Raw genomic sequence first — 52,619 nt, 5'->3', positions numbered from 1 at the left:
CCAATTTGGAATGCCCAATTCCCACTACTTAGTAAGTCCTCGTGGTGGTGCGGTTACTCACCTCAATCCAGGTGGCAGAGGACAAGTCTCAGTTAAATTGCGGAGACTCACAGCATGTGGAGGACCATGCTACTCTCCACGGTCCACGCACAACTTACCACGCGCCCCATTGAGAGCGAGAACCACTAATTGCGACCACGAGGAGGTTACAACATGTGACTCTACCCTCCCTAGCAACCGGGCCAATTTGGTTGCTTAGGAGACCTGGCTGGAGTCACTCAGCACACCCTGGATTCAAACTCACGACTCCAGGGGTGATAGTCAGTGTCAATACTCGCTGAGCTACACAGGCCCCTTTTATTATTATTATTATTATTATTATTATTATTAAAACTAACAGATTTGGACCTTTTTCTTTTTTTTTAAATGTAGGTCACATCAAAACTGATGTAGAGACTTTTTACTAGGCCTTCATCATTTATTTCTGATACTTCAAATGCCTTTTATGTATAGACATTAATTGTTTTAGCCTTGTCCTAGACCCAGACTTAAACTTATTAATCTATGAAAATGCATTTTAAAATACAAATTATTACATGTTTAAAATGATATCATCTAAACATAGAGTGAAATAAACAAACCATTTCAACAGTTATTATGTGAAAATAAAAAATTAATACTGTCCCATAGTTTTAGCATCATTTCCACCACACCATACCATTTTGCACTTGATAAAGTTATTTGAAGTTAGTGTGCTATTATAGGGTAAGTGAAGAGCATTCTTGAGCTGAAATATGAGACAAATGATGTTTGAAGAACATGAAGAAAATTCAATGTAAATATCACATGTGAGCAGAATATTTTTATTGGGCATTATTTCCAATCAAGCTGTAATTTTGCCAAATTATGCAAAAGTGTGAAAATATAATTTTAGTGTGTGTATTTAGGATACATATAGTGTTATCTATAAAATCAGTCTTAGCAAGACAAATGAGTCTGCCATTTTATTTTAAAAAAAAAAACATTAACAGTATAATTTCCATCACCATCATTTCCACCACGGAAGTAAACCCAAGACAGAATTCAAGATGTGGTGGAAATGTCGTCAAATAAACTAGTGAGAGTTGAAGAAACATCCATATATATTTACCCTTGTGGCTGAAATTTTGACAAGTACCAGGATACAGAATACTGTATATCACAAAAGGCACAGAGGGCGTAACACTTTATTTATATGACCAGTGTTCAGATAATCATTGCAAACTATGCTGAATAAACCTAAAAGAAAATACAGAGCCCCTTAGATGTACTTCTTTGATCACATGTTCATGTTCTACACATATATTTTCTACATTCTTCTTGTTAGGTAGACTTTAGCTGAAGTGGTACTTCTACAATGATGTTGGGATGCGAAGGGAAATTTAAGCCATAATATGTTAAGTGAAGAAGTCAAAAGATAAGAAAAAAAGGGTTCATTCCAAATTCTATGACTAATTCATTCTCTGAGAATAGTGCAGACACTCAAATGGAGAGGAAGCCTGTACGGGGTCATAAATATGGCATGAGAGGTTGTATTGCAGGTTGCTGCACAAAATTCAGCTCATTGCTCTGTCATGCAAGTGGGCTCACTCAAAAAGGGCAAACTGAACTCAAAGCGGAAACACCACAGATAATTCAGGATTCTATCCTTCAATTGTCTAGCCATGACAGAAAATTGTGGTCTTCACACAAGTGTACAATTAAAAATACTGATGCTGGTCACTTTAATCATTAACTATATTCAATCGTTTATGATTAAAGGGACAGTTCACCCAAAAATGAAAATTCTCTCATTATTTACTCACCCTCATGATATCCCAGATGTGAATGACTTTCTTTATTCTACAGAACACAAATGAAGATTTTTAGAAGAATATTTCAGCTCTGTAGGTCCATACAATGCAAGTGAATGGGTGCCAAAATTTTGAAGCTCCAAAAGTCACATAAATCAGCATAAAAGTACTCCTGTGGTTAAATCAATATCTTCAGGAGTGATATAGTAGGTGTGGGAGAGAAACAGATCAATATTAAAATCCTTTGTTTGCATGAAATTCATCTCCGTGCCCAGTAGGGGGTGATATGCATGAAGAATGTGAAAGTGATCTGTTTCTCACGATTCTGATTTAAGCACAGGAGTACTTTTATGCTGACTTACGTGACTTTTGGAGCTTCAAAATTTTGGCACCCATTCACTTGCATTGTATGGATCCACAGAGCTGAAATATTCTTCTAAAAATCTTCATTTGTGTTCTGCAGAAGAAAGAAAGTCATACACATCTGGGATATCATGAGGGTGAGTAAATGATGAGAGAATTTTCATTTTTGGGTGAACTATCCCTTTAACATTAATTCTGATAGCTATTAACTAACGCATACCAATATACTCAATAGATTTAAAAAATAGTTAGCATCTTTATACAGTAAGGTCTCCAACAGTATTTAAATCATCTTCAAAGCTTCATATTAATATTGAAACGCCATGCTATACTACATCAGTGTAAAAAGTATTGCAATGTTGTTACCACTAGACTGCACTGTAGTGCAGATTTAAGTGTGCACACAAAAGTAACTGCCACACAAACAATTACTGACATTGATAATATGAATAAAATGTAATCAGTCAAATGAAGTGATGGAATTCTTTGGGAGTCCAAATACCCCAACATCAAAGGGTTTTCAGTTTTGTATTTCATTTTGGTAAATCAGTTGGGGTGATTGTCTGGGCAGAAGGGAACAAGCTGGAATGTCTTTGATCTTGGCAAAGAGTTTTCAGACACAAAAAGTTCTTGCTCTTTGTAAACTATGCTAGACAGTAAGAAGATGGTGTACAAACATTTGCATTGGTGAAAGACAGTCTGTGTCTGTAAAAATAAAGCATTGAAAGTGTGTAAATGTTTAAGATATCCATAGTTCCTTTGGTATTCCTCCAACTCTTCCTCACACCGTTCCTCATCCGTCATTATTCACTCCTTTTGTTCCTCCTCCTCTCCTTCACCGTCCCCCTCTCCCTCCTCCTCCTGCATAAACTCCACCATCAGTTCAGCAGTGCAGGTGGCTTCTCCCAGGCTGTTGACGGCTTTGCAGGTGTACTTGGCGTCATCGTCAGGGCAAACCTCTGAGATCACCAGGCTACAGTGACCATCCTCTTCATAGTCAATCTGGAAGTGGCGTGTCTCCTTTATAGGCTGGTCGTCCTTGTACCACACAACCTCAGGGTCTGGGTAGCCTTCATGTTCAGAAAAAAGTAAATCACTATGTGTGCTGAATCATTAAAATGCTGTGTAAATGGGAGACACCACAACACTTCTTGGTCTTCAATCATTAACCCAAACGACTTAAAGGAATGTTCCAGGCTGAAGGAAGTTCAATCAACAGAATTTGTGCAATAATGTTAATTACCACAAAAATAATTTTAACTCGTCTCTCGTTTATTTTTAAACAAAAGCAAAAATTGCCTGTTCCTTAATGCACTTACAATGGAAGTGAATGGGGCCAGACCAAAAACATTCAAATACACGCTGTTTCTGAAGTAAAGCAACAAGACATAAACATTGTGTGTGTTCACATGAATCGCCTAATAACCCTATCTGCAGTGTTCAATTTTTCACACTTTTTTTGTTTTAGTCATAGTTTTAGTCTTTTGACGAAAATGTCTTTTAAAATTGGCAATATTTCGTCATGACATATTCATTAATTTTGGTCAGTTTTCTCTGACAAAAATTATATATAATATACGTTAACATATGTAACATGTATTACATTCCAAATAAGGTTTCAGAAATAACAATGAATATTTTTTTTAATGCATTTGTTAATATTAAACTGTATTAGTGTATGTAGAAATTGACATATACCATGATTAAAAAAGGTGAAAAAATATTGTTAATTTTTCATGTTAATTAACTGTGTAATGGTAATAGATACACAACCTGATTTTAATAAAAACGAATCAAACAGTACTTCCATAAATGTAAATATTATCATGTACTTTCTCAACTACTCCTAAACTAACTTTTCTTCACTATATAGTAAAAAAGTCCCTCTTTGTTCTCTTTCTCTGGCTCATGTTGTCTTCACTGGTGATTGAAATCTCAGTACAAAAGAAAGGATTTATTTATTTGTTGCAAATATCACTCCATGTTGCAATAATTCGCTATCATTATAGGGCTTAATTGAACTTTTTCTTGGTTCAAACAGTCCATTTGTGAGTAGGTATGTTTCTTACAACACTACCATCAGCATATTTAAAACAGAAAAATGAGCTGATTTTATTCATTCATTATTCTTAATAATGTTATTCTGTATGATGTGAGAACATTTATCTTATTTTCATTTCAAATAGAGCGCTACAGTTTTGTTTCTTTCTTTTTCTTTCTACCGGCCAATGATGATTCTGAGAAAACGCACCCACAACCTATTATTGTTGCTGTAGTAACGAACGCAACTTCTAAGCATGTCTGATTGACAGGTGAAATGTGCGCTTTTATTTCAGCTTTGTTGTTAGATTTGTGGTTATTTTTCATTATTTCAGCAGATAGCTTGCTTCATACATTAGAATCATCAGCGTTAAGTTAAAGAGGGTAAACTTTATCATTCAACTGAACAGTACACAAGCATTTTAGACACTTACATTCTCTGCACTCTGTCCATGCACGGAATAAATGCACATCCTTAAACAAGCGTTTTTTCCTCCCGCGCATTCACTTGAACCACTCAGACAATATCAATAGTATGGCCCATTAAGGGGTGGCCCAGATTACAATTTAAAATCAAACAGAGCTATAAAAATGTACATATTTACAATTAAAGCTTAAGGACCAACTTTATATTAGGTGGCCTTAACTACTATGTATTTAAACATTTGATACAATGTACTTATAATGTTCATACATGCTGTTGCATTGTAATTGCATTTAAATACTTGCATTTAATTACATATGATGTTACACTGTTAACTTTACCCCTAACCCAACCCTTACCCCAAAACCTAACTCTAACCCCTTATCCTAACCCTAACTCAACCCTTACCCCAAAACCTAACCCAAACCCCTTATCCAAACGCTAACCCTACCCTTACTCCTAAACATAACTCTAACCCCTTATCCTAACCCTAACCCTACCTTTACTCCTAAACCTAACTCTAACCCCTTATCCTAAACCTAACCCTACATTTACCACAAAACCTAACTCTACCCCTTATCCTAACCCTAAACCTACCCTTACTCCTAAACCTAACTCTAACCCCTTATCCTAACCCTAACCCTACCCTTACTCCTAAACCCAACTCTAACCCCTTATCCTAACCCTACCCTTACTCCTAAACCTAACTCTAACCCCTTATCCTAACCCTAAATCAACCCTTACCCCCAAACCTAACTCTAACCCCTTATCCTAACCCTAACTCAACCCTTACCCCAAAACCTAACTCTAACCCTTATCCTAACCCTAACCCTACCCTTACTCCTAAACCTAACTCTAACCCCTTATCCTAAACCTAACTCAACCCTTACCCCCAAACCTAACTCTAACACCTTATCCTAACCCTAACTCAACCCTTACTCCCAAACCTAACTCTAACCCCTTATCCTAACCCTAACTCAACCTTTACCCCCAAACCTAACTCTAACCCCTTATCCTAACCCTAACCCTACCCTTACTCCTAAACTTAACTCTAACCCCTTATCCTAACCTTAACTCAACCCTTACCCCCAAACCTAACTCTAAAGCCTTATCCTAACCCTAACCCTACCCTTACTCCTAAACCTAAATCTAACCCCTTATCCTAACCCTAACTCAATCCTTACCCCCAAACCTAACTCTAACCCCTTATCCTAAACCTAACTCAACCCTTATACCAAAACCTAACTCTAACCCCTTATCCTAACCCTAACTCAACACTTATACCAAAACCTAACTCTAACCCCTTATCCTAACCCTAACTTAACACTTACCCCCAAACCTAACTCTAACCCCTTATCCTAAACCTACCTCAACCCTTACACCAAAACCTAACACTAACCCCTTATCCTAACCCTAACTCAACCCTTACCCCCAAACCAAACTCTAACCCCTTATCCAAACCTTAACCCTACCCTTACTCCTAAACCTAACTCTAACCCCTTATCCTAACCCTAACCCTACCTTTACTCCTAAACCTAACTCTAACCCCTTATCCTAACCCTAACCCTACCCTTACCACAAAACCTAAATCTAACCCCTTATCCTAACCCTAAACCTACCCTTACTCCTAAACCTAACTCTAACCCCTTATCCTAACCCTAACCCTACCCTTACTCCTAAACCTAACTCTAACCCCTTATCCTAACCCTACCCTTACTCCTAAACCTAACTCTAACCCCTTATCCTAACCCTAACTCAACCCTTACCCCCAAACCTAACTCTAACCCCTTATCCTAACCCTAACTCAACCCTTACCCCCAAACCTAACTCTAACCCTTATCCTAACCCTAACCCTACCCTTACTCCTAAACCTAACTCTAACCCCTTATCCTAACCTTAACTCAACCCTTACCCCCAAACCTAACTCTAACCCTTATCCTAACCCTAACCCTACCCTTACTCCTAAACCTAACTCTAACCCCTTATCCTAACCCTAACTCAACCCTTACCCCAACCCTAACCCTACCCTTACTCCTAAACCTAACTCTAACCCCTTATCCTAAACCTAACTCAACCCTTACACCAAAACCTAACTCTAACCCCTTATCCTAACCTTAACCCTACCCTTACTCCTAAACCTACCCGTACCTCAACCTCAGTAATAGCCAATGTGGGAATTTTGCAGAACAACGTTTTTTTTTATCTTGCCAGATTTTCTTCAACTGTGTGCTTTAATAAAATCGTTAAATTATCGTCATGATGCGCCTTTTTCGTCTCGTCTTCGTTATCGTTGACGAAATCAAAAAAACTTTCGTCAACGAACGTTTTCATCAGTGCTTTCGTTGACGAGATTAACATTACCTATCTGTGTAATTATATCCAATTAAACAACTTTGTTGTCATGGTGACATAACAGTGATAAACCCTGTAATCAGGGTAAGCGATTTTATCACACTCAAATTTTGATAACAAGTATAATGTTTACACCTTGGGCTATTCTTTTGAAACAGTGTGTATCTAAGTGTTAAAAGTGCATTACTGAATACGTCATTTGTGCTTTTTTTTTTTTTTTTTTTAATAAATGAGGAATTAGTCAAAATTATCATTATGCCACAAATGCTGTTGATTGAGTTTAACTTGTATTAAGCCCGGAACATTTATTTTTATGAAGATTTTAAATTTATTTTAGAGCAGAAGATTTATAGTGAAGTGTGTCGCTTCTGAGCCACTATTCAACATCACCAAACACAACTGCAAAAATTATGATTGCTTTCAAACAGGTTTCCCGAAACACTCCTTACATCTTACACTGGTTGGACAAACAGATAGTCCCGCCCCAAACTGATGCATTGATTGAGCCAAAAAAATAGAGCAATGTTTTAAGAACGCCACAGAACCACAGTGTTTACACTTTTTGGGGAGAATCAGCCAAAAAATGGCGTACATATAGTTGTCTCTTCATAGTAAGCTGGGATAGGAGAATGTATATTAACTTAGAAAAAAATACACAAATGCTTTTACTTAACTTTAAAGGATTATAACTCAGAGCTTAATATGTAAAAGTCTTTGAGGTAAGAGGTCATCATTACCCTCAATCTTGCAGTCAAAGCGGGCAGCACTGCCTTCCACTACTTCCACATCCCTTATGACAGAGGAGAAGGTGGGCGCGGCAGGGGTGTGGTTTTCATCCTCAATACACTCAAGGAATGGTGCAGGAGGATCTTCTAAACAAACACACACACACACACACACACACACACACACACACACACACACACACACACACACACACACACACTTTTATGATGTTTAATATGTACTAAATATCTACACTAGCATTTAAAAGTTTGGACTATTGCAATAGTGAAGTTATCAAAGATATGAAATAACTCAAATTATTCAAAAAACAAAAAACAAAAATCTTGTATTTGAGCTTTTTCAAGGTATTCACTCTTTGTCTAGATTACAACTCAGGGAATTCTCTGGGAAACTTCATATGAGGTATCCACTTGGGATGCTTTTAAAACAGTATTGAAGGAGTTATCATGTACACTGGACACTTGTTGGCTTCGAAATTTAATATCATAAAAAAACATAAATTGAGCCAAACGTGTCCAAACTTTTGACTGGTAGTACATACACTCAGTGAACACTTTATTAGGTACACCTGTACACTTTCTTATTCATACAAATATCTAATCAGCCAATCGTGTGGCAGCAGTGCAGTGCATAAAATCATGCAGATATGGGTCAGGAGCTTCTGTTAATGTTCATATCAACCATCAGAATGGGGACAATTTTTTATCTCAGTGATTTCGACTGTGGCATGGTTGTTGGTGCCAGACGGGCTGGTTTGAGTATTTCTGTAACTGTTGGGGCTTTATTTTCATGAGTGCTCAAAGCGCAGCACTACATGCTACAACTGTGCACAACGTCTTATCCAATTTTCGTGAAAGTGCTAATTCTAAGTGGAATTTTTGTGCCAGCGCAAAGCGCTAATGGGCGTGGGTGGGAGTGTTTGCGCTATTGTGGGTGTATGCATGCAAACTGTGGATGTATTGTATGTAAATGAAGTGGCACAAAGCGCAGTTTCCTATTTTCCTGAGAAATAGGTCGTTGCGCTAGACGTTTCAATACCACCTCTTAACCCAGCACAAAGTTCAAATTCAGTTCCTGCATTTGCGTGTAAAGGATTTGAAGTAGGGTGGGAAAGGAGGACACAGGAACTGGGTTCTTCAACTCAAAGGTGTGGTTTTTAATAACAACTCAAAAAGGCTTTTCAGCACAACACTCAAGATCACACAACACAGTCTCTTTCAGACAGGAAGCTCTCTCCCCATCTCGTCCCTGGGGTGGTCGCTTTATACCGCTCTCCCCACTGCTTACTGCAACTAGAAACAGGTGTTTGACATCATCAGGCTCAGGTGTGTGCACCCTTACTGCTTTCTCTCTCTTTGGACAAAGCCCGACCACGGCTTTTAGGTGGAAGACTAAAAAACTAAAATGTTTGGACTTTGTGATTTTTGTACCACTTTGTTATTTTTATTATATTTTCGTTTAAAGAGTAATTTGAATTTTTTCGTGGTTGAATACATTAATAATTCTTATTTTTTCAAATAAAAATCGACCGGTAGAAGTGAAGTGCACGCATGCCAATACAATCACTGTTAGGCTAATACTAGCCATGATTTGTGTGTCATTAGATGAAAATGATTAATAATCCTTACATTCCCTATAATTTAACTGAGTGTACATCCAAATTCAGAAGACAATCACATTTTCTATGCGTATAAAAGGAGCGTGTCACTGTTATAGAAATATGCCTGGCATTCATCAAGGACGCTGTTAAAGTACATTGTTTATTCTTCTAATTCATTGCATACAGTCCACTTACACTACCAACTACTTAAGAATGTGCTGTCTTTGTTTATATCGCTAGTGCTTGAGGGAATGGACTATATAATAGGATGCAGACAGTTCAATTGCACTTGATCCAGCCCATTTGCACGTTATGCTTGTGATTTCGGCAAACCTACTATGCCTAAGCTTAACACATGCTTGCACAAAAATACCAAAAATTCATGGCCATGCCCAGTGACTTTGCACTTATGACTTATGGCATAGCGCTGCGCTTAGCGCTCTTAACAGGGCACAGCAAACTCTAGAATTTACTCAGAATGGTGCCAAAAACAAAAAACATCCAGTGAGCGGCAGTTCTGTGGACAGAAACACCTTGTTGATGAGAGAGGTCAACAGAGAATGGACAGACTGGTTCGAGCTGACAGAAAGTCTACGGTAACTCAGACAGACACTTTGTACAATTGTAGTGAGCAAAATATCATCTCAGAATGCGCAACATGTCGAACCCTGAGGCGGATGGGCTACAACAGCAGAAGACCATGCCCGTCTGGCACCAACAATCATGCCACAATCGAAATCACTGAGATCACATTTGTTCCCCATTCTGATGGTTGATGTGAAGATTAACTGAAGCTCCTGACCCGTATCTGCGTGATTTTAAACATCGTACTGCTGGCACACGACTGGCTGATTAGATAATCGCATGAATAAGCAAGTGTACAGGTGTTCCTAATAAAGTGGTCACTGAGTGTACAGTACATATGTGATGCTTAACAAACACTTCATACATATTAACATGGTATTTATTGTGTTTTTACAATGCACCACCAATACGCGACAACAATATGAAAATTGGTTACTGGCAAATTACCGTCATTCGGAGAACCTTTCTTTGGGCCAATCCCTCCTAACATTCCCATAGAACTGAACCTGGAGATGGCTCGCACTGCATTCCCTGTTTTCTGCAGTTAAAACACACATTTGCTCAGATCCTGACCCTCACAAACATGAAGTCTAAGTTCGATCCCCAAGGAAACCATTTGCCATTCTTTACCCATGAAATGGATTCTTTCAAGATATTAATTATTTGTTTAACTGAGAAATCAAATGTTAATAGACTGTCCCTCTCACCTGCCAGCGGCGTCTCAGGATGTACTTCTTCATCCTCTCTTTGGACAGCTGTTTGGCCTCCATATGTTTGGTGTCCTGCTTAAGCCAGGAGTGCTCTAAACACTGCGCACAGGTCAGTCTGGCCCTACAGAGTGGCATTTATAGGGGTCACAGAATCCAAATTCAATCCTTAAATTCCCCTTCTCACATTAAATATTTTTGTGTGATTATTTACCTTGCTGATTACTCTCCTCCATCTAAAATAATATGTCTTCACTGGGTTCTTTGTAGTTACAGAACCCATGAAATGGCTAGACGAGCACACTTTTCTTTCCTATTTTTGGTCTATTTCCCAGAATAGACAGACTAAAAATTGTAGATGTGCATATCTGCGATATGTTAATTTAGTAACCTTTAGGACAAAGAGTACATATAGATGGCTTCAGATATATTAGATATAGCCTTCAAGAAATGTGCTTGCATCTTGCAAATGCCCATCTACAAGGATATTTGATTAACTTGGCACAATGCTGGTATTTTTTTATATTTGTAGACAGTGACTAATTCCAAGAGATAAAAAAGATAAAGTTTCATATTTAAAACTTAATTTAATTTTTCTGTAAGTGGTCAGCTTACCTCATGTCCTTCTTAAGAAGACTGCTGATGAAGTCTTTGGCCTGATCTGAAATCTCATCAAATGCCTCATCTTCAAAATCCCAGGTGGCTGAGGTGACATTAGCTAGGGTCTCATTGTCATTTTCTCCCATGAATGGAGAAAGACCACTGACACTGAGGATAAATTAGAAGAAGGGTATTAGGTTGTAATCTTTCATACTGCTATTGCATATTAATGAGATATATTCAAATATGCAATGAGATATGCAAATATAAGAAAGACAGTCAGATCCTTCAATGCACATACGGGTCAAGTATCACTGTCACACTTAGAGGATCAAATTGATCCGGCTGGTTAAATCACAGCTCAGTAGTCAACCAACAGCTGTTTTATCATTAATGACTAATCTCTCACTAACTTACAAATGTACAATTTACTAATTTTATATAAAGTAAATTCTCCAGATTTTCATTACAATATATTTATATACAATACATATATATGTATGTTTGTATGTGTGTGTGTGTGTGCGTGTTTGAGTGTGTGTGCATGTGTGTTTGTGGATGGGTAGGTGTGTGTGTGGATCAAGTCTTGCTTGCGCGCGCACACGTTTCCATTAACTTCCATTTTTGTATATTGAGCTAATAATATTATGACAACTTTTCACGTGTGTGTGTGTGTGTGTGTGCAATTATAAGTGTACTTACTGTATAAATAACATTTTGAACTGTTTTTTACAGCTTTCTCGTAAGTTTTATATGAACTGGGTCAAACTGACCTGTGAGTACTTCTAAGGTACTTTTTTATAGTGTTATTTATAAATGCATGAAATGACATTGTCAGATCCAAATCACCTCTGTGGCGTATGTAAGGAATGAAATGGATGTTTCAAGCTGAAATGTTAAAGTTGATGTAAATCAGTGTTAGAAGTTCAAATGGGTCAAACTGACCCATAAGTGCATTCAAGGGTTAAATATTTATACACTACTTCAAAGAGATAAAAATGTTATCATGCAACATTGAAAAAATTAAGCTTGGAATGGCCTTAAACAAATTGTTCTTTCTCTTTTTTAGACTTCCTTTCTTCTGCAGAACACAAACGAAGAATTTTAAAAGAATATTTCAGCTCTGTTGGTCCTCACAATGCAAGTGAATGGTGACCAGAACTTTGAAGGGCCAAAAGGCAGCATGAAATTAATCCATAAGACTCCAGTGGTTAGATCCATATTTTCTGAAGCCATATAATAGGTGTGGGTAAGAAACAGATCAATATTTAAATCATTTTTTTAACTGTGAACCTATACTTTTACTTTCACTTCCACATTCTAGTGTGGAAGTAACTTTAACTTTCACATTCAGCCACCTACTGATCGGGGCTGGTCAAAGTGGGAGATTTTGAGTAAAAAAGGATGTAAATATTGATGTTTCTCACCCACACCTTTCATATTGCTTAAGAAGATATGGATTTAACCACTGGAGTGAAATTAATTACTTTCATGCCTCTTTTATGTGATATTTGGACCTTCTGAATTCCGGTCACCATTCACTTGCATTGTGAGCACCAACAGAGCAAAGATATTCTTTAAGACAATTTTCATTTTTGGGTGATCTATCCCTTTAAAGACACCATGAAATTGCTTGACAAGTACATAACTTCTTATTGAAAGTTGGGACGGGACATATCTGAGGGCTCATCCTTTTTTAATTTTTTTTAAAGGCTTTCATGGGGTCTTTAAAAGTCCTCAGTTCTCAGCACTGATTACTTTGTCTTTCCTTGTCACAGTAGTCAACAACAGTTGGAGGATTAATACTGATGTAGACACTGGTTTGTCACTCACAGAATGTAACAAATGACGCCAATGCTCCACATGTCTGTTGGATAGCTGATAGCCTCATAATTGATCACTTCAGGAGCAACAAACTCAGGGGTCCCAAACATGACCTTGAGAGTACCAGAATCCTCTGTAAACAAAGACAAATCACAACAGCTGATCAGCTGTTCAAGGTAACCATACCCTATTTGTTTTACTGCAATTGTAAGCCCAGGTTTTACCAAGTCTTCGGGCAAGACCAAAGTCGATGAGCTTGATCTTGCTTCCTGTTTTGTTGACGCACATGATGTTTTCAGGTTTGAGGTCCAGGTGGACAATGCCCTGCTTGTGGATAAACTGGACACCATCTATGATCTGCAGCATGTACTTAATCACCTCTCTCTCAGTCAGTTCAAAATCCTCATCAACGATTCGCTCAAACAACTCGCCACCAGAGATCCTGCAGTCAAAGGAAACCGTGATGATATCATCAGTGTGTGACACTAACTTATCAGACACCGTGTCTGAATATGCGCACTTTACTGCTTACACAGCAAACATGCAAAAAAGCAGTATGTCAAATACATCGGATGTCCGAAAACCAGGATTCATGAGACAGTAGGTGAAGCACAGTAAATTAAAATAGGAAGTAAAATAAAAAATGGCAGAGAACTATGAGGCTGGGAACTGCTATATACAGTAAGAACCTCCAAAAGATAGTGTGAGTTTTTGTCCTTGATGAATCAGACAGCCATAGTGCTTACCCTTACAAAAAATATAGACTTGCCGCAACTTCGCCACTCATTAATTTTCACATGCAAATGAACTTTGTGGCAAACTCTTCATTGTCACAAAGCTTTGCTGCAGGTTCACCAGTAATGGTGAAGAGCTGCAAACTTATGGCAAACATTAGCGGCGAATAACAAGCTCATTTGCATAAAATAACAAGTGGCGAATTTGTAGCATGTATGCAGCAATTTTAGCGACTCTACATTTTTTTTGTAAGGGTTGCTGAATGTAGCAACTTGTTAGCAACTTAGGTTTTTAAACACAGTCTCTTCAAGTAATGTTAACCACAGACCTGGTTTTATCCTATTCATAAATCAAAAACTCATTCGAAATTCCTGAGGGAACTCATGGTAAATTAGCCTTCCGGGTTCGCCTACAAATTGGCATCATGACTGAACAGCTACATGTCATTAATGCATTAAAATGGCATGTGCACTTTCCATTGAACAATCAAATTAATTGCATCTGTGATTTGAGTACTAAACAATTCTGTTACAGTCAAGGAGATTTAAATCTGGGCTATTTTCCATCATGGCTGCCAAGCTGAAGCAGAGAGCATCAATGCGCTCTCTCCTCCCTCTCTTTTCCTCTCGCTATATAAGGACTTCTCCAATCACAGGGTGCTGGCTTTTGCATTCCTTCCTCACCATAAAAAGCTAAACTGGTTGAAATGATTTAAGTGAGTTGAAAAAACAACTATCAAACATCTCTGCCTCTTCAAAGACACTCTGTTTACGCCACCGGGGAGCACCGTCTAGTTTCACCAAAGTGTTCCAATGTACTCATCACTTCCTGATAGCATTTTCCTAATAATAATAATGAAAAAAAATAAAAAATCTGAAATACAATATATTAACAATCTAAGTGAAAAAATGATCAAGAATTTTAAGTACTAGTATTTGGTATGTCACCCTTAATGAATTGATTTAATGACACCATTAACTTGTCAAGTTGGCATGTTAAACCTGATGATCCATGTTATCCCATCATGATTTGAGAAAGTTTCTAAAGAGCATCTTTTGTGCTTCAGTGGAAATGTGACCTTTTGTTCATTGTAAAAAAAAAAAAAAAACAATTACATTGGAGTATTGACCAGTAAATAGTGCAGAATCTTAAACACTGCAGCTTCTTTTTTTCATTTTAACCTGAAAATAAACAGAACATTAATATGAAATATCAATATGAATTTCAAAGAGTTTCACATTTTCCAAATCAGAAACTTTCTGATTATTTTCAGGTTAAATAATGATAAAAAAATAAAAAATAAATAATAAAAAAAGAGATTTTCAATATCTTAGACATTCACACCCCACTGTCTGTCCCATGGCCTTCACAAAAATGTTTTAAAGGAATATTCCGGGTTCAGCACAAGTTAATCTCAATCAACAGCAATAACTTTACACAGAAAAGGTTAGTAAGTGATTTTATCACACTAAATCATGTTAACACGTATTGAACCTGGAATATCCTTTTAATTCAAAACAAAGAAAGGTGCATTAGAGTTTTGGGACTTACATCTCCATGACCATGACCATATCAGTCTTTGCCTCAAAAGCATCCACACACTGCACCAGTTTGGGGTGGTGGAGGCTGTTCATAATGCAGATCTCTTGCCTCACATTCTCCTTGTCCTTTTGTGAGAATGCCTTGATGAACTTCCCTGCCCACACCTTTTTGCTGGTCTTCTCCACTAGTTTGAAGACCTGACCAAATTTACCTCTTGTTGGGGAAGACAATGAGACAGAAATGGGAACAGAGAAGTAAAAATAGGTAAATCGGAAATGGTAAGAGACCCACATTTTGTATTGATGATGGATATCATGGATGCGTCTCTTACGTTCCTAAGCGGTCCTCTACATCGTAGAAGTCCTTGATGCTGCAGTCTTTTTTAATGGCCACATCTCGGTACTCTGGTTCTTTTGAAATGAACAGGAGAATTATCAAACTGAGCATTTGAGAATCATGTTAGAATATTCTGAATTCAGCACATCAGTGGTTCTTAAATTGTGGTAAGCCTACACTGGAAATTTACAATAAAAAAGGGAAGGATGGGTAGGCTCATTGCTTGAACTACATACCATCTTCAGACACAGTGGCTCCAACTTCCTCTTCCTTTTTTTCTGGAGAAGATTATATATGATTTAAAACAGCTCATCACGGTTTTCATATCTTTTCTTATTTTCTCAATTCAACTCTCATTTAGAATCAGATGTTCATTCTAACCTGTAACCTCCTCCACCCCTACTGTGATAGGCTCAGATTCTGCACTGGGCTCTCCAACACCATACATATTAACAGCTCGAACGCGGAACTTATACTGACGATCGGCGAGAAGGTTCTGGACGTGGTAGGACGTGCTGTTACAGGTGGTGAGATCCTTCCATGTGTTTTCCATTGAGTTCCATAACTCTAGGTTGTAGGACTGGACAATGCTGCCTCCATCATAAGTGGGGCCATACCAGGAGAGGGTGAGTGAGGACTTGCGGATGTCAGATGCAGCAGGAACGCCGGCTGGGGGATCTGGCTTATCTGGGAGACAGGTTTACAATGGAGAGGTCAGCTTACCACTGCTATAGTTATTATAGGCACTGCTCATGATCCTTACATACATACCAAGGCTATGTATTGAAAGATGGGGGACCACAAGCTGGTAAATGTGCTTTGTGTGTTTATGTACGTACAGTGTGTACATGAAGATATCAAAATGCTAATGCCTACACTTGCAACATGATCTTGCTAGAAATCTGTGTGTTAGTTCCAAAAAAAAAAAAAAATTCACCCAATTTCAGACCAGATGTGACGAATTCCGGACAAGCACCACCATGCAAAGAAAGAACGGGTGTAATGGCATTTCACCTAAAATCTGGCAAAAAAGTATGTGTCTTTGAGTTCGTTGCAGGCGTTTGAAACAGCTTGCCAGTGCAAACTATCAGGAAAAATTTGTACCGGCTGTGAAACACCTACTTACTGCAATGGTCATCGCCATTGATGGGCGTGACTTGGTGCACCACCTACTTTGATGGTAAAAAATTTTTCTGGTTGATTTCTTGACTCAGATCAGTCAACGTGAACAATTGGACTGCAGTGTTGCCGAGCTACTGCTAACTTTACATCTGTATGATTGTTGGCATAGAGACATTTTCCAAGACTACGTTATGTGAGTTAGATGATTAAATTAAGTCTATACAATACATGAAAAGATGGTAAGCAGTGCATATTATAGCGTGTTAGCATTAGCACCGTGAATGCAGAATGTAAGCATCAAATAATTACACATTATCCACTAAATATACAGTATATTATTTTAAAGGGGTCATGACATGAGGAATCAAATTTTCCTTGATCTTTTTAAATATAAGAGGTCACTGTACTATAAAAACATACTGTAAGTTTCAGAACTGAAAACTTCCTCCTTTATAGAAAAAGAGCATTTATTTAAACCAATTATTTATTAACCAATTATTTAGACGCAATGTCAAGTTATAACTCTAAAAAGGAGACCTCCATTCTGTTTCATTCAGCTGCGCAATTTCTTGCTGTTTTGAAGGCATCCAGGACCGTTTTTGCACCCATCTGTGCTATATTTAATTGTTAGTCTTTTGTAAACATGCACTAGATGGACATCTTTGTTCGTTTTGATGCATTTCCAGCGATGTGCACTGTGTTTTAAGAGCGGTACAAGCGCAACTATTAAAAACACGTCTCATACTGCTGCTGCCACAGACTGGGAGAAACACATGCAGTCCTGTGTGTAAACAAACACGGAATATGTGAAGACCAGCATCTCTGCTTTGGCCTGTTGAAGCCGGTTGAAGCACCCAACATCACCATGGATTGTATTACATTTGTGTATTCATAACATTTCAGTGTGGTTTGCTTGTGAATCTGTCAATACATGATTCAAGCTCTGCAAAGGAACTGTTATTGAATGAGCATTATTAAAGACGGGGCAGTTAAAAACTATTGGACCCGAAGCAAAACTGTAAGTAAACAGTTTCATTCACGAACATTTCAAATGTCATGACTGTTTAATAGTTAAGGTGCCACTGTGCTTAAAGTATTCAGATGCAATGTATTGGGTGAACATTATGTGTAAACCCTGAAATTAAATTTTAAACTGTTGTGGAGCTTGTTGTTCATTTTCTTCCGATTGAGTTTCAAATGTGGCTGTATTGGAGGGGCTGCACGATGTTAGCCAATCAGAACAGTGAGTGTTTACATTGAAGTCTTAAAGGGCCAGAGAGCATAATACCGAGTGTTTCAGACAGAAGGCCAGAGACAGAGTGGAAAATTATTATATATTGATGAATGTTTTGATGCAAAAAAACAAAAAAAACAACAAAAAAAAACTTTACTAACATTATAAGTGGACCTCACGGAAGATAATAAAACTATATAAAAAAAAAAGAGTATGACATGACCCCTTTAAATTAAGTTTTTCAATTATCTTCTTTTACTGATCTCATGTGTATGCTATTCATAGAATGAAGCATGTAGTAATTGAAAACACATTTTAATGTCACATTGGTTAATGTTTTACATGTAGTCTGTTGTTTGGACAGCATATGTCTATTTAAATGCTCCTCTAAACGCCGGCCGTAGCGAAGTAAGCAGTGTTTGAATGTTCCCAAAAAGCATACATTTGCTCAACTGTTACGACCTTCTTTCTAACTTTTAGTGAAGAATGAAGAAGAACATTGCTGTGAGTGTATTGGTACCCTTTAGGGTTGGGTTTAGATTTAGGAGTATATTAATGTAATTACTATTCAGTGTTTAATTTAGATGATTGCTCATGTTTTGTGCTTGCGCAATACGTTGTGTGAAGGTGTGCGCATACATTCAGCGGTAATTCCAGCTGTAACCACTGGGCAATTTGGAAATTCTGAAAGCACAGACTGATTTCCCAAAAAATGTTTACCCAAAAATGTTAATTCTCTCATCATTTACTCACCCTTATGCCATCCCAGATGTGTATGACTTTCTTTCTTCCGCAGAACACAAATGAAGATTTTTAGAAGAATATTTAAACTCTTTTGGTCCATACAATGCAAGTGAATGGGTGCCAAAAGTTTGAAGCTCCAAAAATCACATAACACCCTGTCTACACCGGGTGTGTTCATTGACGCGATGCTCTGCAGCGGCTTGAGGATGTCTACACTGGATGCGTCGACACAAACATTCTAAACCATTTAATTTGTGTAGGAGCGCCAGCATGTGCAGCGCAAAATGGAACGCAACACCTGTTTATTGTCGGCGCAACGGACGCACTGCAATCGGACGCTTCCAGTGTAAACAGCATCATTGATTATAATGGGGTTTTATTGTTTTTGACACAACGACGTGCCGTTCGTGTCCAGTGTAGACAGACAGTTAAGTCAGCATAAAAGTAATCCATACAACTCCAGTGGTTATATCAATGTCTTCAGAAGCTATATGATAGGTGTGGGTGAGAAACAGATCAATATTTAGGTCCTTTTTTTTTTTTTTTTACTATAAATTCTCCTCCCTGCTCTCTCAATCTCCACTATAACTTTCACTTTCACATTCTTCATGCATAATCACCCCCTACAGGGAGAAGAATGTCTAGCAAAAAAGGACTTCAATATTTATCTGTTTCACACCCGCACCTATCATATCACTTCTGAAGATATAGATTCAAACACTGGAGTCGTATGGACTACTTTTATGCTGCCTTTATGTGCTTTTTTATATGTAAATTGTTGACACCCATGCACTTGCATTGAATGGACCTGCAGAGCTGAGATATACTTCTAAAAATTAAAATTTGTGTTCTGCAGAAGAAAGAAAGTCACACACATCTGGGGTGGCATGAGGGTGAGTAAATGATGAGAGAATTTTCATTTTTGGGTGAACTATCCCTTTAACCCTATATTTAATCTGAGACAACCACAGTATATAAAAAAAGTTATTTTACAGGGAGATTTGACAAAGTTGCCAAATTAAGATAAAAGCATTAAGATTCTAAAACACGTCAGCCATAGAATGCAAAAAGTGTGACAATCAGATCCCTCCAGAGTGATGTCACTGTATTAAGTGTACTGTAAACCGCTTTCATTAACCATCTGCTATTCTGTAAATTGATTTACTAAATAAACCCATGTTTGTCTCATTCATGGGCATTTTAGTGTTAAAATGGGAACAGTCATAAGCTAAATCAAGAAATGAAGTCTCAAGGCTCAGAATCATAAAATGCCCAAAACACAGGATGAGCTTTGGACAAATAACAAATATTGCACAAAGAATCATATGGTACAGTCTCTTATAATCCCATCTGCCTCCTTCCCGCCTCTCAGTGTATGTAACTTCCTGTATTTGTTTACTTCCATACCTACAACCGTGAGGTTGAGTGAGGACTGCTTGGTGCCAAATTTATTCTGCAGCTCCAGCGTGTAGCAACCGCAGTGATCCTGGTCACTCGCAGTGATTGTCAGCTGACTGCTGTTCTCTGTGGTTTCTATGGAAATGCCACCACTTCCTGCTTGGATCTAAACAGCCATGAGAACTAAAGTTAGAGAATGGTAAACTGGGAAATTTGCAGAACATTTTAACATTGTGTGAAAATATGACTTTTGGTTTTGTTTTTTAGTATATTGTATAGGACTTTACTGTAATTTTCAGACTTACTTCAGAGCATTTTTACAATTAAACTGCAATTGTGTATGCACTATTTAGTTACTGTTACCACATGTATCTCAGCCAGACATACCATTTTATTGATGTTACAATAGTTCAATTGAAAGAGGCCTGAACCAAAGTGAATGACCCAAAAGATCTAAGGAAACGTAGATCTTAGGAACTTAGGAAGTCAGACCAACCTGCCTCTCAATCTATGTGAGGTGTGGATTAGAAGCAGCCTTTGAGCATTATATTTACCAGATAAGTATTTTTTTTTATTATTAATATTAATATAATATAATTAATATTATTATTATTATTTTTTACATTAATGTTCATTAACATAAAATCACAGTAGGAAGCAGTACCTCCACTGCCATTCTCAGACTCTCATTTCACCATCTATCATCTTCTACACTTTCTGTCCCTTTCCACCCCTTCCTACCGGCTTTTTAAACTTGAGCCAGGTGCAAGTTATTGGTGCCGTCCCACCAAAGTTGCATAACAGCTCCACTTTCTCTCCTGCCCTGATCTTCTGATCTCCAGGGAACTGCAGGAACTGAGGTGACGAACCTGCATGGAAGCATGGCGTTCATATTCAATATTTTTACAGAGAAGAGTTATAACATTCCCATGCTGGTCTAGGCTGGTTTATGCTGGTTAGTGCTGGTTTGGTGCTGGTATAGCTGTAGCCATGCTTTTCACCAGCAAAATCTGAAGCTGCTTGACCAGCATGATTTTTATTATGAAGTTGGTTAAGCTAGTTAAAATGCCTGGTAGGGTCACCAGCACACCAGCATCCCACCAATGACCACCAGTGCTGGTCTCTGCAGCAGGGATATTCTTTTGTTTGTCTGTCTACTATCAGAATTCTGCAAGACATCTCAATACACATGGCCTGCTTGAGAATGATTATGTAAAGGATAGTGGGAAGGAATTCTTACCCTGTTTGGTGGGAGCTGGTTTCTTCTTTATTCTGGCTTCATCTGCAGAACACACAGAGCACGTACTGAGGTATGGTTTAGAGAAACATAATCTACATTTTAAGAGAGATCCATCATTGTATTGACAACTCTCTATGGACATGTTGGAGAAAGAATCGCCATTGACTGGTAAATTTTAGTTTTTACCTGCCATACATTTGACGACATGTAAGCGTAATGCAACTGAAAACTTTATATACAGGTGCATCTCAATAAATTAGAATGTCGTGGAAAAGTTCATTTATTTCAGTAATTCAACTCAAATTGTGAAACTTGTGTATTAAATAAATTAAATGCACACAGACTGAAGTAGTTTAAGTCTTTGGTTCTTTTAATTGTGATGATTTTGGCTCACATTTAACAAAAACCCACCAATTCACTATCCCCAGTTCTCGTCCCGGTTCTGGGGTGCCTTCTGCAAACTGATTGGGGCCACAGCCAGCCTATCGTCTGGGTTCCATCCAGAGTCTAATGGCCAGACAGAACAGATTAACCAGGATCTGGAGACCACTCTGCGGTGTATGGCGGCCAATAACCCCACCTCTTGGGCTGCCTACATCATATGGGCAGAATATGCCCACAACACCCTCCTGTCCTCGGCCACTGGACTATCCCCCTTTGAATGCCAGTTCGGGTATACCCCCCCATTGTTCCCTGAAGAAGAGTCACAGGTTGGCGTTCCCTAGGCCCAGCATTTTGTCCAACGCTGTCGGCAGACCTGGAGGAAGGTTAGGCGTGCCCTTCTTCAGACCTCCCAGAGATACCAACGTCAGGCTAACCACCGCCGCCGGACGGCCCTTAATTTCCGAGCTGGTCAAAGAGTCTGGCTAGCCACCAAGAACCTTCCCCTCCGGGTCGAATCAAGGAAGCTTTCCCAGAAATACATTGGCCCTTTTCGCATAGCAAGGAAAGTTAACCCTGTTTCCTATCGTTTGTTTCTTCCCCGTTCACTTAGAATTAACTCTACATTTCATGTCTCATTGCTAAAACCTGTTTTGTCTTCTCCATTTGCCCCCCCACGCAGACCCCCTCCACCTCCCAGGATCATTGATGGCCAGCCAGCCTACACAGTCCGCTGGATACTGGACTCCCGGAGGGTCCAGAACTCACTGCAGTATCTGGTAGACTGGGAGGGTTACGGGCCGGAGGAGCGCACCTGGGTTCCAGCCAAAGACATCCTGGACCCAAGTTTGATCCGGGAGTTTCGCACCCAGAGGCCGGGAGGTTCTGGAAGGAACATCAGGAGCCGGTCCTAGAGGAGGGGGTCCTGTCAGCATCCTACCTCCTGTAGTTTGTCTCCATGCCTCTAGAGTCCCCTGTGTTCTCCTCTACCTTAGTTCTTCCTCGTGTGGCCTTGTTAGCGTTATCCAGCTCACCTGTGGCTTGTTTCCCTCGGTGTATTTAAGTTGTGTTTTTTTCCCTTGGTTCCTCACTCGGTTTTTGAGTCTCTGCCCTGTGTTTCCTGCCTTGTCTCGCTAAAGCCTCTCTAGCTACCCCAAGTAAGATATCCTGAGTTCCTTTCACTGATTGTAATTGTTCACTGGCTTTGTTTTCTCCCCTCGTGGAGTTTTATTTTCTCCTTTGGTTTTGCCCATTGTTTTTTGTTTATGTGGTTTATACCTCGGTTCGAGAAGAACTTTTGTTGATTCATTTTTGCAAGGACTTTTTTTTAAATAAATCTACATCTCCTGGAATACTGCCTTAAGTGTTTCATTTGGGTCCAACATTACCACTCCTGTGGCTCAGTGGTAGATCTCTCAACCACCACACCAGTGATCTGGGTTCTAGACCAGCTTGTGACAACAGCCTTATTCCAAAATGGATTAAATTCATTATTTTCCTCAAAATTCTACAAACAATACCCCATAATGACAACGTGAAAGAGGTTTGTTTGAAATCTTTGCAAATTTATTAAAAAGAAAAAACGAAAAAGAAAAAAAACAAAAAAATCACATGTACATAAGTATTCACAGCCTTTGCCATGACACTCAAAATTGAGCTCAGGTGCATCCTGTTTCCACTGATCATCCTTGAGATGTTTCTACAACTTGATTGGAGTCCACCTGTGGTAAATTCAGTTGATTGGACATGATTTGGAAAGGCACACACCTGTCTATATAAGGTCCCACAGTTAACAGTGCATGTCAGAGCACAAACCAAGCCATGAAGTCCAAGGAATTGTCTGTAGACCTCCGAGACAGGATTGTATCGAGGCACAGATCTGGGGAAGGTTACAGAACAATTTCTGCAGCATTGAAGGTCCCAATGAGCACAGTGGCCTCCATCATCTGTAAATGGAAGAAGTTTGGAACCACCAGGACTCTTCCTAGAGCTGGCCGCCCGGCCAAACTGAGCGATCGGGGGAGAAGGGCCTTAGTCAGGGAGGTGACCAAGAACCCAATGGTCACTCTGACAGAGCTCCAGCATTTCTCTGTGGAGAGAGGAGAACCTTTCAGAAGAACAACCATCTCTACAGCACTCCACCAATCAGGCCTGTATGGTAGAGTGGCCAGACGGAAGCCACTCCTCAGTAAAAGGCACATGACAGCCCGCCTGGAGTTGCCAAAAGGCACCTGAAGGACTCTCAGACCATAAAAAACAAAGATTGAACTCTTTGGCCTGAATGGCAAGCATCATGCCTGGAGGAAACCAGGCACCACTCATCACCTGGCCAATACCATCCCTAAAGTGAAGCATGGTGGTGACAGCATCATGTTTTTCAGCGGCAGGAACTGGGAGACTAGTCAGGATCAAGGGAAAGATGAATGCAGCAATGTACAGAGACATCCTTGATGAAAACCTGCTCCAGAGCACTCTGGACCTCAGACTGGGGCGAAGGTTCATCTTCCAACAGGACAACGACCCTAAGCACACAGCCAAGATAACAAAGGAGTGGCTACGGGACAACTCTGTGAATGTCCTTGAGTGGCCCAGCCAGAGCCCAGACTTGAACCCGATTGAACATCTCTGGAGAGATCTGAAAATGGCTGTGCATCGACGCTCCCCATCCAACTTGATGGAGCTTGAGAGGTCCTGCAAAGAAGAATGGGAGAAACTGCCCAAAAATAGGTGTGCCAAGCTTGTAGCATCATACTCAAAAAGACTTGAGGCTGTAATTTGTGCCAAAGGTGCTTCAACAAAGTATTGAGCAAAGGCTGTGAATACTTATGTACATGTGATTTTTATTTTATTTATTTATTTATTTATTTATTTTTATAAATTTGCAAAGATTTCAGAGAAACTTCTTTCACGTTGTTATTATAGGGTATTGTTTGTAGAATTTTGAGGAAAATAATGAATTTAATCCATTTTGGAATAAGGCTGTAACATAACAAAATGTGGAAAAAGTGAAGTGCTGTGAATACTTTCCGGATGCACTGTATATAGAACTATTATGCAAGCCCTTGCATAGATGCAGCATGAGCCTATTTGTTAAATTCTTTAATATTACAGTGTTTTTTTAAAGTGCAATTATTTCATAATATACGATTGTGCCTTTAAATATTTATGTATTTACACATTGATTACACTTACTACATTTATTTTTTTTTATGTTTTTACATGCACTTGAGTGATTTACATTGATTTTATATTGAGATGATTAACAAGTACTTAATTGGTACTGTCTCTTTAAGAGAACGGCAGCTCCGCGAGAATGAGTGCAGCGCACATTAACAAGAGAGAAGTTGCAGTTGTTTTTACCTCATCCGTGCAATGTGTTATTAGAATTAATGTTGGGGTGCATCTTTGATCACAAAATACACGTAACAAGCCAAAAGAAAACATTTACGCACATAATAGGTATTCATTTGCTTGTACAAATATTTATTGTACAAGCTCTCAAATTTAAATCTACAAGCTCTTGAGTTTTGCAACACTTTTGCCTTCCAACAGCCATTTAACAGGGTGCATTACTGGTCTGTATACAGACATTCAGTGGAAAAGTGCAGCTAAATAAGATCAATTTCCTTCAGCGTGCACACTCACGAGACACATCACGCTGTAAAAGACGAGACTGAATCCAGCTTCACAATCACCATTTTCTTATTCAGTAACTTTTTTAGATTTTTGTGCTTCGTCACTATACATCTTAATAACTGGCCAGTGAAATCTTGATATTTACTTGCCATTAGCTAATAACAGACATATATTAGTCGCTTAGTGCAAAATTTAGTCGCATATGCGAGTGATTTACTCGCTATGTAGAGGGCTGATTGATTAAAGGGAAAGTTGCATTTAGGGGAGGTACTACAAGCATAAAATGATTTCAGATGGATATAACAATTGTGACTTTCCACAATATTTTGCTAACAAAACAAAAATAATAACCAACAGTTATTTTTATGATTTTATATAACCTTCAATTATATTGGTTAGAATCTTTCAAAGGCCATTTTCTTAAAGTGACATTTTGCTCATAATAAATAATATATATATATATATATATATATATATATATATATATATATATATATATATATATATATATATATATATATATACACACACACACAGTTGTGCTCAAAAGTTTGCATACCCTGGCAGAAATTATGAAATTTTGGCACTGATTTTTAAAATATGATTGATCATGCAAAAAAACTGTCTTTTATTTAAGGATAGTGATCATATGAAGCCATTTATTATCACATAGTTGTTTGGCTTCTTTTTAAATCATAATGATAACAGAAATCACCCAAATGGCCCTGATCAAAAGTTTACATACCCTTGAATGTTTGGCCTTGTTACAGACACACAAGGTGACACACACAGGTTTAAATTGCAATTAAAGGTTAATTTCCCACACCTGTGGCTTTTTAAATTGCAATTAGTGTCTGTGTATAAATAGTCAATGAGTTTGTTAGCTCTCATGTGGATGCACTGAGCAGGCTAGATACTGAGCCATGGGGAGCAGAAAAGAACTGTCAAAAGACCTGCGTAACAAGGTAATGGAACTTTAGAAAGAAGGAAAAGGATATAACAAGATATCCAAAGCCTTGAAAATGCCAGTCAGTACTGTTCAATCACTTATTAAGAAGTGGAAAATTCGGGGATCTCTTGATACCAAGCCAAGGTCAGGTAGACCAAGAAAGATTTCAGTCACAACTGCCAGAAGAATTGTTCGGGATACAAAGAAAAACCCACAGGTAACCTCAGGAGAAATACAGGCTGCTCTGGAAAAAGACGGTGTGGTTGTTTCAATGAGCACAATCCGACGATACTTGAACAAAAATGAGCTGCATGGTCACAACCATAAGCACTATGTTTGGAGAGGGGTCAACAAGTATTGTGCTCCTTGAAACAACCACACACTTTTTGCATGATCAGTCATATTTTCAAAATCAATGCCAAAATGTCATAATTTCTGCCAAACTTTTGAGCACAACTGTATATACAGTATGTATATAAAAAGTAGTCTCATGTACTTTTCATGTATTTTTATGGTCTATTTATCTTTTTTAAAAAAAAGGGCAAAGTCATGTCATTTACACCAAACTTATTAAATATTTTGTTAAATAAACAACCTTTTGACAGAAAGGTTTGACCATCTGAGTTTAATGATCACATTAAAACAAAAATAAAGGTTGTGACATTTTCTGTAGTGTTTATATTACTTTTGTTTTAGGCCTAATTAGTGTAATGATAGCCAGCTGGTACATGATAGCTGTGCAGTGTGTAAACCTTACTCTCCTGGCCTTAAAGATGCACTTTTTGCTCGTGTCATCTTGGACTTACAGTGACGCCCCATGAAAAATAAAACAGCTTTTATAAGGTTACTGATATGACTAGAGTCCTCATCTCATGAGAGAGCTCATGATTTCAAAATTATAATTCATTTCTTAAGGTGTAAAACTTTTTTAATTGGGAAAAAATTACTGCGTACACCTTTAAGAGATGCACTAGCGACTAAGGCTAGATCCATGGCTTTTCTAGCCTGCTTGCTAGGGCATCCATCTCCCATGCCGGGGATCGCCGGTTCGAATAGGACTGGTGACACTGGTGCCGTGACCCTGATGGGAGTGAGGTTTGGGGGTCCGGCTCTCATGCCGGGATCGCCGGTTTGAATAAGACTGGTGACAGTGGTGCCGTGACCCTGATGGGAGTGAGGTTTGGGGGTCCGGCTGTCATGCCGGGACCGCCGGTTCGAATAAGACTGGTGACACTGGTGCCGTGACCCTGATGGGAGTGAGGTTTGGGGGTCCGGCTCTCATGCCGGGATCGCCGGTTCGAATCCCGCTGGGGGCAGGTCAAATAGGACCGGTGACATATGCACATTTATTCATAAAAATAATAATAAAAAAGCCAAAGTTTGATTTTGATTTTAGCCTTGAGTACCTGTAGTACCTCCCCTGGGCTGGATGGATAACATGTACTCCATTCTCCATTCATCCGCTAGTGCTAAAAAATTCTCTCATCAACATTGTTTGACAGAAGTCCTACTGTATATCAAACATTGTGTAAATTGAAATAGCTGTTTAGTATTTATCTGTTGGCACTTGTGAAAATTGACAGGAGTTCTATGGAGACTGCCGCTGCAGATCAGCATCCCTGGGTGGACACTGCTTGCTGGAATTTCCCTTATACGGGCATGCTAAATATAGGGTCGCCAAGATCCAGGAAGCTGTGGCTCTCTCTCTCCACTATTTATTTAAGATTTGATCGCCGTCAAGAAACAATGCAACATGTAAACCCAACTAATACTCCAGCCAGTCCAAACAGAGAGAGTGAGAGAGGGGGAGATTAGATGTGTGTATGTGTTTCAGCACACAGAAATCTACCATTTTAGGCCTTGTCTTCTGCTTTCATCTGACATGCTACTTTCCTATCTTCGATTTGCTAAATGCTACAGTCTCAGTGAATGCCCACAACTACAGTATGTATGTGTAGGCCAATAAACATCAGTCACTGCTTTACAGAATTAAATGATAAAATGTATTTGAGATGCAATCACTCACAAATTATTGACATATGACTTCATTGCATCAGTGTTAAAATCAATACATTTTAATAACATACTAAAGTGTCACACAACATTACACCCGTCATTGTCAAGTGTAGCATCTGTATAACGTAGCTAGCAACAATCACTGGCTCTCAAATATTTGTAATTGCTTTTTAAACAATCTGTCATTTTTAGCATTGCCACTTCTATGCAAAACGGATTAAAAATGCAATAGGCTAAATAGTGAAGCTTTCTCAGCTGTTTGGGTGAAAGACGCTAAAATACAGGTCAAAATGGGTACCGTGTGGATAAAAAATGGAGTGCAATTGTATTCCATCAAATACGGCATCATTCTGTATGATCTGGGACTGTAGGCAACCCTAGTGACTGTGTTTATAGAGTGATGATTGTTGTCCTAACACTGAGGTCATCATCTCAAATGACTGATATTTTGAAAAGAGAAATCTGGACTTCAGCAACAGTACATTAGATGTGTGCAAGTATTTAGGACTTGACTAAAAGCTTCTCTGCTAGGCCAAAGCCCTCACGATCCAGCTCTCATTCCAGCGGATCATGTGCTTGCAAGGTTAAGGACAACAAACTCGGCATTAATGTTGAATTATTACGATTTCTGAGAGGTGACCGATATGGTTCGCCTCAAAGAGGGGTTTAAGATTGAGAGCTGCTAGACTAAGGATCTTAATCCAACCTCAGAGAAGTAACAGCTCAAGTTGTAAACAGGCCACAACAGGTGTTCCTACTCACTTTCTGTAGTGGGAGTAGCAGAAGAGCTCTTCCTGTTTTTCTTGTCTGTGGATAGGTCGGACGGATCTAGAGAATTGCAAAAAGTATTCATAATTGTTGTCGTTCAGTTGGAATTTGGTATTGTTGCACTCCCACTCAATGAAGTGTTTTCAAGGACAAGGAGAAAGTTTGGGAGACAGGACACTTACCTTCTACAATGACCATACAAGAACACTCTGCTTTACCATCTGCATTCTCTGCTCTACATTTGTAGCGCCCCTCATCCTCTGGTAGAGCCTTGTCAATAGTAAGCGAGCACTTTTCACCTGGTGACGAACAAAAGTTAGCATCAGCTTAGTTAGCAAATTTTAATATTCCTAGTAAACATGTAACTGCATAAAATCTTTGTTGTCTTAGTTATTGTACTATCTCATAGTCAATCCTGATCTCCTAAATCTCTACGCGAAAATTCATTTAAGTTTCTTTAGCACAAAAAAGTTCAACAATTCTTTTAGCAATACATTCTGCTGGACTCTTCCTGATGAAGTGGATCCTTGATTTTCAAGGATCTATTCTTCAGCTGAACGCTTAAAGAGGAATTTCCAAATTATTTAAAAGTTTAAAAGCATAAGTGGTTCCACGTATTTATTTTAAGAGCACACAATTCTTCTATCAAACATTCTTACGAGTAAATCATCACAAATGTTTGAGAAACAATGATCCAACAGAAAAACAGGGGGTCCTTCAAAACACACAAGTACTGGATAATGCGTTAGTGTGGGGAACACGACCCCCATGTGATTCAGACTAGAGGGAATCCTCTATTGCTATTTTAGAACTTTCTAATTGTGACCCAGATAATCATACCATCTCATCTCAATGGAAGGGGTTAGGGAGACCTTAAACCCTCAGATCGAATAACCTACTGTGAATGAGCCCAAAGAACTAAGATAACACTCACAGGGCGCTCCAGTTGACCACAACAACAGGGTTCGCCCTTGCAAAAATCGTGAGTTCACTGCAAACTTGCCACAAATTCACCACTTACCACAAATTCGCCAATTGTCCATTATTGCCAAAGGTTTGATGCAGGTTCAGCACTACCGGTGAAGAGCTGCAAACTTCTGGCAAACATTTACGGTGAATCACAAGCTCATTTGCATGTGAAAATAAAGAGTGGCAAATTTGTGGCAAGTTTGCGGCTAGTTTGCCAGAACTCTAGATTTTTTTAAGGGTCATCATTGAATAACTAAACAGAACTCAAGGTTAGCACAGCACATCACACTTGTCTGACTCACTGAAACTTGCGTTAACCTTAATCAAAAGGCAGAATGAACATTTAAGGGTTTGGAAGGGATTTCTGTAGCACAAACAAGCCCTACAATTCTGCTGATGTTAAATTCTGCTCAACTCTTTCCGATAAAGTGGATCTAATGTTGATTTCTGTAGTGTCATCTATCTCCCCCATTTGATTACAATTACGCTACAAGAGGCTTTATGAGTGAGATTTACATTTGCATTACTTTTGTCCAATGCAACTCGGAGTTGTATGCATTTTATCAGTACATGCACTCCCTGAGAATTGAACACGTGACCGTTATTAGTGCCACACTCTGAGCTTTAAGAACACTAGATCAACGTCTCCAAAAAATCTAGCTACGACATGCAAAAAGGTTAAGCATCTCCTCTCGTACCTTCCTGTGATAAGACAATGAACTTGGATGGCTTCACCACTTTCCCATCAAGTATCCAGGTGATGACAGCTTGGGGATCAGAGGTTACCTGACACTCTAACCTCAGCCTCTCTCCGTCCACCACAGTGATGTCACCAAGAGGCTGTGAGAACACAGGTGGTTTTCCTGCACTGTTCTTTCCTCCATTTACAGTTTTTGCCTTGTTGTTAGTCTCTGCTATCTCTCCATTGTTTCTCTTCTTCTCCTGGCTTGATTTCTCAGGAGCTATCTCCTTTTTTTCATTGGGCCCTCCTGCATCGGTGCTGCTGCTTTTCTTTTCGGTCGTTGCGTTCTCTGTTGCGTTAGCCTTTTTGTCTCTCACTCCACCATTAACACCATTGATTTCACTCTGCTTGTCCCTCTGGGGTGTCTTGGGCGCTGGTTTCGAGATCTGTTCATTTGTCTCGTTCTTCTCTGGTTCTGATGCTTTCTTCTTGTTTAGGGCAGACCTGAAATCTGAAGGTGCACTGCTTGTGGGTGGGGTTGCAGCGGGCGCTTTGGATGAACCATCTTTCTTGTTGAGCAATGATCTGAAATCGACCTTTGTTGGTGTGTTGGTCTTGATCTCAGACCCTGGCTTAGGCCCCGATCTGGGCTTTAGAGCCGCTCTAAAATCTGTCATCTGTCTTCCTCTGCTAATCTCTGTAAAATAATAACAAATATTGGAAAGTGCCTTTCCTCAGTCTCTCTTTGCTCTTTGGGAAGGAGCTTTCACAAGCCTCTAAATATATACAGGCACCCTCTCTGTCCCACTGATCCAGTGACTCTTTGGTGGTCCTGCTCTATCTGTGGCTTCCAGTCACTGTGCAATTCTCTGTCCTCCCAACTCAACCCACTCCTGGCACAACCCCCTTGGACCAAAAAGAAAGAGGGAGGAGAGAAAGAGAGAAAACAGAATAGAGAGCACATACAGAAGGAAAGAGAAAGATATGTCAGGGTGGGGATTGTAAAAAAGCTTAGACTCCATTCTATAATAGGTTAATTGGAGACGGGGGGAATGGGATGGGGGTTATCGTCATTGCCATATTAGGGAAACACCTCCAGTGCATGGGCATCAACACAGCAGAACAGAGTTAGGAGGTAAGCAAAAAGCATCAAAATCACATTCATTATAAGTATGTTAGGGGCTCAAAAAGTGAAACAAATCTTAAATCATGTATCGATCAGGCTTTAATCAGTTCCTGATTTGGAATTATGTTCATTAAGAGACGTAAAATTCTAGTCCCTTCTTTTTAAACTTTCTCTAATCAAGGGAAAAGGAAGGGAGATGGAGAACAGGAAGAAAGGCAATCTCAGGCTCCTCCACATTTCAAGCACTGTTCCCTTTGTACATGGAGAGATAGCAGAAAAGAAGTGTTCTGGTTAATGCGTGGGTGTTTGTTTGGATGTGCCTAACCTTTTGACCTGTCTAGAAACGAGGCCCCATCATTGGGCCATTTCGAAGATGCCTTTCACCGACCAGAGTAGAGTTGCATGTCTTCCAGAGTTTATGTTAAAATGTTACATGGGCAGCCTTATATGGCTATGAACCCCTCTGCTCTGTGCATGTTTTTGAGTGCATGTGGAGGGTGGACACAACACGAGAGTGTCTCCTCGATTAAATAGTTTCATCCTGTACTATTTTTGCTTTGGCAAAAGGTGAATAAATTTCCAGAGCTTCTGGCTTGAACATAGTCCTTAAAGGAATATTCCGGGTTCAGTACAAGTTAAGCTCCATTGACAGCATTTGTGGAATAATGTTGATTGCCACAAAAATGTATTTAGAATCGTTCCTCTTATTCTTTAAATAAAGCAAAAATCGAGGCTACAGTGAGGCACTTACAATGGAAGTGATTGTGGCCAATTTTTGGAGGGTTTAAATGCAGAAATGTGAAGCTTATAATTTTATAAAAGCATTACATTTATTCTTCTGTTAAAACTCGTGCATTATTTGAGCTGTAATGTTGTTTAAATGAAATAATTTTTAAGTCATTTTAGGGTTTTAGTGTTTGTTGACATTACATTGTCATGGTAACGAAGTAGTAAAATTGGCTTTACACATAAAAAAACGTTACACATAAAAGGTTAATAGGCAATTTTATCACATTAAAATCATGTTTACACACATATTGTTTACATCTTGTGGCTATACTTTTGAAACAGTGAGAATTGTAATGTTTACGGATTGGCCCACATTTACTTCCATTGTAAAGAGTCTCACTGGAACACAGGTTTTTGCTTTTTTTAAAAGAAAAGGAGGGGCAAGTCAAAATACATTTTTGTGGGAGTCAAAATTACACCACACATGCTGTCAATTGAGTTTAACTTGTATTGAAGCAAGAATATTCCTTTAAACACACATCACAAGATCTTTGGAATTGATCTCCCTTAAATTCTGTGAGAGTCCAATCCTGGATTAGAGACAACCATAATGATGAGATTTTCATGTAAGGTCAACAGTATTGCACTCTAAAATCTTATTGGATGTGATGTCATGAGTGATAATGGAAGGTCTGCATAATCTGATGACCCATCAGGGGAAACAGCTCTGAAATGCCATTACTAGTTTCAAATAGCACATTTGAGTCTCATTCTGTTAAGGCACAAAATTGAACAACTCAGTGTTATTGCGTGGGTTTGAAACTCTTGTCAGCAAAATCCTAATTTGGTTAATTCTGTAAATAATGAAACAATGGTTAAAGCCTACATCATGGAAAGACCCTTAGTTATGCTCCTTTTTGGGAGTATATCGTTGGCGTTCCCTGCAGGAACGTTAAGCAGACTTATTAGGAGCAAACAGAGAGTGCGCATCTCATTTTTAACTGCCACTCGTATACATGTTATCCTCAAACTTTTCTTTACTCTGCTGTAAACTTTTCTCTTGGCTTGGAATCTAGGTTCATGTGTCCTTGTATGGTTTACTAAAGTGTATTCCAGGGAGAAGACAAATACACTATGTAATCATTTAAAAAAACACAAATTCCTTGTGCAAAATAAAGCCAAGTTTCAAAGGTAAAGAAAGAAAGAAATCCTTAAAATTGGGTTGGAATCATGAATATACTGGATGTATACAGTATGTTCATAGCTATTGTTAATGAGTAGTGGATGCACATGATAACATGTCCATGGACTTTTAGTTCATCAAAAGTGCACAAGGGAAAGTGCATATCCTGAGTCCTGTAACTGGTCACCTTTTGTTCTATCATTTTTAAACACCATTTTGCCCCCACTAAGTTCATTTTAAATGATGAGAAATGAATTATTAAAACTACAAATCTTCCATAGTCTCTCAGTTATTATGAAGTCGTAAAACATCTATGCAGAATAATTTTAAAAGGAGCAAACTGCAGTATAAACTTCCCAAAAGAATTGTTTGTCAGTCACCTTAATACTTAACATGGCCTTTATTAAGCCTTTATAAGTAAACACAATTTGATATAAACATGCAAGGCCACTAACTTGTAATCTATGACTGTTTATCCATTGAATTTATTGTCATCAGTTTTGTTAAATGTACAAAATAATTCTTTGTTTTTTTGAAGCATGCCAGAGTTCATTCATCTTTCCTTAAAGAGCAGCCAGATGACAAACACATGCCTTCATTCAAATTTCTATCAGATTAATAAGAGATAACAGGACAAAAGAGGATGCATGAAGGCCATAAACATAATCATTTCCCAGACACGGATGCACAAGGAAATGAGAAAATACAAAACCAAGTGCATTCACATAACAGGAGACAAAACACAAGTGCCTGGACTCTGCCACAGAGTAAATAAACCAAACCAGCCGAAGTGGCTGAATCCAGACACAAGACATAAAACAGACACGGAACACGTACTTGTCAGGGCTCTGCCGCAAAGGGAATAAACTAAAAATAAGGGCAGGACCCTGACACTTAACTCAGATTTGCTATTTAATTATTATTTTTTCTACTGTTGTTAATAATTTTAAACTAATGTATAAAATTTTAGATCAAACGAAAGCACAGCTCGAATAAAGATGACTGAATTAATAAATTGATTCTAGGTCAGTCATTAAATAATTCGCCACAGAAATGCATATATAGCCTACCTGTACAAGGAGAACTGTGATAATGTTGACAGGGTCCAACTTGACCAAATGGGACATTGATCAGCCTAATGGTGTCATCACACAAAACAACTATTTGCAACAAAACAACATAAATAATACCACAAAAGAGCTAAAAATCTCGATGAAAGAACAACTATTTAAATGCCCCCATATGTTCCCTATGACCAAGGAAACATAAATGATTCAAGTGCCAGTGATTGTGAGTATTCCCCATAGCCTCAGTTTTGTTCCCCAATTTTCTTTTGTTATTAACACTTAAAATCTTAAGTCTAAGGATTTTTAAATATTTGAGTTATGAGCCCAAAACTTGACATTTCAAGTGATAATTAAGACAACTTGATATTTCAAGTAATAACAACTTTAGGGTTTACAGAACAGGTGTGAGTTTGGGGATACTGCGTACAAGCAGTTTAGCTGTCTCAAGGAGAGTTTCAGAATAATGTCACTGTTGTCTTTAGGGTTAGTCTTAGGCTCTAAAAATGCAATTTAATATATTTTACATTTGATGTGATATAAACATTTGATCTAAATGAAACCTAACTGTACTTCTTATCATGTGAAATCCCAATATAAAATCCAGAATTTCTGTCAAAGCATCAGTCAACCCAAATTATCAGAACCTCAAGATTAAGAATGCTTGCATCTCCTGTAAACATGGCCATACAGGCCATACAAATGCAAAGTCTCTCAAGGGTTATAAAGACAGGTAGTCTCAGTGATGCCCTGGATAGAAGCACACAAGTCACAAATTTCTTTAAACATTAATAAACACATTTTCCTCTCCACATCTCATCCTTTCTTTGATGTATGAATAAGTACGCTGGCAATACATTCATTAACACTCTGAACATGCAGTAAAATATCAGTGGGTGTGACAGGAGAGAGGACATCCCTGAATGTTTGTCCACAGATCAGTATCAAAGAAACACTGCTATATGCTTTGTGTCTGAGAATGGTGAGGCTCTCATTTGGGGAAGGCAATTCTTATGAAGCATTCTGTGTGGTCTTCTTTTTGATACCAGAACCTTATATGTTCATGGAGACTTGAACTTGCAGATCAATCAGCGCCTTTCAAACCAGTCGTGAATATGGGCTTCTGCACAATGTTCAATGGTAGAACTTTTTTTTTTTTTTTTTATATATATATATATATAAATACTGTTCAAGCTGCTTGCACACTTGGTCAGGCAAGGGCTTATAAGTTATATCAAATGCTTTTTAGTTCTGGCTGTTACATGGCAGATAAAGTTAGTTGCCATTGTTGTATAAAACACTTTTAAGTGCCACAGAATCAATGAAACATGACTGTACTACAGGATGTAGATAGTACATCCTGAATTAAAAAGCTAGGCCTGCCATCTTGTGGTCTAATTTTACCTAACTGTTTTCTGTCATTATCCTCTTGTGAAATACAAAGTGGGGTAGCCTTCAAGAGAGAAAGCTACTCACCCTCATGCCATCCCAGATGTGTCTGACTTTCTTTCTTCTGCAGAACACAAATGAAGATTTTTAGAAGAATATTTCAGCTCTGTAGGTCCATACAATGCAAGTGAATAGTGACCAGATCTCCGAAGGTCCAAAAAACGGCATAAAGATAGCATAAAAGCATAAAAGCATAAAAGACTCCAGTGGTGAAATCCATATCTTCTGAAGTGAAATGATAGGTGTGGGTAAGAAAAAGATCATTATTTAAGTCCTTTTTTTACAACAAATCTCCAACCAGTAGGTGGCTGAATGTGAAAGTCACTTTCACACCAGAATGTGGAAGAGAAAGTGTAGATTTTCAGTAAAAAAAAGGGGGCTTAAATATTGATCTGTTTTTCACCCACACCTATCATATATCTTCAGAAGACATGGATTAAACCACTGGAGTCTTATGGATTAATTTTATGCTGCCTTTATGTCCATTTTGGACCTTCAAAGTTCTAGTCACCATCCACTTGCATTGTATGGACCTACAGAGCTGAGATATTCTTCTAAAAATCTTCATTTGTGTTCAGCAGAAGAAAGAAAGTCATACACATCTAGGATGGCATGAGGGTGAGTAAATGATGAGAGAATTTTATTTTTGGGTGAACTGTCCCTTTAAGAAGTGTTTTCTTTTATCCACCAACAATAGATGAATATAATGAGGACGGAATTGTCGTTTTTATTTAATCTGTTTAATGCCCATATGAACCAAATATGGAACAAGTGGACCGTCTGTAGCACTCAGTATTGTACAAAAGTCGACCCATTTCTCCTCTAAGCATCAACAGAGACAGACGGCCAGACCAACAGCAGATACGTCACAGTGGGCGGAGATAGTGGGCGGAGTAGTGGGTGTGAATACAGTACACACTTCCGCATTACTGTAGGCACCGGATATGATGAAACAAGTCAGCATTGATTAACCAAATGTACGGCTCAGTTTAGCGTTATCACAAACTTTGAAGCGGTTGTAAACTTTCCGCTCGTTTTCATAAAACGTTTTATTTAAATCGGCTACGGTACTACTACTACTACTGCTGCTGCTACTACTACTAATAATAATAATTGGACGGGATTTAATCAGCGTTAATAAATCTGTATATTTCATCGTCTTGAACATTGAACTGAATCATAATTTGAATATGTTTAAAGCGATTATCTTAATTGGGGGCCCTCAAAAAGGTAAGACTCTATTCTGTATGACTATTATACGAAGATATGTATTAATCTGTTGTGTATTATTAACAGTATTACAATATGATGACGTGGCGCGAAGGACGTCATACCTGCAACAGGTGTAACAGCATTTAACACAAGACAAAACGTTGTGTTATTGTTTTGAAAGGACATTAAAAGTTCGGTTTCTGTGAGTTTACAATCCACTTGTGCGTCAAGTTTGGCCCCATTTCTCCCTTTTCTTTTTCTTTTCGAAGTGGAGCTATTATTAATGACATTTTAAACACCTCTGTATTTGGCAATACATTCATAATTTCTCAGCTAGCCGATGACACAACTTTGTAACTTAAAGATAAAAGTCAGATTCTTAAGAGAATTTACATTATTAAATTGTTTACTAAAGCCTCATGCTTATTTTTTTTAATTGATCAAAGTGTGAGTTATTTTGCCTTTATGATTCTGAAGATTTATTTATGGAAAATATACCTTAGTATTTTCTTAAAATCATAAATAACAACAAGAATAATTAATAAAATGTTATGATCTCTTGTTTGTCTTTCTGATTGAGTTTTTGTTTTATATTTCTTAATTTTTTATGTAATATATATATATATATATATACACACACACACACACACTGTATATAATCCAATGCAGTGCTAATTGTTCATTGTTTGTGTTATATGCAATAAATTAATAATAATAAAATGAATTCAACAAAAGGTGAACTAAAATAAATTAATCAACAATATAAAGTTGTTTTAATATTAATTCATAAAATTTTTAAATACTAAATAAACTTCTGGGAAATGCTATGGAGATTTAAATCTTAACCTGAAACGGATCTTATTAAAATGAGTTTGTGTACTGTTGTTTCACCTGTATTCAGGTACCAGGTTCCGTCCTCTGTCATTCGAGGTGCCCAAACCACTGTTTCCTGTGGCAGGGGTTCCCATGCTGCAGCATCATATAGAAGCATGTGCCAAAGTAAGGCTATGACAGAAATCTTTTTTTATTTTTTTTAATTTATCCCCTTTTCTCCCCAATTTGGAATGCCCAATTCCCACTACTTAGTAGGTCCTCATGGTGGTGCGGTTACTCACCTCAATCTGGGTGGTGGAGGACAAGTCTCAGTTGCCTCCGCTTCTGAGACCATCAATCCACGCATCTTATCACATGGCTCGTTGTGCATGACACCGCGGAGACTCAGCATGTGGAGGCTCACGCTACTCCCCGCGATCCACGCACAACTTACCACACGCCCCATTGATAGCGAGAACCACTCATCGCAACCACGAGGAGGTTACCCCATGTGACTCTACCCTGCCTAGCAACCAGGCTGGAGTCACTCAGCACACCCTGGAATGACAGAACTCTTGATTGTGGTTAGATCACATGTAGAGTCTATTAAACTAAACATCATTCACCGTCATCAATATCAGTGGCACTTATTTATTCTCTTTAACAGGTTCCTGATGTGAAAGAGATCATCCTAATAGGTTTTTATCAGCCCAACGAGGAGCTAAACCACTTTATTTCTTCTGCTCAGCAGGAGTTTAAAGTCTCAATAAGGTAGATGCAAGAGCAGTTCAGATCAATAGAAATGTTAAATTAATGCACATTTGGAGACTGTTCTTTATTGTTTAATATGATTGCTGCTATATTGATATATTAATATTATCTCTCACAGATCTGATCTTTGTGCTGTTGTATGATTAAAAAAATAAGTCAAACAGAATTGCAGAATGAGAGGCATTTGCACAGCATTTCAGGGCTTAAACGCAGAATCTATTTCTTTCTTTAATCAGATATTTTATTTATTTATTTTATTTAGGTACTTGCAGGAGTTTGCCGCTCTGGGTACAGGTGGTGGGATCTATCATTTTCGTGATCAGATCCTGTCTGGAGGGACGAATGCATTTTTCCTTATGAATGCAGATGTATGCTCTGAGTTCCCCTTGCAAGAAATGCTTCGGTTCCACCGTCAACATGGGGACAGTCATTGTGGTGTCATACTTGGAACCACAGTGAGTTTAAGTTTAATGAATGAGAATATTAATATATAGTGGATAATATGATCTGGGAATCTACTCCAACCATCTTAATCCAAACTATCTGACTTTTTGCAGGCCAATAGAAAGCAATCCTTGAACTATGGATGCATTGTTGAAAACCAGCAAACAAATGAGGTAATATAAATACAGATATTTGCTTCCATGCATACTTATGGTTATATGAGTGTGACAGTGCGTCCGAAATCACGTACTGTCAGAGTATTTACTGCATTTGATGAGGGACACAGGGACTAAAAATGAAGTATTTTTAATTTTGGTTTGTTCTGAGCAAAAACTATTTTTTTGTTCCGGTTCAGGAGTTCCACAGCCTCCTTTCCAAATGGTAACCAGTTAGAAGAGCAAAATAAAAGAATGGGTAATAACGCTCTTTTTAAAACAACAGTACTCGGCGCTAAGGGGTGGGTGAAATACCACTTGGAGTGTTGCCAGATCTCGCAAGAGAAACAAGCAACCTGGTCTGGAAAAACAAGCCCAAAATAAGCCACTTCACCACTTCACCAAAATAAGTGAAAATAAGCATACATTTCTTTCCCTGTGTGGTGGATTTATCAGCATAGAAATCATAACAAGCATACAGTTAATTAACAGTTAAGTATCATTTTAATTACAGATCTGTTTCTCAGTCAAAATCCGGCAGCATCAAATCTGTATTAATGCATCATATCTAACAATAATTCAGTGAAGACTTCTCAGAACAACTGAGAAATGCACTTTTTACGTCTAATAATGTTTGCCTTGTATCTGGATTAGCTGTGCATGTATACAGGTATGTAGTAATTGTACATAGTTGTTTTAAAGGTCTTTATTCACAGAATGTCACATCCATAACGGGCAATTAGGCAAAGAAATGTGTGATGCAGCAGTTTCAGGATCAGAGCACATGTTTTTCAGGCAGCTTGAAGTGGTGTAGTTCCAAAAATTTACTGTGAAATTTACTGCGATAAAATCTTTGGCCTTTGGTTTCATGAAAAAATGATCAGAACAAAATAAACCGGTTATAACCGGTTACCAGCATTTAAAAATAAAGTTTTCTCTCCGGAACAATTGAAAATCATTTTGTTCCCATTTTCGGTTACGTTCTGCAAAAAAATGTGTTCGTTTTCGTTCTCGTTTCTTGTACCGTTTTTAGTCCTGGAAGGACACACTTCTTGGCCGGAAGCAAAGTAGGTTCTTTAGGGATGCAGGTGAGTATTGCACGAATACTCACTTGAATACATTACGGACATATTTCATCCGGGAACGTGGGCATTATCCCATGACCCGACTATAACAACAACCATGAAAATAATTTACTCTGGTTTTCTTAAACAAGCACCATTTAAGCACAAGGAACTTCCTTGGTATATATAGCATTTACAGTTGAAAAGAGTCGCCAAAATAGACCTTATTCACAGTAGCAGAATCTTTGATTTTTATCGTGAATAAAAATGAGGCTGTGAGGGATTGATTTACCAACTCTTCAATGGCATGTACAGAACCAAGCTGTATGAATCTGCTAGATCCCATCTGATTTTCCACAACTCTGTTTTTTTGTCTACTGAAGTTTCTTAGAAAGATATTTTTTCAATGTTTTGTCTGCGGAACGATCCAAAAACACTTTGAACTGCAGTACAGTCCATTGAAGAGACTATACGTCTATCCCTCACAACCTCATTGTCATTTCAATCAAAAATCAAAGATGGCGCTGCTGTGAATAAAGTCTGTTGAGGTTCTCTGTTGTTTGTTTTTTTTTTTCCAGCATTTTGAACGTGACGTCTCAATAATAAAGGGGTCATGAAATGCTCTTTTTTTTTTAAATAGTTTTATTATCTTCCCTTAGGTCCACTGATAATGTTATTGAAGTTTTTTTCACCAAAACAGTCATAATTTAGTAATAAATGATAATTTTCCACCCTGTCTCTGGCCCTATGTCTAAACGCTCGGTTTTGGCCTCAGCTCCTCTTTTAAACTTCAGCGTAAACGCCCACTGTTCTGATTGGCTAATATCGTGCAGCCCCTCAAATACAGCCATATTTGAAATTCAATCGGAAGAGAATGAACCACCCCACGATATTATAAAACTCTACATTTCAGTGTTTACACATAATGCACATCCAACACGTTGCATCCGAATATATTAAACCATTCATCTCAAGCACAACTGTTAACACTCACACCCTGTCTACACCGGATGTGAGAGGTGCATCGCGTCAAAAGCAATAGAACCCATTATAATCAATGATACTGTCTACCATGTAAGCGTCCGTTGCAGTAAACAGTAAAAAGATCTCCCGTTCCATTTTGCGCTGCACGCGCTGGTGCTACTACTGCCAACAACAACACAAATAAACGGTTTAGAAAGTTAGTGTTGACGCACCCCGTGTAAACAGCCTCAAGCCGTTGCGTTGCGTCAATGGATGCGCCCAGTGTCATGACATTTGAAATATTCATGAAAGGAACTTAGGGCTGCACGATATGGAGGATAAGTTGTTGGATAATGCGATATTCGATGTGCGATACGATATTCTGATGACGTCATCAGAGTGCACGGAACATCATGACCCCCACCGCCCAATAAAAAAAAGACTGTCAATCCCAGTGACCATAAAAATACTTGTCTTTTGTTCCAAATTGCATTTAGACTGTGTATAATATATACAGATTTACCAGCAGATGTTAAAATTCATATTTAAATATTTGTATATGAATAAGCATATGAATGTAAAGTTAATTAGTCACCATATTTTGGGATATCCAAAATTTGTGAAATTCGAAATATTAAATTTTTACACTGTAATTCATGTTTGTATTTATTTCGTAATTAGTACATTAAGTATGGGACTTCTACTTTGACCAGCAGCGCTTGCCGTAGATATTTGTGTTGCTTTAACGTATCTGTTCTCAGTCCATGCTGCACTTCAGATTGAGAGAAAAGATTACACGGGACAATCCATTCATTGAAACCCATCCTTTGATATATCCAAAGCGGCCATTAAACTCTTTAATCATGTGTGTGACAGATAGAGATAGCTGCCCATTCAGATGGAGCATGGCACAGCGTGCACGCTCTCTTATGGCACAAAAAAAGAAACATGAATGAACATCAGAGGGTATATTGAAAGATACAGTTCATCTTCTCCCTGCTCATATATACCACACGCACACAAACCAAGAGACAATCGTGTGCCTGGTCTGTTCTCTATCTGTGTCACCATAAATGTTACTTTTCAAATTATTAAAAAAATAATGCCTTTATCGCAAGCCCTTGCAATATGCATATTGGGATATGTACATTTGCGATTTTTTTTTTTTCTATACATTCGATACAGTGCATCCGGAAAGTATTCACAGCACTTCACTTTTTCCACATTTTGTTATGTTACAGCCTTATTCCAAAATGGATTAAATTCATTATTTTCCTCAAAATTCTACAAACAATACCCCATAATGACAATGTGAAAGAAGTTTGTTTGAAATCTTTGCAAATTTATAAAAAAAAATAAAAATAAAATAAAAATCACATGTACATAAGTATTCACGGCCTTTGCTCAATACTTTGTTGAAGCACCTTTGGCAAAATTACAGCCTCAAGTCTTTTTGAGTATGATGCTACAAGCTTGGCACACCTATTTTTGGGCAGTTTCTCCCATTCTTCTTTGCAGGACCTCTCAAGCTCCATCAGGTTGGATGGGGAGCATCGGTGCACAGCCATTTTCAGATCTCTCCAGAGATGTTCAATCGGGTTCAAGTCTGGGCTCTGGCTGGGCCACTCAAGGACATTCACAGAGTTGTCCCATAGCCACTCCTTTGTTATTTTGGCTGTGTGCTTAGGGTCGTTGTCCTGTTGGAAGATGAACCTTCGCCCCAGTCTGAGGTCCAGAGCGCTCTGGAGCAGGTTTTCATCAAGGATGTCTCTGTACATTGCTGCATTCATCTTTCCCTCGATCCTGACTAGTCTCCCAGTTCCTGCCGCTGAAAAACATTCCCACAGCATGATGCTGCCACCACCATGCTTCACTTTAGGCATGGTATTGGCCAGGTGATGAGCGGTGCCTGGTTTCCTCCAGGCATGACGCTTGCCATTCAGGCCAAAGAGTTCAATCTTTGTTTCTCATGGTCTGAGAGTCCTTCAGGTGCCTTTTGGCAAACTCCAGACAGGCTGTCATGTGCCTTTTACTGAGGAGTGGCTTCCGTCTGGCCACTCTACCATACAGGCCTGATTGGTGGAGTGCTGCACAGATGGTTGTTCTTCTGGAAGGTTCTCCTCTCTCCACAGAGAAACGCTGGAGCTCTGTCAGAGTGACCATTGGGTTCTTGGTCACCTCCCTGACTAAGGCCCTTCTCCCCCGATCGCTCAGTTTGGCCGGGCGGCCAGATCTAGGGAGAGTCCTGGTGGTTCCAATCTTCTTCCATTTACAGATGATGGAGGCCACTGTGCTCATTGGGACCTTCAATGCTGCAGAAATTTTTCTGTACCCTTCCCCAGATCTGTGCCTCGACACAATCCTGTCTCGGAGGTCTACAGACAATTCCTTGGACTTCATGGCTTGGTTTGTGCTCTGACATGCACTGTTAACTGTGGGACCTTATATAGACAGGTGTGTGCCTTTCCAAATCATGTCCAATCAACTGAATTTATCACAGGTGAACTCCAATCAAGTTGTAGAAACATCTCAAGGATGATCAGTGGAAACAGGATGCACCTGAGCTCAATTTTGAGTGTCATGGCAAAGGCTGTGAATACTTATGTACATGTGATTTTTTTTATTTTGTATAAATTTGCAAAGATTTCAAACAAACTTCTTTCATGTTGTCATTATGGGGTATTGTTTGTAGAATTTTGAGGAAAATAATGAATTTAATCCATTTTGGAATAAGGCTGTAACATAACAAAATGTGGAAAAAGTGAAGCGCTGTGAATACTTTCCGGATGCACTGTATATCATGCAGCCCTAATGGAACTGTTTACTTACGTTTTTGATCAGGTCTAATAGCGTTTTAACTACCACATCCTTTAATGACAATTCCTTGGCAAAGCTTGAATCATTTTATGACTGGTTCACAAGCAATCCATGCTGAAATACGCTGAAGACACATCCACATGATGCACATTCATAGTCCAAAGCACAATGAAGATGCGCACATCCAGTTTACAGTATCATCCTGTACTGAGGTGCACATCACCAAAAATGCATCAAAACGGTTAAAAACGTCCATTTAGTGTATGTTTAAACACACCAACAATTAAAAATAGTGCAGCAGAACTGTATGTTGAGCAGTTTGTGCACACAACAACAAGTGGCAGCAGCTGAATGTAACCGAATGGCTTAAAACTGAGTTGTAATTTGACACCGCGTCTTTTAAAGCGGCACCAGAGACATGACAACAGTCAAAAACATCTATGTAGTCCATGCTTATATACAAAAATAATTCAAAATAGTCCAGATGGCTCCCATTTGGTATAATAATTAGACCACTTGGTTAGACCCCAAGAGTTAGACCACACTAGGCCACACTGTTTGTCCTGCTCTCTCTCTCTCTGTGTGTTTGCAAACTGAGCCCCAGTGGGTGAGGCCAAGTGTGTGATGATGTAAAGTAGGCATTGATGTTGTTGCTGTAGAGGCGGTCATGAATTAATGAGTACCCGTAGTGACGCAGGGAAGTCACGGAAGTAGAGAACAAGGCGTTTTGGCAGCTCAGTTTCAATAAATGATTTTATTGCATTGGGGATTAAGTTTTGAATTCTGAAAAATTGTTTTTATAGTAGGAAGACCTCTTATATGAAAATTTGATTCCTCATGACATGACCCCTTTCATTAGTTTGATGTTTCCATTTAGATGATACCTAATCTTCAAAATAATTCACACTATACTATTTATAATTGATTTTTCTTTCAGGTGCTCCATTTTGTCGAGAAACCCAGTACATTCGTAAGTGACATTATCAACTGTGGCATCTATTTATTCACACCAGACATTTTCAGCCATATTGGGAAGGTTTTCCAGAAGAACCAACAAGAGAGGCTCCAGTGAGTGTCACTGACATAGTTCAGCTCCTAAACCACTTTGTGGCCGTATTTCCTTTACTGTAGAGGTTTATGTAATAGTTGGTCAGTCTGACCTGTTTGTGCTAAAATGCATTATTTTTTTTTTCTACAGAGAAGAGCTCACCTACGGTAGACAGATGCCAGAGGTGATTCGTCTTGAACAAGACATCTTTACAAGCCTAGCAGGACAGAAAAAACTCTACGTCTACAAAACCCAGCATTTCTGGAGTCAGATCAAGTCTGCGGGGTGAATAAATAACATCTTTCTCTCAGTCTTTCTTTAAGTTTTTCCCAGTTGTTCAGTTTTATCTTCTACCCTCCTTTTTCTGCCACTGTTTTGACATTATATAATGTAATTGTCAGGTCAGCAATATATGCTAGCCGCTTGTATCTCAAACAGTATCATCAGACACATCCTGAGAGACTGGCCACAAACCAGGATGGAACCCCAAAAATAATAGGTAGGAATATGCTGCAGGAAGTATTCATTTTCATTAAGTATACCTGTATAAAGCTGTGATTATTTCATGAAACAGAATTGATCAACATTAGTATGGCTGGGTGAGATACTGTTTCAAATGATGTACTGGTAGAAATGAATCAACTGATACAAATTTTCTAGGATTGTCAGTATGGTCTGAATTTGCATTTCAGTCAGAGGTTGTGCTACAAATAGTGACGGATCTGAGTTATTGTCTATTTTAACCATCATTAATTGTTTGTTTTTGTCATAGTCTCTCTCTCTCTCTCTCTCTCTCTCTCACGCACGCACGCACGCACACACACATTGCGCACAGAGAGAGAGCGTGAGTGAAGAAGCCACATAAAGATGGTTAAAATGAAAACTGATGCTCTAGTTCTATTTCATGCCTCCTAAATTTGTTTTATTTTTATTTTTTTTGTCTGTCAAAATGACAGTCAGCATTCATCAATTTAAAAAATAAAATAAAAGCAAAGAGTTTGTTTAGGAATCAAAGCAAACCCTTATATAACCTGTCTATATTCAACTAAAGAAGCCAAATTTGTTTTTGCTTGGATTGAAAAATGATGGAGAGGAGGTAAAACAGATATATTATTTATAATTTTTACTAAATAGTTTTTATTTATAGTTTTTTTCCTTTACAGTAAATTCACTGATAAACCTTGTATCATTAAAATGTACATGACTGTTCAAATGAACAAACATAAAATGTTGTCAAATGTGTGAAAGGTCGACAATTACTTTGGGCATTATTTGCAAAAAATAAAAGGAACTTTCATAATTTTTCGGAAAAATGTGGATGCTGTAATACATGTCTTTATTGAACACATTTTTGCATATTTGGGTACAGTATATCACCCAGCTTAGTGTAGCACTAGATAGTTGTATTACATAAATTCACTGAACCTTGGTTGTGTTCCACCTTCAGGAGATGTTTACATCCACCCTACGGCAAATATTGACCCCTCTGCTGTGGTAAGAACACAGACAACCTCAAATACAAGGATTTGTCAGAACTAAAGATGTGTTTCTTTATTGTACTTATTTTCTTTCTGTCTTCAGCTGGGTCCTAATGTTTCCATTGGGAAAGGGGTGACAATTGGCGGAGGTGTAAGAGTGAGAGAGTCCATCATTTTACATGGAGCCATTTTACAGGTACAAGTCGGTCAATGTAGTTGTAATGAACTGTTCAGTTTTCCAACAAAATCAAGTAGACATTTGAAATACAACTGAAATTAAAATGGTCTTAAGGAAATATTTGGTCATCTCTTTCAGGACCACTGCTGTGTATTAAACAGTATTGTTGGGTGGGACAGTACAGTGGGTAAATGGGCAAGAGTTGAGGGAACCCCAAGTGACCCGAACCCCAACGACCCTTTTGCCAAGATTGACAGTGAGACATTGTTCAGGGACGGAGGACTGACTCCATCCATCACCATCCTTGGTACGAAGCTCTTGCTTCTGTTACAGTGTAGAGCCAACATAGACAGATAACTTGTTTTATATTATGGTGTGATTGTAGATTCTGTCCAATAGGTGGAGCTGTTGTTTCAAGATATAATATCAACCAAGCATCTTGCAGTATTGTGCTATTGAATTTATTCAGCAATTTATCCAATGTCTCTTCTTTCTTTCCTTTCCTTTCAGGCTGCAATGTGAATATTCCATCAGAGGTCATCATTCGAAACTCTATCGTCTTGCCTCATAAAGATCTCAACCGAAGCTTCAAAAACCAGATTATCTTATAGAAGTTCTTTGACTATAGACTCCTGAGTAAAAACATTGGGTCAAGTAGAAAGTATATAGCCTACAATTTGCACAAAGTATTGTTTATTGTTTATCAATTCTGTATTTGATATTCACAGATCAGTGAAAATGTTTTGATCAGATTGTATTATGAAATGAATGAGGTGCATATTACGGTTAAGCAGTAATGCATTTTTTGGATAATTCCAGGACTTGGAATTCGTACTTGATGTCATGCTGAAGCACTGGCCTTGTCCTCATGGGATAATACAACACAGCATAAATCTGTGTGGTTATCTGATTTGTATTTTTCTGATTTCTGGAGGTCTAATTAGCTGAAATTTTAGTCCTTAATTACAAATGACAAAGATAGCCACTAAAATAAAATGGGGAGTGAGCAGTAAAGTATTGATTTAAAACGTATGTGTTTGGAGGCACATAGTATACAGTCGTTCACATATCGTGCTGGCCAACGTGGGTCCTCAAGGGCACGAATAGAAAAGGGCTGTGGTAAGGGTTCTGCTTTTTTAACAAAGAGGGCTTACTGTTAACTGTTCCTGTTTTCTCTTAGGAGAACATAACAACCATGCATTAAAATCATCTAAGAAAATACAAGGAACAAGATGAGTTTTATGCCAAAATTTGCACAGATTGTGGCCTGATGTTTCTGTACTTAAAAAAAAAACAAAATGGAATCCTGTCAAATGAATGTATCTTAATACTCATGTTGTTGAAGTTTACATTAAACACATTTTTCAGCTACAAACAGGTACAAACAGATTGAAACTGGCAGGGCCATATGGGTGACCAGTTTGACTAAATGAAAACACTAAGAAGTGATTGTATGTGATTGAATTGAAAGTAATTGAATAAGTGCCTCTGTGTCTTTCTGTCTGCCAGGGAAAATGCAGAACAATTTAGGTACATTTGAAGTCAGAAATGTACATACACTTAGGTTGAAGTCATTAAAACTCATTTTTTAACCACTCCACAGATTTCATATTAGAAAACTATAGTTTTAGCAAGTCGTTTAGGACATCTCCTTTGTGTATGAAATGAGACATTTTTCCAACAATTGTTTACAGACAATTTTCTTTTTCTACTTTTAATTGACTATTTCACAATTCCAGTCGGTCAGAAGTTTACATACACTAAGTTAGGCTAATTGGAGTCAATTGGAGGTGTACCTGTGGATGTATTTTAAGTCCTACCTTCAAACTCAGTGCCTCTTTGCTTGACATCATAGGAAAATCGAAAGATTTTTCTTTAAATTTTTCAAGAAAACTGTGGACCTCCACAAGTCTGGTTCATCCTTGGGAGCAATTTCCTAACTCCTGAAGGTACCACGTTCATCTGTACAAACAATAGTATGCAAGTATAAACACCATGAGACTACGCAGCCATCATACCACTCAGGAAAGAGACGCATTCTGTCTCCTAGAGATTAACGTAGTGTGGTGCTAAAAGTGCAAATCAATCCCAGAACAACAGTAAAGGACCTTGTGAAGAAGCTGGAGGAAATGGGTAGACAAGTATCTATATCCACAGTAAAACAAGTCCTATATGGCCATAATGGCCATCGTTATGTTTGGAGTAAAAAGGGTGAGGCTTGCAAGCCGAAGAACACCATCCCAACCGTGAAGCATGGGGGTGTCAGCATCATGTTGTGGGGGTGCTTTGCTGCAGGAGGGACTGGTGCACTTCACAAAATAGATGGCATCATGAGGAAGGAAAATGATGTGGATATATTGAAGCAACATCTCAAGACATTAGCCAGGAAGTTAAGGCTCGGTCGCAAATGGGTCTTCCAAATGGACAATGACCCCAAGCACACCTCCAAAGTTGTGGCAAAATGGCTTAAGGACAACAAAGTCAAGGTATTGGAGTGGCCATCACAAAGCCCTGACCTCAATCCATTTGTGGGCAGAACTTAAAAAGTGTGTGCGAGCAAGGAGGCCTACAAACCGGACTCAGTTACACCAGTTCTGTCTGGAGGAATGGGCCAAAATTCCAGCAACTTATTGTGAGAAGTTTGTTTGCCCCAAGTTAAACAATTTAAAGGCAATGCTACCAAATACCAACAAAGTGTATGTAAACTTCTGACCCACTGGGAATGTGATGAAAGACATAAAAGCTGAAATAAATCATTCTCTCTGCTATTATTATGACATTTCACATTCTTAAAATAAAGTAGTGATCCTAACTGACCTAAGACAGGGAATGTTTTCTACGGTTAAATGTCAAGAATTGTGAAAAACTGAGTTTAAATGTATTTGGCTAAGGTGTATGTAAAGTTCTGACTTCAACTGTATATAAATGTAATGTTGGAGGCAGGCTGAAGGCATGAGCAGATGAAGACGATGATGTTGTGAGAACCCAAGTGCAGTTTATTTACATTAAGTGCAATCCAAGACATGCAAAGATCCAAAATGTGAAATATCCAAAACAAACATAAACTACGACGAGACTAAACTGGACTAGACTGGACTAAGACCTCACAATGAACAACGTTACATGATTAACAATCATAATACTCAACAAGAGACAAAGGGCTTAAATACAGAGACTGGGGCAAACAAGATGACAAGACAACTGGTGATGAGCTAGAACTCTGCACAGTTTCAGTTAACCAAACAAAAAATATTCGTGTTGTCCCAATGCAAATGGATTAATTAATGCTGAAAAGTCACTTTTTTGTTGTTGAATCAACTCAGTTAATTTAAATAATTTTTTTGGAGCAATATGAACACGGAAGGTTTGAGTAAAACTGACAATATTGAAAGTTCATTTTTTCAGTGTATAAAACGATTGATTTTAAGTTGTTAATTATAAGTACAGAAACAATATATTTTTATCGCAAAATATTCATATATCACAAAGATATAAGTAGTTTCAGAGTATAGGGAGACCGACTCGACTGCGTCATTCACAGTTCGTCATGGCAACTTTTTGCCGCTGTTTATTTGACGTGACTCTAATTTTTAGATTTTTCTCTTCAGGATTCAGGGGTAGTGTAGTTCTTCACCAGTAATTCTGATACTAAACACTACAGAAGCATATACAGTACAATCGATTAACAACCTCTGAGCTCACAATAGGTCTGTCTTTAAAGGTTTATAAGTTATTGTCAAAGATCAATTACTTTATGGAGAAAATTTATGGGATTTTCACTTCCGGAACCCCACTGTTGTGCTCTATGACATAGCGACCAGCCTATTAGATTGTAACTGGTGGGTTTTGCCATCTCTAACCAAATAAGTGAACTATATGCATCAGACAATCCATGGGTATGCTGTCTGAGGCTATGATTTGACGTGAAAATCCTTTGGACAGAGCATTCAACAATGGCATTTAATATTCTTGACCATCAGGCCAGGGATAGATCCCAGGCAAATTTTTATGGCAACTTGCATCAGAACTCTGTTTAACTTTCCCATGCAATCAGGATACAAGAAAGTAACAAGATACAACAGAACAGCAATTTCTTGTACTTAAACCCTCTAGCATTAACTCTGACAGAAAATTGGAGTCTGCCATTTTTTTTCTTTCTTTAGAAGTAACCACAGAGTACCTTTTAAATGTGAAACAATGCATCTTTGCTATACGGATAATATGTAATTCAGAGAGGTGACAGCCTCCTCCTTCCTCTGTAAACATGCTGATTATTCACAGAGTGGATTGGGTCAGGAGAGGTTTAATGGCTCCTTTGTGTGCAGATTCTTGCGGCTTTATCTTTACTCCTACTCTCGTCAGACACAGCACATATTTCCAGTTTGAAAATAGAGTTGTGTGTTCTCGTTCAAAGCTTTTTCATGTAAGATTTGAAAAAAAAAATAATAATTCTGCTGCTAGCTATGTGCATAAGTTTGCTTGAGAGAAAGACTAGAAAAGAGAGAGAATGAAAGAGAGAGTAGCATTGGAAGCATAACAGCCCAGACCCATAATTGTGTTACACAGCCAGCAGGGATAAGGAATATACTGTTCAGAATGTATTGACAACAATAAACTAATCAATAACAAATTAATCTATTATTCATAAATAATCCAAAGTGTTATGACACTAGAGTCTTGACCATGCAGACAAGATTTAGAATGAAAAACACAGAAAGTGAATGCTTAGAAAGACACTATCAGAGTGATCATCTAATAAAAACAAGAAATGGAGACAAGACATAAGTGAAACAGTTCCCAATTAGAGTTATGGTCCTCCCCATCTTTAGCCATTTTTAACCTATTTATACTCTGTATCTTTTGATACTATTTAAAATTACATGTTACATGTTGTTTATTGGTGTTTAGTTTAGTTTTTATATTTTTTGATTCTTTTTTATATACTCGTGTACTCTCTTACACTTTTATATCTAACTGTACAGCACTTTGGTTCAACTTTTCTTGTTTTTAAATGTGCTTTATAAATAAAGTTGACTTGACTTCCCAAATTCCCAACGTGAATTCAGGACATTATGTTCAACGCAAATGAGGAGTGATATGATGCGTCGTCTATCACTACACACTCTCAATGCGAAATCGTAAGGATTCATACGACTTTTTTAAATTTGGCTAATTCATATGATACCATACGACTGCACTCGTATTAATTCGTACAACTTTCACTACAGCCAATGACGTCGCCGGACATCGTTTCCATCTAATACGCAACAGTTACTTGCTTCTGTCACACACAACAGCT

General features: G+C 38.3%; 2 protein-coding genes across 3 annotated transcripts; one reads left to right on the top strand and one right to left on the bottom strand.

Moving 5' to 3' along the window:
- Window positions 1-2,285: 2,285 nt before the first annotated feature.
- Window positions 2,286-31,686, bottom strand: LOC127448858 (myosin light chain kinase, smooth muscle-like). Of its 2 annotated transcripts, none has more exons than XM_051711722.1 (17): window positions 30,843-31,686; window positions 29,358-29,474; window positions 29,170-29,235; window positions 21,426-21,467; window positions 20,927-21,054; window positions 20,195-20,351; window positions 16,069-16,374; window positions 15,924-15,965; window positions 15,683-15,761; window positions 15,361-15,564; window positions 13,299-13,516; window positions 13,084-13,207; window positions 11,266-11,418; window positions 10,651-10,774; window positions 10,391-10,481; window positions 7,749-7,883; window positions 2,286-3,265 (listed from the first exon to the last, which is right to left on the bottom strand). In XM_051711722.1, the coding sequence occupies exons 1-17, from the start codon at window positions 31,501-31,503 to the stop codon at window positions 3,003-3,005; spliced, it is 2,910 nt and encodes a 969-aa protein (XP_051567682.1). In that variant the 5' UTR covers window positions 31,504-31,686; the 3' UTR covers window positions 2,286-3,002. The 2 variants fall into 2 exon arrangements, with proteins under 2 accessions (XP_051567682.1, XP_051567683.1); XM_051711723.1 differs by having other exon boundaries at window positions 7,749-7,880.
- A 5,635-nt stretch (window positions 31,687-37,321) lies between these two features.
- Window positions 37,322-48,869, top strand: LOC127448860 (mannose-1-phosphate guanyltransferase alpha-B). Its single transcript, XM_051711725.1, has 12 exons — window positions 37,322-37,607; window positions 38,491-38,588; window positions 39,070-39,173; window positions 39,436-39,628; window positions 39,731-39,790; window positions 45,554-45,684; window positions 45,815-45,949; window positions 46,066-46,163; window positions 47,112-47,158; window positions 47,246-47,338; window positions 47,459-47,627; window positions 47,831-48,869. The coding sequence occupies exons 1-12, from the start codon at window positions 37,568-37,570 to the stop codon at window positions 47,929-47,931; spliced, it is 1,269 nt and encodes a 422-aa protein (XP_051567685.1). The 5' UTR covers window positions 37,322-37,567; the 3' UTR covers window positions 47,932-48,869.
- The last annotated feature ends 3,750 nt before the right edge of the window (window positions 48,870-52,619 follow it).

This window comes from Myxocyprinus asiaticus, chromosome 12 (genome assembly GCF_019703515.2).
Source record: "Myxocyprinus asiaticus isolate MX2 ecotype Aquarium Trade chromosome 12, UBuf_Myxa_2, whole genome shotgun sequence".
NCBI lineage: Eukaryota > Metazoa > Chordata > Actinopteri > Cypriniformes > Catostomidae > Myxocyprinus > Myxocyprinus asiaticus.
The sequence above is the reverse complement of the archived record's forward strand: the minus strand, read 5'-3'. Positions and strand labels throughout refer to the sequence as shown.

Coding starts and splice junctions, on each gene's coding strand:
- LOC127448858 (XM_051711722.1), bottom strand. CDS start 31,503: ATGACAGATTTTAGAGCGGCTCTAAAGCCCAGATCGGGGCCTAAGCCA. Junction 15,966..16,068: donor AGGGGTGGAGGAGGTTACAG/GTTAGAATGAAC, acceptor AATCTTCTCCAG/AAAAAAAGGAAGAGGAAGTT. Junction 13,208..13,298: donor TGGTCTTGCCCGAAGACTTG/GTAAAACCTGGG, acceptor CTTTGTTTACAG/AGGATTCTGGTACTCTCAAG.
- LOC127448860 (XM_051711725.1), top strand. CDS start 37,568: ATGTTTAAAGCGATTATCTTAATTGGGGGCCCTCAAAAAG. Junction 47,159..47,245: donor ATATTGACCCCTCTGCTGTG/GTAAGAACACAG, acceptor TTCTGTCTTCAG/CTGGGTCCTAATGTTTCCAT. Junction 47,339..47,458: donor TACATGGAGCCATTTTACAG/GTACAAGTCGGT, acceptor CATCTCTTTCAG/GACCACTGCTGTGTATTAAA.